The sequence below is a fragment of the Podarcis liolepis genome (genome assembly GCF_965112155.1).
Source record: "Podarcis liolepis genome assembly, contig: HAP1_SCAFFOLD_8, whole genome shotgun sequence".
NCBI lineage: Eukaryota > Metazoa > Chordata > Lepidosauria > Squamata > Lacertidae > Podarcis > Podarcis liolepis.
Genome location: NW_028148741.1, coordinates 3,593,401 through 3,656,531, shown reverse-complemented (window position 1 = coordinate 3,656,531; position 63,131 = coordinate 3,593,401). Strand labels below are relative to the sequence as shown.

The following is a 63,131-nucleotide window of genomic DNA, read 5'->3' as shown; positions in this document are numbered from 1 at the left end:
ATTCTGTTCAACTTCCACGGTATGACTGTACAGAATGCATAGGCCGAAGCCACGAGAAGCCTACTGCTCAATGTCAAGGGTGAAAGCTCCTATGAATCAAGCCTAAATGTACAACCCCATACAAATCTTGAGCCCCGCAAATAGACACAAACTGGGCCAAAAGGGGAAGGTTAGGTGCCCTTGTGGGGAGATACTTCCACTAAGTATATATACCCTAATCTGTGCCTTCCAGATGTTTTGGACTACAACTCAGTTCCAGCTAAGAAGTGAGAGAATAGGGCTAGACCACGTCTTGATTCAACACTCTCCATGAATTATTTTGAAGCCAATATATTAACCTTTGTTGCTCTGCCAACAATTCAGTTGTTATCTTTGGTTGGTTATCTTCTGGCTCGCCACCTTAATTAGTTGGGAACTTACCTATTGGCTAAGAACCTAATACAAATAATTCTCTAAAGGTTATTCCCACAAGACTACCCTGGTAAGATTCCTTTTTGTAAACACTTACAATTCCTCAAAACATCATGGTTTTCCCCGAAGTAAACGGTGGGTATGTACAATGTTCAGAGAGAGGAGAAATGATCCTTGTTGTGCGATTTATTTATTTTTTGGCAAATGGAAAAAAAGAATCCATTTGAAATGTTAGTCATGACTAAGGCTGCGATCCCGAACACATTTACTAGGGTCTACTGTCCCAACAAATACAATGGGACTTACTTCTGAGTAGCCATTCGCAGTATTGCGCTGCATGTAAAGTCCCACCGAGTTCAATAGAACTTAACAACAGCTAACTTGATCTGGATCCAACCCATTGTGCAACAGCCACCCCAGTCTCTGGCTGCAGCCATAAGAAGGTTTCGAGAAATATACAACACTTGTGCCTTCGCATTGCATGCAAAAGATTCCAGGATTAATCCCAAGCTTCTGCCAGTAAGTGCAGAACAGGAGTGGGGAACATATGGTTCTCCGTATATTGTTGAACTTTCAACTATTAGAAACATACAGTATAGACATTTCGCTTGCACCCCTCTCCTTGGCTTGATGTTGGGGGGAAAGAACCATCAATCTTTGCTCTAAATTTATTACTAGCTTGTATCCCTTGCTCCTGATTGGGTTTCTGTATTTCAAAGGACCTGAAATGAAGAGAAAACGATACCATTCCCTTTTAACTGCAAAGTAGGGGGTTGCTCTGCAATTTCAGGCACACCTGGACATTATTGGCTTCCTGGCTTCCTGCCAGTCTGGCTTTCCACTTGGATATGGACTGTGCTTTTGGCTTTGTTTAATGATCTTTGCCTAGAGGTCGATGTGAGAAATTGTACCCTACTGGCTTATTACATCTTCATTCTTTGCTTTATGCTGTTATCCATGAGGTGCTGTTGATTCAAGGGCAGAACACAGACGGCGCTCGTGGGAGCACAAACCTACCTGGAACAGCCTGACCAGTAAACGGACGACCGGCGCATAGTCCTAAATAATTGTACCTATACAATTTTCCTCCAAAGCGTTCCAAGTGTTTCGCATTGTGAACAGTGGGAGATTCAAGACAGGCAAAAGGAAATGCTCCTTAACACACAGTTAAGCGTATAGTTAGAATATGGGATTTGTTACCATAATAAGTGGTGAGAACCACCAATTTAAAGATGGCTTTAACGGGGGATAAGACAATGCGTGGCCAATAAGTCTACAAATGGCTACTAGTCATGATGGCTATATATTACCTCCAAGATCAGAGGCACTTTGCCTCTGAACACCAGGCGCTGGTGATTAACAGCAGTAGAGGCTGCTGTGCTCATAGAATTGGGAGAGACCCCATGGGTCATCTAGTCCAACCCCCTGCAATGTAGGAACATGCACCCATACGGGGATCAAACCTGTCACCTTGGCATTATCAGCACTACATTCTAATCCAGGCACAGGCAAACTCTGGCCTCCAGACGTTTGGGACTACAATTCCCATCATCCCTGACCACTGGTCCTGTTAGCTAGGGATGATGGGAATTGTAGTCCCAAACATCTGGAGGGCCAGAGTTTGCCTATTGAGCTATTGCCGAAGTAGTCATGATCTGCTTCTGGGGTTCACAAAGAAACCCGGTTGGCGCTGCGCTAAATGGATCTTTGATTTAGCCTAGCACAGCAGTCTTATGTTCTCTTTAAGTATTCGGGTGAAATAATATTCATGGACCTTGAGTACTTATTTTATATGCATTTAAATGTGCACTTTCTGTATTGATTTCCCCCCTCTGTTATCCACTGGGCAAATGTCAGTTGATAAAAAAGGTCAGTCTCTTAGCCAAGCTGACTAAATGCAAGCAATATAAGCATTGCATCATATTAAGAACACCACATGCCTCTGTGGTACCTCTGAATACCATTATGCTAGGGATGAACGGCGGGTGGGGTGGGGTGGGGGGGTTAGTTTTCATGCCCCATCCAAGTTTTTCATGCAGGCACCTGGAAGCCCACTGTAAGTGTGTGCTGGAACAGATCAGATCAGAAGAAACTTTATTTGCATCAGCCACTAGCCGTAGCAATGCAATGCAATAAAATAAAATGTACTGAAGATAAGAGGTAAAAACTCAACTATACAAAATACATTTTGGACATTTACAACAATAATCAAATAATAGATCTTATTCTAATTGCCCCTGCTAATTTTTTTGCAGTTTTTGCTGGGAGTGCTGGATTATGAGGACAGTTGAAAAACAGAAGGCAGTTAACATGGGGTGGGGTGTCTTTTTAAAAAGTCAAGCATCAAATAATCGTTTAAATGTAAAACTTTAGATTCTAACCATTAAAAATCTTAGGATATAGCACACACATTATTGGCACGTTTTCGAAATCAGACGTTTCTTTTAATAAATCATATTCCCGCCCCCCCATGCCCATCTGACCATCAGCAATATGGTTCTATGTAGAAAAACATTAAAAACCAAGTAAATAAAGTCCATTTTAATTTCTACTAAGTAGCAGCGAAACGCAGGAAAAGACCTGTAGCCAAGCAGATGCGTGTGAGAAGTGAGATTCTCTGTGCAGTTTTTGCATGCTCAGAATCTGGAGGAAATCACCAGAGGTTTATAAGCTGCTACTGGTCCCATTCATTCCCTTCCTGAACATTTTCCACCAAAGCCTATTTCAAGAAGCTCCTGAATAGCTCTGTGCTCATACAAGAAATGTTTAGACTACCTACAACCCTGCAACCCCACCTCAATCTTCAATAAACCACCTGGCTTGGCTGGCCCAAAGGTAAAAAGAGGTGGCTGCCAAAACAGATTTTAAAAAGAAACAGGCAAACACACACCCGCCCCCACCAAAGCAGGAATTCTATTTTTCCAACACTTTTCAGTTCTTACTGAATTCTCTACCTTGCATCCACTTTAGATGCCATTGAAAACTGTCATGCAATCACTAGGATTAGCACAAATAAATGTGGATTGTTGAGTGTTGTGTTATTATATTTAGGGAGCAATGCTATGAACAAGAACCTTGCGTAAAGGGAGGCAGAGTAGGTTCAGCTAGCGTAAAGTTACACCAGATCCAGTCTAAGTCCCCAGCCCTACCCCCGCTCTGGTCCTGCTCCCAGATCACCCCTTTTGGGGGACTCACACCAGCCTCAGCCCAGCTAGCTGAGCCCCAGCTGAGCAAGTTCCACGGCTGCATCTTTGGCTGAGACGGAGATCTGTTTCATTTTGGCAGATCTTGCCATAGGGCTGCCTCCGTGTTCACCCAAGCTGTCCAAAATTCCCCACAACTGTGCTTTGCTGGAAAAAGAGTAATCGCCTTGCTCATTTATAATAATACACATGATGGAAAGGCCTTCACCTGGTGCCAGGAGTTTCCCAGTCCTCCTGCTCCTTCTCTTTCTCCTCTTTGGTTTCTACGACATGTGGATGTTTCTGCACGATTCTCATTCCACCAGCTTTGACTGCAACAAAAATAAAGGGGCCTGTCAGATACGCTGCATGATGGCAGGCAAACACATTAAAGCCACATGAAACATTAGAAATTAGTACTGCATCATCAGAATTCGCCCATGAGCATTTCTGATGGTCCAAACGGACCGGATATTGTGATGACCACTATACAAACGCTGTTTTTTGTTCTACATAATTGTGAGAATGAAACACAGAAGTGATACAACATTATTTTCATCGTACTGCCTGAGAGGAATAGAAAATAAAAACAGCAGTGATTTTCATTTCCTATAACTCATATTCCAACAGCAGGAGCTTCGAGCTAACTGCTCCTTATATGTAACTTCAATCTCCCTCAACCTTTTAGTTGCACGGCTGAGGCCAGTACCAAGCCTGCTATAAAGACCACCAAAACCAAAGGCTTTCCTTTACAGCCATGCTATTATCTCACTTCATTTCTGCAGTTTCCGAAAACTGAATCTAGACTTTTAAGCCATACTCTGCTTCACTCCTACTGAGTCAAACTGCTACAATGCATTTAACAGATGAGTACGGTGGCGCAAACCAGTTTAGGGAAAAGCAAATTCTTAAAGCTGTTTTCGCAGGGACAGTGCATCCAAAACAAATCAAGACACTTGAAAGTGCTTGTTCGAAACAAAGCCTGTGAACTGTATTTTGGCTGCCGATAATGTTGTCTGGATTTGGGATGAAAAACACCCAATCTTTTTAAACTCCAGTGATTAATTTCCCAGGGATTGTGGGGGGACAATGCAATCACTTGCAGTTGGTGACAGCGTGGGATGTGGGATAAATTAAAGGTAAAGGGACTCCTGGACAGTAATGTCCAGTTGTGGCCGACTCTGGGGTTGCAGCGCTCATCTCGCTTTACTGGCTGAGGGAGCCGGCATACAGCTTCCGTGTCTTGTGGCCAGCATGACCAAGCCGCTTCTGGCGAACCAGAGCAGCGCACAGAAACGCTGTTTACCTTCCTGCTGGAGCGGTACCTATTTATCTACTTGCACTCTGACGTGCTTTCGAACCGCTAGGTTGGCAGGAGCAGGGACCGAGCAATGGGAGCTCACCCAGTCATGGGGATCCGAACCGCCGACCTTCTGATCGGCAAGTCCTTAGGCTGTGTGGTTTAACAGAGTAGTCAACACTAAACCACAATGCATGTACATAGCTGAAAAGCACTTGTGCGAATTACTACATTACACGGGACATTTTCCCATTGGAAATCAGTGAGATATCCCTCAATCCATTGATCATTCTGAATAACAATAGCATTTTCCCCAAAGATCCAGATTCCCTTCAACAACAATTCCCAGAACTACAGTATTTTTTTAAAGGGTGTGTTAAGACTTCGAAATGTTCCATCTTCTTTTTGAAAGTGCTTAGCTGGAGCCCAATATTTTGCTTGCTAGGCCTGTAAAAACATCTCCATCTTTCGGACTGTACTGATGCACATGAACTATCTTTAGGCTGATTGCCTACACCTTACATGTTTTTCTAAAGCAGAGGGACTTGTGCTTGTCCGTCTATAGGGACTTGTGATTGTAATAAGTGCCTATTAATACAACACATTAATGGGCCCCTCTTCCTCTCTAGGGTTGATTGGTAATTTTTGTCCAGGCTACTTCTCTTGTTGTTTTCCTCTCTGCACATGAACGCCGCAATCCATCGCACAATTATGAGCACTCAAATCTCACTGAAACCCATGGAGCTTGTGTCCACAAAACAATGTGCTAGATTGAGCCTAAAAACACTGTGCAGGATTGCCAGAAGCAGGGGAAAGCCAAGAAGCCACTTTGGGGCAGTTTTGGAGAAAGTGAAGAAGTGGGAGCACACACACCGGCCCTTAAAAAAGCATTATGCTCACAGCTGATTAACTAGGGGCCACCCATTTTCAGAGACAATTTCTGAACAATTAACTGTGCAGATCTGCAGGGAGGGGGAAATAGGAGGGGGCAAAGTAGTGCCACACACTGATTTTTCAACATTTCCCTGTAATTTAGCCAGTGTTCCTGAAAAAGGAACATGGCAGGGGCAAGGGGAAGGGAAATTGGCTGGATCTTAAGCTTGTTCAACACAGTCATATGACCTGGCAACCCAGCGTAAGTTAAGATAGCAATAAGGGTGGTGTAACTCAAACACTACTTTAAAGGCTTGTTTTCCCTAGGCTTAGGCCAGCTCAACCACCAGTAGCCTTGCAGCTGAATGGAGTCTGGCTCTAGTATAACTTTGTGCTGGCTTAATTTGCACCGGCTTGCTTTATGCCAGATTCTTGGGCATAGAATTGCTCTCTTAATGTACGGTTCAGCTCCTCAACACCACCAACACTTATCAGCTGTTTACCTAAGCAACAGCTGGTCCTCTCTCAAACTACAGAGCTCAAGTCAAACATGTCCTTTCTACAGCTTGAAATAATTTTTACTTTTCCTTCTTCATTGCCTTCAGTTTACACGGTTCTTTATATATAGTAGAAAGGAGTGTGGGGGGGAATACTTAGTAAACAATTAGAAAAATAAAGTATTCTTCACTTCCAGGAAATTAAAAAGGACTATAAGGAGAAATGTCCTGGATCATTGGTTCCAATTGGGGGTCTGTGGACCCCAGGAGATCTGTGGCACCATTCACATAACAAAAACTACCATAGGGATAGGGGAAAATTCAAAAGTAGGGAGTCCAAGGCTTGGCTTTTGACAAACAGGGGGTCTGCAGTACTTAGTTAACTGGGAACAACTGTTCTAGATCTCTCGCCTACCTCTTATAATAATGAAATTTCTTTAAACTATTTCCCTTACTTTCAGCATAGGACTTTCAAGATTAAGGCATCATGAAACAGTGGGGTCATACAGCTCAGGAACAGACTGGGAAGGTTAAAGGTTGAAGTAAGAGAAGTACTACCTGCAAGTGAGCAATGTAATCCGGGAAGAGGAAAGGGAAGTTAAATGAAGAGACCCTCAAAAATGCAGTTCTTGTTTTTCCTCTGGTGATTTCTAAAATCCACAGGGTTTACAAGCACAGCAGCTTCAAGACAGCTCCATGTTCAGAATACTGTATTGCACAATGTTTGGGAAGTTGCTTAGACTTTGCTCTGAACAACAAATGTTGAAGTTAGACAAATGAATAAATCAGCATGTGGAGGGGAATGTTTTTAATTTTTTTCTACTGAAATTTTTGCTTCAGGAGTTTTTATTTTATTTCTGAAAATCCAACAATAATTTATGAAAAGCACGGCAGGAATTAAATCAGTAGCAAGAATTTTCTGTGCTTTCATGGAAAGATTAACACAAAATAAGAAACTTGCTTACTTTTTAAACATTTTGTTTTAACCTCTACATTTAGGACATGGAAATTCTTTGGACAGTCACTTTGGAGATTTTTTTAATCAGTTATTTAATGAAGTTTTATTCTTTTTTATACTGTTCTATTTAACAGTAGCTTCAAATATTGCTATTGCACAGTGTGTCTAGGGCTGCAGCCAACCTGAGAATAGTAAGGTAAATGGACCCCTGACCATTAGGTCCAGTTGTGACCGACTCTGGGGTTGCGGCGCTCATCTCGCTTTACAGCTTCCGGGCCATGTGGCCAGCATGACTAAGCCGCTTCTGGCAAACCAGAGCAGCGCACGGAAACGCCGTTTACCTTCCCACCGGAGCGGTACCTATTTATCTACTTGCACTTGACGCACTTTCAAACTGCTAGGTTGGCAGGAGCAGGGACCGAGTAACGGGAGCTCACCCCGTCGCAGGGATTCGAACCGCCGACCTTCTGATCGGCAAGTCCTAGGCTCTGTGGTTTAACCCACAGCGCCACCCGCGTCCCTTTAACCTGAGAATAAGTGCTATTAAACTCACTGAAAAAAGCTTATACGATCTGGCTGCAATAGTACACAGTAACTCTGTATTGTATTATGGCATCCACACACACTTTGCAATGTTGCTTTGTGCTACGGTGTCTATAAGCTAGACTCCTATGAGGATCCACTCGGTGACCTCCAAGTGGCTTTTCACAAGACACTTGAGGGATCTGTTTTCTTGCATACGTTGGCATGGCGTCCTCAAGTGGAAAGGGAGTGGACAAAGCCCTACTTTGCCGAAGTTTCAATACGCATAGGCCATACTGTACAAAACTTTTGTTGCTTTAAGAAGAGGCGGAAGGAAGCACGTATTAACAGTGCAGCACCTTCCGTGCACCCCGATCCTCAGCACGTTGACTAGATAGCAACGTTGCAATCCTGCTTACCCGGAAGAAAGCCCCGCAGCTCTTTGGTAAGAACACTTCGGGCTGCAGCCGCCCCCGTCACCTCAATGAAAATGGGCTTGCTTCTTGTGCTCAGAAAAACAACAACAACCCCAACTCTGCTCCACGGGGCTTGCTCCCGAGTAAACGTGCACAGGATTTGCAGCTTTACAAAGAATCGGGCACCCGCCTCCTTCCCTGATGCGCGCAATGACCCGCGCGCACAAAACATGCCCACAACCCGGCCCACTCTCCATTTAGGACGACATGCAAAGACTGTGTATATGTGTGGAGGGGGTATTTTTAATTTTGAAAAACTTACCAGCTTCCCCCTCCTCCCCTAATCACCCCTCCCAACAACAAACTCCCGTTTGGCCAAGCCAAGATCTGGAGAGGTGGAAAGAGAGAAGGAAAGAGAGAGAGAGAGATCGGGGGAAGGTCAGCAGTACCAGCAGGAGGGTGTCCAGCCCGGGTCTCTGTTTTGACTTTAGGCGGCGAAGACATGCTCGCTCGGAAGCTGCTGCTGCTTGCTGCAAATCAAGAGTCAGCCCCCAAAAGCTCAAGCGCAAAGCGGCTCCTCCAGCAGCGTCCTCAGTTGCCAACGTGGCCTCTGGCTGCGCACGGATCTGTCGTCAGAGCGCGCGGCGAAGCGGGAGGAGGAGGAGAGAGAGAGGGACGCGCGGAAAGAGGAGGACGGCTGCTCCTTCCTCTTCCTGCGAGCAAGGAAGGCGAGAGAGGCGCGGGCGGGCGGCTGCCTCCTCCACTCTCTCTCTCTCCACCCCGTTTTTTGGCTAGGGGACCTATTGCTTTGTGTTTGTTTAGTCAGCTCACGCAATTTATACATTGCAAGAAAGAAGAAGTAGAGAGGTTTGCAAAAGGGGGGGAATCTAGGGTGGAATTGCAACATAGAATTGTAGGGTTGTTGGAAAGGGACCCTCGCCCCGAGGACATCTAGCCGAACCCCCTGCAATGCAAAAAGTTAAAATGCTAAACCAGGTTAGAAATTATGCGTCCCATCTGTCTCCAGAGCCTATGGAGGAGTTGCACCTTCAGGGGCTTAAGTTGGAAAGTTGCAGCTCCCCCCCCCCCCCCCGTGGCTGTAGAGAAATCCAATATGGGAGATGTTAAGTTGTGGCGAACATATTAGACGACACAGGGATTCTTCCAAAGCAGCTCTTTATTTGTAAGCTGGAACAGAACTGAACTGAGGAGCTCAGTCAGCCTGCTTATATAGAGCTCCACTAGAATGCAACAGTAACCATTTTCTGTAACTAGCCAATCACTGAACGTCACTTTCGATCCTTCATTTGCATACAAACTATCCAATCACTGAACGTCACTTTCGATCCTTCATTTGCATACAAACTATCCAATCACTGAACGTCACTTTCGATCCTTCATTTGCATAACTATCTACAGTATCCCCCTGCTAGCCCAGGGTGAGAACTTCAGTACATAACAGGAGAGACATGCTTTGTTGCAGCTGGGGCAGATGAAGGTGTTTGGTTATGCCGATGCAGGTGTGCCATTTCATCTGCACTCCTCCTAGTGGACATTCCTCCTCTGGTCTCTGCTGTGGATACACAACCTGACTGATGGTTTCCATGTGCTGTACAGTGGTACAGTGGTGCCTCGCAAGACGAAAATAATCCGTTCCACGAGTCTCTTCGTCTTGCGGTTTTTTCGTCTTGCGAAGCAACCTTATTAGCGGATTAGCGCTATTTGCGGTTTAGCGGCTATTAAAGGCTTAGCGGCTAAAAGGCTGTTAGCGGCTTAGCGGCTTAGAAAAAGGGGAAAAAAGCGAAAAAAATCGCAAGACTCGCAAGATGTTTTCGTCTTGCGAAGCAAGCCCATAGGGAAATTCGTCTTGCGAAGCGCATCGAAAAACGGAAAACCCTTTTGTCTAGCGGGTTTTTCGTCTTGCGAGGCATTCGTCTTGCGGGGCACCACTGTACCTCGGGTTAAGTACTTAATTTGTTCTGGAGGTCCGTTCTTAACCTAAAACTGTTCTTAATGTGAAGCACCACTTTAGCTAATGGGGCCTCCTGCTGCCGCTGCACCGCCACCACACGATTTCTGTTCTCATCCTGAAGCAAAGTTCCCATTGCTTGGTCCCTGCTCCTGCCAACCTAGCAGTTCGAAAGCACGTCAAAGTGCAAGTAGATAAATAGGTACCGCTCCTGCGGGAAGGTAAACGGCGTTTCCATGTGCTGCTCTGGTTCGCCAGAAGCAGCTTCGTCATACTGGCCACATGACCCGGAAGCTGCACGCCGGCTCCCTCGGCCAATAAAGCAAGATGAGCGCCACAACCCCAGAGTCGGCCAGGGGTCCCTTTACCTTTACTGGAGACCTCGACACACAAAGAAACGTTTCACAAGTCAGCCAGGCAAGCAAGAATTTAGGTCTGGCCAAGAGAGGAAGCTTGGGATGGGTGTAATTCCAGAGGCCAAATGCAGCTGTCCACACCTAAGATTTTGCACCTCTGTTACTGACAGATACTTCACTAAGTAGTTTTGGTTGCTTACAGAGTATGGTATTTCTGATCTCTTTTCTTTCTGTGAGCTTTGGATGAAGAGTGTCACACGAGTGCAGTTAAACAAACAAACAAACAAACAAACAAACAAACTGTACTCTGTAGGTCACTGGCCATACAGCTTGTCTACGTAGGGCTCAGGCTGGAGCTATATCCTAAATATCTGTGTAGCTCTGGGGAGGAAAGCATCTTGGGAAGGGCTGAATTAGAGCAGCCAGATTATTGGGCTGAAAAGTGTTAAACAATCCTTTCTCTGAAGGGCCCTGGGTGAGGGGTTCACTCTTCTGCGTGTTAAATAAGGGTAAAGATACAATTGTAGGGTTGCTATACGCTCGGAATGCTATATCCACATTCATCAGCATCATCCAAATGTCTGGGAATATCTGGACGTATAGCAGACAATTTTGCTGATGTTTAAATAGCTCGAAAACGGCATTTTTTGAACTTTGGGCAAAACAAAAGAAAGCTCAACAACTTTTCCATCTTGATTTTCACTGTTTGAAATATTGTATTTACTTTCTCTGTTCCGCTCTTCTTCTTAATTTTCTTCCCTTACCTATTCTTGCTTTTTCCTTTCTAGATTATTTTGGCTTTTATTGTATGTTGAAAACGTTTAATAAAGATTGATTATTTTTTTAAAAACCCCCAACCGCTCATCCTGACCCCCCCAAAAAAACTAATTTTAAACATGAGAAAATGTGGTGAAGATCAGGAATTGCAGAATTAGAAAAATAGAAAAAATATGGCTGATTTATAACTGTATGAGTGTGATACAGCACATTGCCTCAAAAACTGCATCTGAAGGCCCAACAAAAGGAGCTGCTGCTATATTGAGCTTTCCATATTCCCAGTCCCTGTTGGAGGCTTTGGTTCCCTGTTTATCTATCTTAGATGTAGTCTGCTGGGTACTTGCTGTTGCACGAGCTTTACCTTCAGGTCTTTGGTAGATGATTTAAGATTTCTGTTAACTTTGTTCCATACTTTATCAATCACAAGGTTCAGGGCTTTTGCCTCGTGCATTTTTCTCCCAAAGAATATGAACCGGTAGTAGGCTATAAATAATGCATTGTGAAGGCCTTGCATTCTGTCTCCGCTAAGTCTGTGTGTAATATAACCTCATCTTTTTCATGTGGGGAGCTTGGTGAAGTATATAGATGGCTAGGCTGCAGCAGGAAGTATTAAAATGGGCTGCGTTTATTTTAGGAGAGAAATTATTTATTCAGGGAGATAGAAATGTATTTTTCGACTCGTTTTTAAGTACCAGATAATCTCTAATTATGACTGCTGTATTCTTAATCACCAGAAGTCTGTTTTTTTCAGAATTGATAACCACTTCTTTTCCTGGGCACTCCCTACTTAGACAATAAAGACAATTAATTCTCTTGGATTGGCAATTCATCATAGTTAAACACCTTGTGGGAGGCACATTCTTCTTCCAAATTAATACACTCCCCCCCATTACTTTATAATTGGAACACTTTCCAATTTTACTGGGGATGAAAGGGGGGGGGGAATGTAAGGAGTAAATCATGGGTTAAAGGTAAAAAGACCAGAAAAGTTGACACCAACCAATAGAAACAAGCTATCAAATGTTTATGGGATATTATTTAATACTCAGGTAGAAGAATATAAAACCTTTATCAAGAAATGGTAGAGAAACTATAAAGAAAAGTGCTTTTAGATGTACAGTGGTGCTTGTGGGCCTCCAAAATGAATAAAATTGGTGAAAAGGAGATTGAATGTACTAAATTTGTACAAAACCAAAAAGAGGCCCCGTGACAAGAACGTGTCTTCCAAGGAGATGGAATATTTGTAAATATTTGTAAATACAGTGGTGCCTCGCAAGACGAAAAGAATCCGTTCTGTGATTCTCTTCGTCTAGTGGTTTTTTCGTCTTGCGAAGCAAGCCCATTGATGGATTAGCGGATTAGCGCTATTAGCACTATTAGCGGCTTTTAGTGGCTTATCTGCTGATCGGATCAGCTGATAAGTGGCTTAGCGGCTTAGAAAAAGGGGGGGGGAAGGGAAAAAAAACCCAGCAGGAACTCGCAAGACATTGTCCTCTTGCGAAGCAAGCCCATAGGAAATTCGTTTTGCGAAGCACCTCCAAAACGGAAAACTCTTTCGTCTAGCGAGTTTTACGTCTTGCGAGGCATTCGTCTTGCGGGGCACCAGTGTAACGAAGAGATTTCGTAGACATGCACACATGTTGGAAGTATGGGAAGGCAATTAAATATTGGTGGATGGTAGTGAATATTAGTTTTTTTCAGTTTCATATTGTATTAGACTTTGAAATGTTTATTACATTTTGCCAAATATCGTGTTTCTTATTTTTATATCTTGCAGTGGTTAAAAGTGTGTTTTCTAAAACGGAAGAAAAGCAGTTGAAGACCGATAAAGCTAATAAGAAACATTTGGGAATTTGATGGCATTTCTGAGGAATCCACAATAAAGTGGCCCTGAGGAGAAGGAATCTAGTGATTTGGTATGGAGAACAAGGTAAGAAAGGGGCAGAGGGCAAACTTGACATTGCGAATCACGAAAAGGTTGAGATGGAATAATGGCTTTTTAAAAAATCATTTTTATTTGATTTTACAGATAGAAATTTATAACAATACCAAATACATATCCATGTATAGAAAATTCTCTGAATCTCAAGACTTCCCCTCCATGGCTCTTATTGCCAACATTTTCACCTACTATTATTCCATACTCTATATTTTATATCCATCCATGTTATCCATAATCTTTGATACATTGAAATGACATTGAAATCCTGCTGATGTTTTCATCTGCTTACAGCGGTCAAAATAATGGCATTTTGTATCCAACAGTCGGAAAGGTATATGGAAGAAATATAATTCCATGTGTTTAGATATTATTCTGAATAGACCCACTGAAATCAATGGAGTTGTCAGTGCAAACTTCCAACTCCCATTCATTTTAGTGGGTCTGCTCTGAGCATGATTTAGTCAGGTAGAATCTTATATATACACTATACAGCAGATGTATATTGTGTAGTTTTTCATAATATAGATCTCAGCTTGTAAGCAGGTTGATCTCAATTGGCCCTTCCAGGGGTTCCCCCCCGCTCCCCCTTTTTTGTTGTTGTTTTTTAAAAAAAATCATTGATCCACATAAATCTGTAACTGTAAGTGAAATTATCATGAGATGCGATCTACCTGTATAAGATTTTAAAAACGAGACGGAGTTGGAATCCTTTCAAGATGAAGTGAAACTGATAACATAACACTTAGAGTTAAGTTTATAGTCTGCAAAAAAAGAGAAAGAAATATATCACTAACATTTGGGTATTCTGATAATAGCAATCATGAGAAGAAGAAAAACACTTTTTTTTTTTTAGATTTAGATTTAGATTTAGATAAATTTATTGTCATTGTCCGTATATACACAGTATACACAACAACGAAAATCAAACACCCACCCAAAGACCGGGTTCACATATACTTCCCCAGTATTTTTGGTGGCAGTGCATGCAATCACATTGAAATCAATGCGTTCAATGTGCTTATAGCTGGGCTTCAGATTACATTCTGTTTTTAACACAGGAACTCAAGAACCAGAGTTCCTGAGTTAAACAACACAATGTAGATTTTCAGGGTTTTTTTTTTTACATCAAATTTGGTTGTGATTTCTGTATTTAGTAATGTGTCTCTTTATTGCCTTCCTTAAACAATGCTTTTTATATAGGTAAAGGTAAAGGGACCCCTGGCCATTAGGTCCAGTCGTGGCCGACTTTGGGGTTACGGCGCTTATCTCACTTTATTGGCCGAGGGAGTCGGCGTACAGCTTCCGGGTCATGTGGCCAGCATGACTAAGCCGCTTCTGGTGAACCAGAGCAGCGCACAGAAATGCCGTTTACCTTCCTGCCAGAGCGGTACCTATTTATCTACTTGCACTTTGACGTGCTTTCGAACTGCTAGGTTGGCAGGAGCAGGGACCGAGCAACGGGAGCTCACCCCGTCGCAGGGATTCAAACCACCGACCTTCTAATCGGCAAGCCTTAGGCTCTGTGGTTTAACCCACAGCGCCACCTGTGTCCTATATAAAAATCTTTATTGTGGTTGCTAGCAACATGGTCCTATGCATGTTTATTCAGAACTGAATCTAATTGTATTTGTTGGGTCCTGCCATACTACAAATAATCAGAATCCTACCATTTATCAATTTTTGCGGTTTTGGGGGGGCACCCCCTCAAATCTATAACCAGTGCTTTTTCTGGGAGTACTCAAGAGTACCGGCACCTTTTTCTTTCATAGAAGAAAAGCACTGTCTATAACAACATATTTTTTCTGTCTTGCGGCAAAGCTAGGGCTAATCTAAAAGTGGATTAATGCTTTAGTCTGCAATCCCATCTCCAATTCCCTGTGGTAAGGGGAACATCCTTTTGAGTAGACATGTATAAGAATGTGGCACTGCCTGTATTGTTTTTGGCTGAACGTAACAGGATTTTATGTTTCTACGGTTATGTATTGTAAACCTTGAGAAGGGGTGCCCCATACACTTTCAAATAGCCGACTACTTTTCAAGTCAATCATCTCCTCCATATTCCACTTCTCCCAGCGGAGGCTGTTAGGATTCCTTATGTGGGTGGCTAAGGTGTAAGGAAAGTTGTTTTTCTTGGACATATTGCAGCTTCCTGTAGCGAGACATGAAATATTCTGACAGCACTGGGCTGGGCCAAGAGTCTAAAATGGGATAACATATGCTAGCTGACTAAAGAGACCTATAAAAAAATAATAAAAGCTTTTGTTTTGTTGCTGGTTTCGACAAGGAAAGCTGCCAAGCATAGCATGTTGTAGAACCCCTGGGGCGGTTTCCCATGTTAGCAGCTTCTATTGTATGCATATGGTGATAAGCACCAGCCTGCCCTTTTCAAGGTTTTTTCTCCTACGCACTGAGGCCATCTGAGATTAATACTGCTAGATACATTCAATATTGGTTTACTGGAATCCACGAGGATTTGGACTGCTTTCCTACACATGTAGGGTTTACATGGCACAAAGATTAAAGCAATCTCCTGCTGCAAAGATTCCCATCCCCTCAATAATAATAAAAAAGGAAAAGCTGCTGGCAGTCTTATTATACCTGTTGTTGATAATGCATATACAGTGGTACCTTGGGTTACATACGCTTCAGGTTACATACGCTTTAGGTTACAGGTTACCTCGGGTTAAGAACTTTTCTTCAGGATAAGAACAGAAATCGTTCAGCGGCAGCAGGAGGCCCCATTAGCTAAAGTGGTGCTTCAGGTTAAGAACAGTTTCATGTTAAGAACAGACCTCCAGAACGAATTAAGTTCTTAACCCGAGGTACCACTGTATGCAGACAGATATGATAGCTATCTTTCCATATCATGAGACCCAGCATAAGATCTTTGTTTGGACAAGCATACCTGTATTGCTAGGGAGCAAGTGACGCTGTGGTCTAAACCACTGAGCCTCTTGGGCTTGCCAATCAAAAGGTCGCGGTTCGAATCCCTGCAACAGGGCGAGCTCCCGTTGCTCTGTCCCAGCTTCTGCCAACCTAGCAGTTCAAAAGCATACCAATGCAAGTAGATAAATAGGTACCGCTGCAGCGGGAAGGTAAACGGCGTTTCCATGTGCTCTGGTTTCCTTCACAGTGCCCCGTTGCACCAGAAGCGGTTTAGTCATGCTGGCCACATGACCCGGAAAGCTGCGTGTGGACAAACGCCGGCTCCCTCGACCTGAAAAGCGTGATGAGTGCCGCAATCCCATAGTTGCCTTTGACTGGACTTAACTGTCCAGGGGCCATTACCTTTTACATGTATTGCTACTTATTTTATATTAAAGGTAAAGGTACCCCTGCCCGTACGGGCCAGTCTTGCCAGACTCTGGGGTTGTGCGCCCATCTCACTCAAGAGGCCGGGGGCCAGCGCTGTCCGGAGACACTTCCGGGTCACGTGGCCAGCGTGACATCGCTGCTCTGGCGAGCCAGAGCCGCACACGGAAACGCCGTTTACCTTCCCGCTAGAAAGCGGTCCCTATTTATCTACTTGCACCCAGGGGTGCTTTCGAACTGCTAGGTTGGCAGGCGCTGGGACCGAGCAACGGGAGCGCACCCCGCCGCGGGGATTCGAACCGCCGACCTTTCGATCGGCAAGCCCTAGGTGCTGAGGCTTTTACCCACAGCGCCACCCGCGTCCCTTTATTTTATATTGCTGGAGCATAATTATTGCCTCCTCCTTTTAAATATATTACCTACACTTGATCCCCAAGATAAAGTATATCATGGGTAGCTGAATATAGTTTTATATAACTCTCAATTCGCCATGAAATGTTAAGATTTGTATTATATGCCCTGGGGTCTCCAATCCAGTTCAGCCAATGGCAGATTCACACCTTATCATTTCTGTACGCTATTCTACTTACTGTATTGGTGTTGACTGGTAACTGGATTTATAAACTGACTCCATTTTGTTTCAGGTGTTGGGAAATCAAAGAACTGTAGAGTTGGAAGGGATCCTGAGAATCATCTAGTCCAACCCCCCTGCAATGTAGGAATCCTGCCCACAGCCATCCGTGGGTGGGCTCAAACCCCAAACCTTCTTGTTAACAGCCAGACACACCGACCCATTGTGTCACAGAAGGGCAAGCTCTCTGTGTGGTCCTATATCTGTGATAACATTCAGGTTATCTTTCCATATCGCAGTCATGAACATGCATGCGTCCAATGAATCTAAAGTTGCTCTGATAAGCGAAAATTCTTAGAATAAAACCCTATAAAAATCTGCTTGATTTACTTTTGAAACGGGCTGAAGTGCAGGAACTCCTCTTGACCTGTGAATCAGGCTGAGTATTGAAAAGCATAATATTCGGGGGGGGGGGGGAATGTGAGAATCCATGGATACAGAACACCTTAGTGGTACTTGTAGGAGATCATTATGTGGCTGACTGCAAGCTAATTGCATTTGTTCAGTGACTGAGAAAATGGGATACAGATGGGAAGTGAGCGGTAGGAAACACCCTACTGTTGGAGAGCAAAATAAAGCAACTGCTACAGGGTATTGCACGTTGTTGTCAAGGAAAAAAAGGTTGAAATTGCCTACCCCACGCATGCGCTTTTTTCTGCTTAAATAGCTCTTTTAATTAATTTTTAGCAATGTGTTATTGTCACAAAACAAGCATAGTAATGGTTGAGGGCAGCTAATAACATACACTTCTTCAGTGGGAGTATAGCTGAAGTGATTGACAGCATTTCCTGCGAAGCAGTGCGATAAATATCAGTCAGTGAAAGCTGCTTTGAATTCACAAATACAAATAATCATATGAAGATGATGGCAACTCCTTTTTAAATTTTTTATTTCCAGAAAAATACATGGAGCGCATAAACTGTCACAGAGCGAGCCAGCCAGTGGTACAGCCTTTGCTTTGCTGAGAGCCAATCTTGATGGGTCATGGCACTGCTTTTGTTTCTTAATGGCTTATTTCAAGGTGACTCTCTGGTTAGGAGAAACCAGTTTAGCCTGCATTTGTACACTGGTAAATTCAATGTCTGGCACCTTCTCTAAATCAAGGAAATATGAGTGCCTTGCCCCCACGAACTCTGGCACCCAAAACATGTAACAATACTTGGCTGCAGTCTTCACACCAGTTACTGCCATTTAGTCTTAGACATCCTCTAGACCAGTGTTTCCCAAACGTTTTTGGGCAACGGCACACCTGTTTACTGAAAAAAAATCTCGCGGCACACCACCATTAAAGCCCCGCCCCGTGACGTCAGCGCGCAGCGTCACGCCGGGAGGGACGCACAAAAGTGAAAGTTTTTTCCCTCGGCAGCTCCTCGAAAGGCTTCTCTCAGCTGCGCTCAATCCGCCTCGGAGAGGATTTCCCCTCCGGTCCCATGCGTTCGTTTGGGGCATCGCTCCGGCTGCTCCCTCTCCCGCCGCGCAGGAGCGATGCCTCTCTCTGGCTCTCCCTCCGCGCAGGCTGAGGGAGGGAGGGAGGGGCGCGTGTGACCCGTCTCTGCTGGGAGACCAAACCCAGCGAGGCAGAGTCACGCGGAGGCGCCCAGGCAGCGCTGCCGGCTGCGAGGAGGAGCGCCAGGCAGCAGCAGGAGGCGCGGCCTCTCCTCGCCGCTGCCGCCCCGCCTCTCGCCGCCCGACTCGCCCGCCTCCCTCCAGGCATCTCGCGGCACACGAGGCAACGTCTCACGGCACACTCGTGTGCCGCGGAACACCGGTTGGGAAACACTGCTCTAGACATCATGCCAACCTAGCAGTTTGAAAGAACGTCAAAGTGCAAGTAGATAAATAGGTACCACTCCGGCGGGAAGGTAAACGGTGTTTCCATGCACTGCTCTTGTTAGCCAGAAGCGGCTTAGTCATGCTGGCCACATGACCCAGAAGCTGCACGCCGGCTCCCTCGGCCAATAAAGCGAGATGAGGGCCGCAACCCCAGAGTCGGTCACGACTGGACTTAATGGTCAGAGGTCCCTTTACCTTTATCCTCTAGAAAGCTAGAGGATTGCTGAAGGGAAAAGGAAAACGTAAAGGACTCCTGGACAATAAAGTCCAGTCAAAGGCGACTGGGGTTGCGGTGCACATCTCGCTTTCAGGCCAAGGGAGCCGATGTTTCTCCACAGAGCTTTCCGGGTCATTTGGAAACCAGAGCTCACAGAAAGGCTGTTTACCTTCCTGCCACAGTGGTAACTAGTTATCTACTTGTACTGGCGTGCTTTCAAATTCTACCTTTACCTTTAGTGAATCAAGCAGTGTGAAGACTGCTATCTTATGGATGCCATCTTATTGGTAACGTTTATAATGCCACCCAATATCCCATTGAGCTTGATATTTGCTTCAAAAGCAGTGTATTTTATGAACAAATAGCCAGATGGGGCTGGCAAGCATGATTGGGGAAATTTCACAGAGAAAAGGTTTAACCTACTTCTTCCATTGTGTAACTATTATACGGACAGCCACGATCCAATTCAGGGGAGCCCACGGCTGCTTTTTGAAAGAAACATACAGAGATCCCGGATGCAGTCATTGAATTCTAATGTCTTGGCTAGGCTGGCCCCTAATTATTTCTTCTTTGCCAAGCTGACAGCCATTTCCCAGATAGAGATGCATTGTGTAGCTTTGTAAAGGTGTGGGGGAATCATACCTACTAATGTATTGTAGCGAATAAAACCATAGGGGTTTCTGTTAGGAAAGGAGCTGAAAACCATTGTTGCAAACTTCTTGATATTTCTGAAGGCTACAGCTATCTCATTCAGAAGACAGTTATTCTTAACCTCCTCCTTGGTACTTTGCTGCAATTTCTGTGACTGCCAACCTCACTCTTACTGCTATGACATACCTTAAAGTGCTCTGGCCTGATGCAGTTTCACATTCTAGCAAAGTCCCTGATCTCTACCCCCCCCTTTCCCCATCTGCTCTGTTGTTTAGTGTACAGTAGATGGTATGCTTCTTATAGCTCTGTTAATTCTCCAATGACATTCTCCAAATCGCTGCCTTCCCATAATTTCCCTTCCCTCAGTCTCGACTTTCTCATATTAAGAATACTCCAAAAAAGGGAAGGCTAAGTGAAAATCTGGATTGAAGGGAGAAAGTGACCGAATCACAAGGGTGGGCAGAGATAGGCCAAATGTCTGCTGAAACAGAGTCGTTATACAGCAGCAAAATGCCATTAGTGAGTGAGCTGGGCAGATCTCTTGGCGCAGACGTCTTCACCCTAGGCACTGCCATGGGGAATGCAAAATGCACTCTTGACAGCAGAATGCTGAGAAGGCCCCACTCTCCCCAACCTGAGCAGATGGACAGGTTCATGTTGGAGGAGATGGTCCTTCAGGTATCATCAGAACAAGCTACTTAGGGCTTTAAAGGTGATCACCTTTGAACTGACCTTGGAAGTAATGAAAGCGGATCCAGCAACGGAGTCAACATGCTCCATCAAACTGCTCTGGCCACAGCAAGCCTGCCTGCAGCGTTTTACAGCCATTATAGTTTCAAAACGCTTTTCATTTTTTTAAAAAAATATTTTTATTAAATTTTCAACAAATTTTAACATAATCACTACTGGTAAAAATAATAATCAAAAAATGAATTCTCAATTACCCTTCCCCCAACTTCCCTTCCCTTGTAGCATACATAAATAAATTCTTCTTGTCTTTTGGCAAATCTAAAATGCCTAATAAGAAAGCTTCTGGTCTTTTAACAAAGGTTATCTTAAACATTCTTTTCATTTCATTATAAGTCATATCCCAGTAATTTTTAATTATTTTACAGTTCCACCACATGTGAAAAAATGTGCCTTCCTTTTCTTTACATTTCCAACACTTACTGGAGCTTGTTTCTGAACACTTTTCAAAAGTAGTGTTACACAGAGCACGTTGCATTAGAATCCACTCAGAATGTAGCTAAAGGCAAAGATGGGGAGCGTGCAGCCTTAATAATAATAATAAAAATAAATTTTATTTACATCCCGCCCTCCCCAGCCGAAGCCGGGCTCAAGGCGGCTAACAACAATAAAATAATACAGCCTTCCAGATAATGCTGAACTGCAGTTTCCATAATCAACTCTAACCACTCTGGTGTTTAGGGCTGGTGGGAGTCCATCAATATTTAGATGGCTACTTGTACCTCTCTCCTGGTCTAAGGGGACCAGCTTGCACTCACTTTTTATTTAACCACTCCCCTGTTTTGCTTAGTTACATGTTTTCTTGAAAGAAAAGGGGATGAACCAAGGGGGAACGCAGGACCTTGTATGTCTGGTCCCTGGCCTTAAAGAAGATTTCCCCCACAGCTTGTGTTAAAATTTAAGTAGCATCTAAGTGACCCGGGCTGGTAATAGTGGCACATATTCACACAGCACATATTCACTCAGGAATCTAAAGCCAGTCCATCAATAGATGCACCACATAATATGTCTGCTGAACATGTACCTTGCAAAATGTCATGGCTGGGAAATTATGTATTTAGGAAGAACTTCTAAATGTGACCCTTCAGGTCTTCCACAAACTGGCAAGACTGTAAGAGACATGCCACACAAATGTGTCAAGAAACGTGTGATGGAGTGAACTGCAACCTTATCTCCAGTGCTCCCCCCCCACTTATTTTTGAAAGTGTTTTCCTCCACAATCTATGTGTTAATGTTGCTATTTTAATTTTCCTGTTCACAATGATTTTGGGATATCGTTGCCAATATCTTGTCACAGGTCACTTCCCATCTAGTCAACACCATTAAAGATGGCAGGATTTGCCAGCCTACGACAAGTTCGTGGGCTTCGTTCCAAGCCTGTTTAGTCCTCTGCGGAGGCTGCCAGACAAGAAGCCAGTGAATATATTAGTAACTCTGATGAGAAATTGGCAGTGAGAAATCCTGCAGCCTCTTCCTCTCTCAATCCCCTATCTGTATGTTTTGTCTAATACACCATTAAAATGGCATCTGGTCGCCATTCGTTTTAACAACAGGTGCGATCTTTTAACTGGTTGAGGTAAAGTTTCCAAAACTGCTTCAGTGGCAAGAAATGGCCCAGATTTTGTTGCAAGCAATTAGATGCCCTCTTTGACACTTTCAAATCTGGGCTATAATGTCTGCACACAACTTGGAAAGTGGGGGTAGGGGGCGGAAAAGAGGTTCATTGTTCTTGGTTGTGCTTATTTCTCACCTGGAGTCCTAATCCTCTGTTCGGAAAATTCGCATTTACTTGGTTGCTGAGGCAATGAATAGTGTCACAAACAAAGGATTAGGATGTCAAAAGAGGACTATGCAGCAGGTGCAAAACTGAAATAAAGATTCCCTTTTCATCAGAATGCTTTTATAATTGAAAATGGATAGAACGTTTTAATGTACAGGTGCAAGGCTGTTGCTTAAGATAAATGCTTTCCTCAAGGTTGGCTCGCAGGTTTGCACAACAGGCTATGCCCATGATAACTGCAAACATATGAGAGTACATGAGACTTTATAGATGTTGCCCAGCTATTGCAAGAGTTCCCGTGTTAAGGTGTCAAGTGATGGGGGTATTACTTTAGGTGCTCACCACAAACCTTTTACTAGTGCCATGTGTAAGTATTATACAGACTGTATACACCTGGAAGGCCGTATTCACAGATATCAAGGGCTACAATAATTAATCCTGAAAGGCATCAGACAGATAGCCTTTGCCTTTGCAGTCAACCCGCTACAAATCCACCTAGCAGTTACCTTGTTCAACCCACATTTTACAGCTTCTCTGCAAGAATATCATGTGGGGCTTTGTCAAAAGCCTTACTGAAATCAAGATATACTATGTCAACAGCATTCCTCTGATCCACCAAGCTTGTGACTCTATCAAAAAAGAAAAGAAAAAAGAAACGAGATTCGTTTGGTATGACTTGTTTTTGAGAAACCCAGTTCGCCTGTCTCCCCAAGTGATGTGTAAAAATTTTTGGAGACACCGTTGATGGAATCTTTTGAGGAGTTGGAGATGGCATCTATAAGTGGTCCATGTTTCACAAGCATATAGTAAGGTCGGTAGTACAATAGCTTTGTAAACAAGCATTTTGGTTTCCCTGTGAATGTCCCGGTCCTCAAACACTCTGCACTTTAATCGGGAGAAAGCCGCAATCGCTCAAGCGATGCTGGATTTTGGCATCAATGATGGCAACCCTCAGAGGCTTTCTGTCATGATCCACTAGAATCGTTTGGAGCACAATGGAATGAAGATTGTAAGAAAATGTTTCATGAGATCATTCGGTGCTTAACATAGGCTCCAGTGTTAGCCTGTGCAGTTGCAAGTAAGCCATTCATTCTCTACTTGGCACACAGATACCACCACTAGTGGACTGGGGGCAATGTTGTACCAAGAGACTGATGGGAAAAGGAGGTCTCACCATGAGCAAAGCCAGACACTACATACATAAATAAGAATTTCCAGCACTGAAATGGGCCTTTATTGAGAAATTCCCAGACAATTTGGAGAGACAACCAATTTAGAGAAACAATAAGCTCCTTACCTACGTCCGTACATGGGCAAAGCTGGCCACAGTATTCATTATCCACACTTCAGTATTCATCGCCAGACTGGAAAGACTAGCATAGATGCAAAGGCATTATCTTGCCAACAGCATAATAAATAGCCCAGCATCCCTGCTGAAGGAGTGAACACACTATGTGGTGAGGATGGAGTGAAGCCAGGACCATCAATGGGATTTGCTGCTGAGAAACCAAGGGTTCCATATGTTTTTATAATACTCCGTTTTTCTTGTTGTTAGACGACAATATGTCATGGAGAAGGTTGATCTAGCACTCTTTTCTCTTGACATCTCGCTTGCTTTGTACAGTGACCATTTATGCACAGCTACCCTGACACAGTTCAGTGGGATTCTGTCTTTATATTTTAAACAATCTTTTATTTCTCTGTTTTCAAGTCTCGTTCCAAATTCATAAATACATTTTCCTATACATCAAACAAAAGCGAAACAAATATTCAATAAGAACAGAAAATCATTAATTTTTTTTTAAAAAAATCACAGTGTTCCTGACATTCACAAACAATATTTCTTGAAAACCAAGTTAGACTGCAGTCCTATACACACTTACATCAGCATATGTCCAACTGAACCCAATGGGATTACTTCTGAGTAGGCATCTATAGGCTTGCCCATCAGACTAGTAAAATACAGTAATTGGAAGGACTGGTGAAAAAGAAGAAGAGAGAATTTCTAGAGTATAGGTAAAGGTAAATAACCCCTGGACGGTTAAGTGCAGTCAAAAACGACTATGGGGTGTGGTGCTCATCGCTTTCAGGCCAAGGGAGCCGGCATTTGTCCACAGACAGCTTTCCGGGTCATGTGACTAAACCGCTTCTGGCACAATGGGACATCATGACGGAAACCAGAGCACAAGGAAACGCTGTTTACCTTCCCGCCACAACAGTACCTATTTATCTACTATTGCACTGGCGTGATTTCAAACTGCTAGGTTGGCAGGAGCTGGGACAGAGCAACGGGAGCTCACCCCATCACAGGGATTTGAACCACCGACCTTCTGATCGGCATGCCCAAGAGGCTCAGTGGCTTAGACCATAGCGCCCCTAATCTACCAATCCATCAGCGTATTGTACATTTTTACTTAGATGGGAGCCACAATGAATATCCTAGTCCTCATTCAATAGATACAATTAAAAATTTTAAAACTAACATCACCCCAGTACTTCTGCTTTGTTCCAGAAAAACTGGCTCTTATTAGTTACCCCACCACCCTGTGAAACATATCAGATTTGGAGGAAAACAGGTATCATTTGGCAGCTTTAATTTCTCCCATAGCCTTGCTCTATCAATCTACCAGCTATTACAATTATTAAATAAATGTATTAACTTACAACATTTTAAAGGAGGAGGTGTGGGTCTTTAGAGAGATCTGCATGCACAATGCAGACAACCATCATCTCTCAGGTGGACAGCTTTAATGAGTACCTCTATCACAGACAGCGGAAGGCACATATTTGTATTCTCCAGAGAACCAGAAACTAGCTTCAGACACACAGCAGGACCTTTGATATTCCTTCCACCACTGCCAGGCAAAGCTCCTTTATACTGCATAGCAAAGCACTTCTGAGAAGCATCTAAAATAGTTAGGGAAAATAGACAACATCAATTCCCAGAGGGCACATCCAAGCTCATGGGTATACTGAAAAGAGCTTTCCGGGTTGCAGCCATGATTGGAGGCCTTAGCTGTTAGAGCAGTTAAGGCTCCGGGTTAATTTTGCAAGAGCGCAGAGAATACTGACTCCGAGAGCCATGCAAATAACTCCCAGACAGATAATTATGATTCCACAATATATGATTAGCTTGTCCTGGTGCGCTGCCAAGATGGTTTTGATAACTTGCCCAAGAGCATACTGCGCATAGGAAGAAATCCACGGGAAATATAAGCAGATGAACGCCTTTATCTCAGTCTTCTGTTGTTGCTTGATGACAATGTCTGGGGCAAAACAAACTGTTTGCGCTGAAATGATCTCAAATCATATTTGGCAACATCAGCTTTGCATTTGCTTGGCACTTGAAAAAGCCGGTGTTAAATATATATGTAATACATGCATTTAAGCTTGTTCAGTTTGTCTGGGGAGAGAACAAGGTACAATATTGCTTTGCCAAATCGAGGCATCGGTAGGACAGACTAATTTGGAACCTCTGGTTCTTAGAGTAGTGATGCCACAAAGAGTCCTATTCCATGGAAGAAGAGCTAATCTAACAAAGTGACATGAATCTGAAAAGAGGCCAAGAAACATACTTATTGAAGCACTCCAGAAAATATGCTACATCCTGAAGTGTTTCAAGTTTGATGGAACAGAGCAGTGCTAGTGTGGAGACCCTACAATTTTAAAAGCTCAAGAGGACAACCACCTATGTGATGGGTGGATAATCTAAAACTAACAGCAGGGCTTATCTCTCCAGAAAATGCTGGAGGGAACTTGAAGAGGCATATATCCAAAAATGGGTGTGAGACACTGTAGAACAGGCTTCCGCAACCTCGGTCCTCCAGATGTTTCTGGCCTACAACTCCCATGATCCCTAGCTAGCAGGACCAGTGGTCAGGGATGATGGGAATTGAAGTCTCAAAACATCTGGAGGGCTGAGGTTGAGGAAGCCTGCTGAAGAAGAAAGAAAGCTCCCTCACAGAATTACTTTTTGGATGACAATATGAGGTCCCAAGAGTAATTTAGTACTGAGGGTGTACTATCGGTCCCCTCTTACCAAAGTGCTCAGGGATTCATCCAAAGGCATTGTAACAATAGGATTAGTTTGATTAGCTGCACATACACTGAACACATGCTCTGGTCACAAGAAGCAGGCAACATTTATAGATACCCCAAATTGACTGTGTCCTAGAACCAACCAATCGGGAGGTGACCATGGACTTAACTCTAAGCAGCACCCAGGACCTAGTAATCATTGTTTAACTGCTTGGAAACAATGAACACAGTAATAATAAAAATTAAGTTCTATCTGGACGGCCTATTAACAAGCAAGTCCCATGCACATTGACTTTATTGCAGTTGTCATGTATTAATGCACTGGGCTTTCTAGAAAAGTAATACATCAGCTTGCTAAGTTCAAAGGAGGAATTTTTGTGTGTGCTTTTGAGCTCCAAGTTGGTTGGTTGTATGTATGTTGTTTGTTGTTGTTGTTGTTGTTACAAAAGTACACACAGCACCTCTCTTTTCCATTCATGGAATCCTTTCTATAGAACTGGCCCTATTGGATATTTTCCAAGAGAATAATGCACACTCACACTGCAAAGGACTCATAAGCCACCTGCTCTCAGCAGCCAGGAACATCATAACTAGACACTGTCTATAGCATTAGTGTCTCACATCAAATACAGTGGTGCCCCGCAAGACGAATGCCTCACAAGACGGAAAACTCGCTAGACGAAAGAGTTTTCCGTTTTGGAGGTGCTTCGCAAATGAATCTCCTATGGGCTTGCTTCGCAAGACGGAAATGTCTTGCGAGTTCCTGCTGGTTTTTTTCCCCTCCCCCCCTTTTCTAAGCCGATAAGCCGCTTATCAGCTGATCCGATAAGCCGATAAGCCGCTAAAAGCCGCTAATAGCACTAATCCGCTAATCCGTCAATGGGCTTGCTTCGCAAGACGAAAAAACCGCTAGACGAAGAGAATCACAGAACGGATTCTTTTCGTCTTGCGAGGCACCACTGTATAACTGATCAGTTTACGTGTTGTTAATATAGACATTTATTCCATCTGTAGGTGGTAGAGAGATCTGAATCAACAGAAGCGACTTGCAGGAGGGAAAACTGATGCTTGTTTGAAAAGGAGCAGGTACCAGTATCTCTTACTCTGAATGGTGTGAGGAAAATCCTGCTGGCTGTAGAAATAAAACCCATTAGTTGATATCACACAGCACAGCAGAACTTATTGTTCTTTTCGTCTACGCCTCCAGTGCTTAGGCAGAGTCTGCTCATCTCCAATCACGCTTCTTTGCCCCTTTGTGCTTTCATATGACTGGAGGCCAAAGACCCACAATGGCCTCTCTTTCTTTTCAGCAATCTTTTTATGGATGCATCACAACAGACCTGTTGCTCTAAAAAGCAAGTTCTATATCAAATGCAAATGCCGCTAACCTAGCCTCCCTGCTTTCTTCTTCCTCGTCCCATGAGCCCCAAACACAGAGCAAAGCTACCGTATACAAAATTGATGGTTTGAGTACTTCGATGAGGTTGAGCCAATATGGCCTTTGCTTCCTTGCATCAAAGAGGCATGCATTCCCCACCTCCCTGCCTCTCTCTTTTCTTTATTTCTGTAAGAAACATGTGCCTTCTGTAGGTGAGGAATCATAACAGTGGTACAGATGTAAGCATTAGTACACATAGGGAAGAAATGTCCACTACAAAGCAAAGGAAAGTGGTTAGTTATTTACAAGCACCGTGTGGACATGAAGGCCCCCATCTTCTTTGCTTCTTCCTGGTCCTTTTTACTGCTATGCCGCACTGAGTGTGCCACTCAAGCTCATGGTAAATATCTCCTCTCTAAGCGCAAGCCAGTGAAGAGAGCCAGTGTGGTGTAGTGGTTAAGAGTGGTGGTCTCGTAATCTGGTGAACCGGGTTCGATTCCCTGCTCCTCCACATGCAGCTGCTGGGTGACCTTGGGCTAGTCACACTTCTTTGAAGTCTCTCAGCCCCACTCACCTCACAGAGTGTTTGTTGTGGGGGAGGAAGGGAAAGGAGAATGTTAGCCGCTTTGAGACTCCTTCAGGTAGTGATAAAGCGGGATATCAAATCCAAACTACTACTCTACAAGCTGTAGCCATGAACTTACCTTGGCTCATCTGCTACCATCTGACTGCGGTATAAAAATTCCACAGTCTAAAGTATGCCAAATTACTAGAGAGACCTAAAAATACATCAGTTTTACTTCTTCAAAACGGGGGCCTCTCCCAGTAAAAGTCCTATGCATGCCTATTCAGAAGTCTGCCCCAGTGAGTTTGCTTGCATGTAAATGTATGGGATGTGGGTGGAGCTGTGGTCTAAACCACTGAGCCTAGGGCTTGCCGATCGGAAGGTTGGCGGTTCGAATCCCTGCAAAGGGGTGAGCTCCCATTGCTCGGGCCAATCTGCCAACCTAGCAGTTCGATAACACCCCCAAAAGTGCAAGTAGATAAATAGATACCACTCCGGCGGGAAGGTAAACGGCATTTCTGTGCGCTGCTCTGGTTTCGCCATGCTGGCCACATGACCTGGAAAAAACTGTCTGTGGACAAACGTCGGCTCCCTCGGCCAGTAAAGCGAGATGCGGGCCGCAACCCCAGAGTCGTCTGTGACTGGACTTAACTGTCAGGGGTCATTTACCTTTACGTGTACATAGTATTGCATCTTTGGTGTAGGGCTGTGCAAATCTGTCAGCTGTGCAATCTGGTTTCTCCAGCTTCTCCTTTTTCCAATCTTAAACTCAGTTTTCCACATTTCCGCATCAGTTTGTAATTCAAACAAAGAAGCAAACAAAAACAAACAAACAAACAGACAAACATCATCATGCATATTAATCTGCATTTTGGTGCAAATTTCTCTTAATATATGCAGCTTTGCCCAATAATACATTTTTTTTCAAGTATAATGGACTTTTCTACACTGTTTTCAAATGTACTTTTTAATGCACAATTTACCCTAGCATACAATTTTTTGTACACATTAATTGGCTGGAGAACTGCATTGCAGAATTCACAGACATATGAATTTTGAAGTACTACTGAGTGTTGATTCATACATTGTTTCAAAAAGTGCTTTTAAATACAAACTGAACAAAATTTCTCCCCCATCCTTACCTTGATGTTCTGCAAAAGGGTGTCAAGATTTCTTGTCATTAGACAAAAAAGAGGATTGTTTAACAAACAACTGACAACCCAGAACAAGTGTCAAATCACAAAAGCATGAAAATGTTTAATATGTAATAAAATATCATTTCTCTCAGGCCATTTGGAGCAAAAAATTATCTTTTGGGGAGGTTGTGCTGAAATGGAAGGTTTAAAAAGCATATAAATGATAAAAGCAATATAAATGTGATTAATTGAAGTCAAATCCTATGTAATGTTAAAATCTAATCTGGGTAAATGACTCTCTCTGTCTCTCTATATGTGTGTCTCTGTGTGCGCGCACGGCCAGCTGTAGAAGAAATAACATGTTATAATTTGCAAAATGTCATACCGTAATAATTGCCACCAGCAGTTACAACTATCCATTGTAGACATCTTGTATAAGAATAAATAGTATTATGCCATGGGGACCAAATGCCCTGATTTCATAAAATGAGATCTGCTCCAATACACTAAAATTTCCCTTTAATAGAACACTGCTACTTGGATCGATAAAACTTTCTTTGACACTCCAGAGGTTCAGACAAATCTAGGATAAAGTGATTTAAACTGGGTTTGAAGCCTGACTCACATTTGATGTTCTTTCTTCATAGGTTACGGGAGAAACTTACTCATGCCTCAGAGATCATTCCTATAATAACTCTCACTGCCTAGGTACTCTCTTGATGAATTCCTAGTTTCAAATCCAACCAATCCGAATAAAGAAGTCAGTTCCAGGTCATTCTCATATATACATCCTCTGGGAACTAGTGACTGAAATTTGAGAATCCTTACGTCTCTTTAAGGCATATTGAGAGATTGCTTACCTCTTATACATCCAGTAGATTGCTGCAGTCTGTGAGAAAGTTTCTTCTGCTGGGCCCAAAAATTCCACAAGCCACAGTAACTCAGAGCAGAGCTTTTAGTGTGGCTGCCCCTGTTCTGTAGAATAGCATTCCTGTGGAGATGACAGGCATCCATTATCCGTACTTCCTAGAAACAGCTGAGGACATTTTTGTTCCAACAGTCTAGCTGAATAGTTAGGTCTTTGCCCTGAGCATATGTTATGGTTTTAGTTTTGTTTTGAAGGCATCTGCTAGGTTTTGTGCATTTTTAAAGCTGCTTTTATTGGTATTGTGCCTTTAGACAATTGTATAGAAAGCAATTAATAAATTAATGGCGCTGACGACGATAATGAAGAGCTTATGATTTGGTGAATGGTTCTATCCACAACCTGAATGATAAATTCTTAGGCAACAAGGATTTTCCAAACGGTTCTTAAGTTCTTCTACTTTTAATTACTGATTTTACTCTGGCTGCAGATCACTTTCTTCAAGCTTCTCGCCCATTGGTCTTGCCCATTGCTGAAACAAAGCTTATTGCTGCTGCACCTGACAGCATTATCAGAAAATCCTCAAGATCATAAGCCTTACTGTCTGCAGGGTTGCTGCAGAAATGCCTTCACAGGCATGACGTACCTGATAATGCAGTGGTACCTCGGGTTACAGATGCTTCAGTTTACAGACGCTTCAGGTTACGGACTCTGCTAACCCAGAAATATTACCTCAGAAATATTACAAACTTTGCTTCAGGATGAGAACAGAAATTGTGCTCTGGCGGCAGTGGGAGGTCCCGTTAGCTAAAGTGGTGCTTCATGTTAAGAACAGTTTCAGGTTAAGAACAGACCTCTGGAACGAATTAAGTTCTTAACCCGAGGTACCACTGTATTCCAGAAGCCAAAGAAAAATGCTGTTATCTGTTTTAATGACTGGCTGATGCGATGAGTGGTAATACTTGCCTCCTCAAAAATAGCTCTCAGGGCAAAATCCAGATGTTTCATCCCATTTAATGTGTCCTGTTTTCTTCCCCTTTTCTACTTCACAGCCATGGTGGGTGGAGGCACAGATCACAGTGGCATTAAAAGAGCTCTACTGGATCAAGGCTGATCTAGTTGTGTATCTTGTTGTCACAGCGGCCAAGGAGATGCCTGTGGAACTGAGTACCACAACACACTCCCCACTTGTGTTCCCTAGCAACTTGCATTCAGAGGAAGGAAGTTTTTATTGGTGGCGGGGCAGCTTCCTTCCTGCGGTTAAGAGGAACTGAAGGGATGGTTTTATATGGGACTGTGGTGGGAGGAAAGGGTTAACCCTATTCCCATGCACCATACCTGTTACTGAGAAGAAGAAGAAACTTGACATGTTAAATGCCGACATTCAACCATCACTTCTGGTTTGGATCTCATCCTTCAATCGTAAACACATTCCCCAAGTGCCACTGAACTTGATGGGACTATAAAGTAAAGATACCTAGGATTACATAATTAGAGAGGACTTTCAACAGCAGCACCTCTTCAGGGGCACTTCTCTTGTGAGTGCTGTGGGAAGTATTAAATGCAACACACACACACACACACTCTGAGATGTGGCATGGAGCTGTGTTGCTCTCAGAGGCCCTTCCTGCTTTTGAAAAGACAAATATTACTATGCATCAGCCAAGCTCTAAATTGGCAATAGCTTTTTCTCCAGGTTCTGAAATGTTACTAGATACATGTCAGGGGTCTGCTTCTGAACCAAATTCCCAGGTGGGAGATAAATCCCTTCGCAAATTTTGAGTAGCATATAAAAACAACATCTGAGGGTTGGCATTGAAAGTTGGTGCACGTATAGACCAGACAACAACCTGATGACTAGGAAATGGGAAAATTCCTACATCTCTCTCCCACTCTGGCTGCATACACACTATACATTGAAAGCACATTGAAAGCATGTTGTTTTCCCCAAAGAATTCTGGGAACTGTAGCTTAACCCTCACAGAGCTACAGTGCACAGCACATTATAAATTACGGTTCCCAGGATTGGGGGTGGTGGTGGAGGGAGATAAAGTGCTTTCAGGGAGATTTAAATACATGGTGTGTACACAGCCCCTCCCAATATCTCTATGAAACAATGGTTTGGAAGAACTCCCCCCCCCCTTGGTTAAAGTACTTTGAAGATGCCTGGAAAGTTAAAACCTAGCGTAGTCATAGACTTATATCCCGGCCTCATCTCTGAGATCATCTGGAAGGGCGCTGTTAGTTGTCTCCTGTGTTACAGAGGCCCAAATGAGTCCGGCACTCTTCCAGCAGAGATTTAGTGTGGGTATGCAACTCCCCATTGGTGGTGGTGGGGTTTGCATTCTGAGGCACCATGTGTGTCAGCAGGATGCTTGTAAGCCCACCCCGTTCTGCACCCTTCTTGAGCCAAAACTAGCACATGTGTCGGTGGTCATGCAGGCCTTGAATGTGCACAACTGGGGAGTTGCATGACAATACACATGAAAAGAAAAATGGACATTAACATACACACTCTCTCTACACACACACACACACAGTGGTACCTTGGGTTACAAACACTTCAGGTTACAGACGCCGCTAACCTGGAAGTAGTACCTTGGGTTAAGAACTTTACCTCAAGATGAGAACAGAAATCGCGCGGCGGCAATGGGAGGCCCCATTAGCTAAAGTGGTACCTCAGGTTAAGAACGGTTTCAGGTTAAGAACGGACCTCCGGGCTGAATTAAGTTTGTAACCTCGTACCTCTGCTGACGTATCCCTCTGGATATGTAAACTTCGGGTTGCGAACGCGGCAAACCTGGAAGTGTATAAATTGTGATAAAACCACAATTTATATTATACAGTACAAAGAAGGAAACAGAAGCAAAAAGAAAGAAAGATGCTGGTAAATAGAATCATATTTCGAAGGGATTTGCCACCTATGTGACTGCGTGTTGTCATATATTTAATGGAGGTAAGATCAGGAGGCATGCAAGATTGATTGACAGATTAGACAAGAGGTACAGAACACACAATAAAATAATTTCAGAAATTTCATTTTAGTGCTGAATCAGTCTGAAGTGTCCATTATCAAGGAACGGGAAGCCAATTTTCAACTTCTTGTTGTTCAGTCTTTTTGTGAGCAATCCAATCACAGATGGTTCTTGGAATATTTTAAGCCAAATGTCTTCATGACTCACCGGGATAGATGCTTTTCCAAGGTACTTTACAAACAGATTTTATCTAGATTACAGCAGGGATTGGCAAAGCACTATAATGGTTGGAGTTGGCTGGTAGATTATTTCAGCTCCCTCTGTTTGGAATCTCAGCGAAACGTCTTGATGAATAGCAGAGCTGGAGGCAATAGCAATAAAGAGCATAGTACATGAAAGAATAATGCCAAGGCAGTTTGATTAGATCTGCGATTTGCAGGATAGTTTTGGCAAAAGCACTGAAATCATAAAAATAAGAGGACCGCCGGCCTTTGGAATTTATACAATACATGGCTGTGTTTCTTTTCATATTCGCCAGACAAATAACGATGCCTCTGATTTCATCTTGGGCAGATGTGCCCTTCCTTGCAAATTTGTCCTGCAGCTGTTCAGTAAAAGTAGATTTCAGATGGGCATCTCTCTCTCTGACTTGAAACCTTGAGTCATATTAAGAGGTTCTTATAGGACTGCCAAAATCAGTTGGTGATGGACTCCTCTGTGAATTTGGTACAGTAAGGATCAGACTATAATGATGAATGTGTGAACCAATGTTCGCTGTGAACATAGGGAACATAAGAAGTTGTCAGAAGACTGGCCCATCTAGCTCTTAAAATGTCTCTCAATACGCAGTGCCAGGAAAACTGTCCACGTGATACATTGTGCTTACAGCCAGGGTGGACAGTACTTGCTAGTAGAAAGGGTAATAGTCTGATTAAGTACAGGTATAAGGCATCTTTTTACCCAGTGTTTGGAGAGTACCTAGTGAACAGGGGCAACCTCTGCTTTCATGGGATTTGTGTACATAATGGTGTCTTGATGGCTGCAGCTGGACTAGAGAAGAATATTCTAATTTTTCTCCGTTGCCTTTATTTAAGCTGGAATTAGCAGCATTTAGCAGAACCCTCAAAATACATGAAACTCTATACACACCTATGTACAAAATACATAAAACATCACACACGTTTGTTGAGCTCATTGGGGCTTACTGCTGATTAAACTATAGAAAACAAGTATACTGCCTGTGCTGTTTCTTTACTAGCAATTATTTAACATTGAACCCATGGTCTGGGTTCTTTTCTTTTTTCCTTTTTACATTCATGGTCTAGCCCAACTCACCTTGCTACTGTAACTTTGCAGATGCATCAGATTCCATAGGTGGGAGGAGGTGGATTATATCACAAATGCTTAAATAAAAAAGAACAAACATGCATTTTCTCTTAGTCTATTCAAATTAATCCAATTGCATCTAACCGGGACTTTTTTCCGCAGCTGGAACTCGCTGGAACTCAGTTCTGGCATATCTCAGGTGGGCACCATTGCCATTATATATATATATATATATTAGCTTTCGTAGATTTTCACGGGTACAGGAATGCAGGTTTTGGTGTCTTCGGGTGTCTTCCCGTGTAAGAGTTGGGGTGTCTAGGCGACGTTTCGACGAGGTCTCACTCGTCATCTTCATTGGAAGGTTTCCTCCCCGTAGAGGTGAGATATTTGCTTTCGTAGATTTTCACGGGTACAGGAATGCAGGTTTTGGTGTCTTCGGGTGTCTTCCCGTGTAAGAGTTGGGGTGTCTAGGCGACGTTTCGACGAGGTCTCACTCGTCATCTTCAGGAAGGTTTCCTCCCCGTAGAGGTGAGATATTTGCTTTCGTAGATTTTCACGGGTACAGGAATGCAGGTTTTGGTGTCTTCGGGTGTCTTCCCGTGTAAGAGTTGGGGTGTCTAGGCGACGTTTCGACGAGGTCTCACTCGTCATCTTGACGAGTGAGACCTCGTCGAAACGTCGCCTAGACACCCCAACTCTTACACGGGAAGACACCCGAAGACACCAAAACCTGCATATATATATTACTTTCCCAACAATTTAAACACACACAAACAAAAAAAGAAAAAGAAAAAAACACAATACAATACATTACAAAAACACTACATAACACCTTAAACTAACAAGACAAAACAAAAACAATTTAAAAGACATCAAACAATTTCAGTATCTTAACTTTCATTCACTTATTTCAGTGACCTCCTCACACCTCCCTTTTTGTATTCCACTTCTGTTGATTGTTTCAGCAATTCCTTTCCATCTTCCTCTCCTTTCTATCCTTTAATTATCTTAACAGATTCTAACCTTATTTTTCCTTTTAATACTCTATTGATCTACTTATACTTAATTCCTTATAACATTTCTACTAAAGCCATATAACTTCATTCCAACATTTTTCTAACATTCATTAATTTTACAGTATTTCTGTAAATAGTCTTTAAACTTTTTCCAGTCTTCTTCCACCGAGAACAAGGGAGGTTTTCATGGTGAGTTCCAGCGCCTCTTTTTCTAGAAAAATAGCACTGTATGCAACCATATTTTAACAACAACTTAGGTTGCCTTTTAGCTAGTTAGCTAAATATTTTCAAGCCTCATTGATGTTGATGGGAAGGAGTTAAAGATTTGCTTAACAGTGAAACCATAAGCAACATATATATTTCTACCCAAAAATAAGCCCAAGTTCAGTAGGACTTTTCCCAGCCTAGCGTGTAGCCTTAAGCCTTTCATTGAAATCAAAGTTTTACTAAGAATAGACCTACGGAAATTAATAAGCTCTGAGTAGGACTAATGATGAATACAATCCCAAGTGTGTAATACTGCCCTTTGGCTATTTTCTTATAGACAGGTATCTGCCAATCAACACAACAATTAAAAAATTTGACTGGTTATTTTGTGAGAGAAACCACGGCTTCCTTTCATTTAAGTTTTGTCTCCATTGGTATGGAATTAGCTATATTGTCCTGGTGTCAAAAGTGTGTAAGTTTACCATATATTTGGGAATAAGTGTACTATTGTATCTCTATAAGAAAATGAGGGGATGGCCATCAATTATTTTCTCTGACATGCAACTCTTAACTATTCTCCATGGCTTTTTATTTTGAAAATGCTCTCCTGAAAGCTTTGGCGATGGAAACAGAAGGCTTTTTATCACAGGACAAGAAATCAGCCCTCAAAAACTTAACGGGCAGAAAATATTTTTTTGAAAAAATCCCTAAGCCCCGGGGTCACAATTTCAGCAAAAATCTGACTTTTGGCAATTCACTCAAAAATGGTGCCAACCGGTTGCAAATGCTCCCCTGAAAGCTTTGGTGATGGAAACAGAAGGCTTTTTATCACAGGACAAGAAATCAGCCCTCAAAACTTAACCGGCAGAAATTTTTTTTTGAAAAAATCCTCAAAAATGGTGCCAAAAGCTTGAAAATGCTCTCCTGAAAGGTTTGGCACTCGAAACAAAAGGCTTTTTATCACAGGACAAGAAATCAGCCCTCAAAAACTTAACCGGCAGAAAATATTTTTTTGAAAAAATCCCTAAATGGTGCCAACCGGTTGCAAATGATCCCCTGAAAGCTTTGGCGATGGAAAGAGAAGGCCTTTTATCACAGGACAAGAAATCAGCCCTCAAAAACTTAATCGGCAGAAAATATTTTTTTGAAAAAATCCCTAAGCCCCGGGGTCACAATTTCAGCAAAAATCTGACTTTTGGCAATTCACTCAAAAATGGTGCCAACCGGTTGTAAATGCTCTCCTGAAAGCTTTGGCACTCGAAACAGAAGGCTTTTTATCACAGGACAAGAAATCAGCCCTCAAAAACTTAACCGGCAGAAAATATTTTTTTGAAAAAATCCCTAAGCCCCGGGGTCACAATTTCAGCAAAAATCTGACTTTTGGCAATTCACTGAAAAAAGTTGCCAAAAGCTTGAAAATCCACTCCTGAAAGCTTTGGCGATGGAAACAGAAGGCTTTTTATCACAGGACAAGAAATCAGCCCTCAAAAACTTAACCGGCAGACAATATTTTTTTGAAAAAATCCCTAAGCCCCGGGGTCACAATTTCAGCAAAAATCTGCCTTTTGGCAGTTCACTCAAAAATGGTGCCAACCGGTTGTAAATGCTCCCCTGAAAGCTTTGGCGATGGAAACAGAAGGCTTTTTATCACAGGACAAGAAATCAGCCCTCAAAAACTTAACCGGCAGAAAATATTTTTTTGAAAAAATCCCTAAGCCCCGGGGTCACAATTTTAGCAAAAATCTGACTTTTGGCAATTCACTCAAAAATGGTGCCAACCGGTTGTAAATGCTCACCTGAAAGCTTTGGCACTCGAAACAGAAGGCTTTTTATCACAGGACAAGAAATCAGCCCTCAAAAACTTAACCGGCAGAAAATATTTTTTTGAAAAAATCCCTAAGCCCCGGGGTCACAATTTTAGCAAAAATCTGACTTTTGGCAATTCACTCAAAAATGGTGCCAACCGGTTGCAAGTGCTCCCCTGAAAGCTTTGGTGATTGAAACAGAAGGCTTTTTATCACAGGAGAAGAAATCAGCCCTCAAAAACTTAACCGGCAGAAAATATTTTTTTGAAAAAATCCCTAAGCCCTGGGGTCACAATTTCAGTAAAAATCTGACTTTTGGCAATTCACTCAAAAATGGTGCCAACCGCTTGAAAATGCTCTCCTGAAAGGTTTGGCACTCGAAACAGAAGGCTTTTTATCACAGGACAAGAAATCAGCCCTCAAAAACTTAACCGGCAGAAAATATTTTTTTGAAAAAATCCCTAAGCCCCGGGGTCACAATTTCAGCAAAAATCTGACTTTTGGCAATTCACTCAAAAATGGTGCCAACCGGTTGTAAATGCTCCCCTGAAAGCTTTGGCGATGGAAACAGAAGGCTTTTTATCACAGGACAAGAAATCAGCCCTCAAAAACTTAACCGGCAGAAAATATTTTTTTGAAAAAATCCCTAAGCCCTGGGGTCACAATTTTAGCAAAAATCTGACTTTTGGCAATTCACTCAAAAATGGTGCCAACCGGTTGTAAATGCTCACCTGAAAGCTTTGGCACTCGAAACAGAAGGCTTTTTATCACAGGACAAGAAATCAGCCCTCAAAAACTTAACCGGCAGAAAATATTTTTTTGAAAAAATCCCTAAGCCCCGGGGTCACAATTTTAGCAAAAATCTGACTTTTGGCAATTCACTCAAAAATGGTGCCAACCGGTTGTAAATGCTCACCTGAAAGCTTTGGCACTCGAAACAGAAGGCTTTTTATCACAGGACAAGAAATCAGCCCTCAAAAACTTAACCGGCAGAAAATATTTTTTTGAAAAAATCCCTAAGCCCTGGGGTCACAATTTCAGTAAAAATCTGACTTTTGGCAATTCACTTAAAAATGGTGCCAACCGCTTGAAAATGCTCTCCTGAAAGGTTTGGCACTCGAAACAGAAGGCTTTTTATCACAGGACAAGAAATCAGCCCTCAAAAACTTAACCGGCAGAAAATATTTTTTTGAAAAAATCCCTAAGCCCCGGGGTCACAATTTCAGCAAAAATCTGCCTTTTGGCAGTTCACTTAAAAATGGTGCCAACCGGTTGTAAATGCTCCCCTGAAAGCTTTGGCGATGGAAACAGAAGGCTTTTTATCACAGGACAAGAAATCAGCCCTCAAAAACTTAACCGGCAGAAAATATTTTTTTGAAAAAATCCCTAAGCCCCGGGGTCACAATTTTAGCAAAAATCTGACTTTTGGCAATTCACTCAAAAATGGTGCCAAAAGCTTGAAAATGCTCTCCTGAAAGGTTTGGCGATGGAAACAGAAGACTTTTTATCACAGGACAAGAAATCAGCCCTCAAAAACTTAATTGGCAGAAAATATTTTTTTGAAAAAATCCCTAAGCCCCGGGGTCACAATTTCAGCAAAAATCTGACTTTTGGCAATTCACTCAAAAATGGTGCCAACTGGTTGCAAATGCTCCCCTGAAAGCTTTGGTGATGGAAACAGAAGGCTTTTTATCACAGGAGAAGAAATCAGCCCTCAAAAACTTAACCGGCAGAAAATATTTTTTTGAAAAAATCCTCAAAAATGGTGCCAAAAGCTTGAAAATGCTCTCCTGAAAGGTTTGGCGATGGAAACAGAAGGCTTTTTATCACAGGACAAGAAATCAGCCCTCAAAAACTTAACCGGCAGAAAATATTTTTTTGAAAAAATCCCTAAGCCCCGGGGTCACAATTTCAGCAAAAATCTGACTTTTGGCAATTCACTGAAAAATGTTGCCAAAAGCTTGAAAATCCACTCCTGAAAGCTTTGGCGATGGAAACAGCAGGCTTTTTATCACAGGACAAGAAATCAGCCCTCAAAAACTTAACCGGCAGACAATATTTTTTTGAAAAAATCCCTAAGCCCCGGGGTCACAATTTCAGCAAAAATCTGACTTTTGGCAATTCACTCAAAAATGGTGCCAACCGGTTGCAAATGCTCCCCTGAAAGCTTTGGTGATGGAAACAGAAGGCTTTTTATCACAGGACAAGAAATCAGCCCTCAAAAACTTAACCGGCAGAAAATATTTTTTTGAAAAAATCCCTAAGCCCCGGGGTCACAATTTCAGGAAAAATCTGACTTGGCAATTCACTCAAAAATGGTGCCCAAAGCTTGAAAATGCTCTCCTGAAAGCCTTGGCGATGGAAACAGAAGGCTTTTTATCACAGGACAAGAAATCAGCCCTCAAAAACTTAACCGGCAGAAAATATTTTTTTGAAAAAATCCCTAAGCCCCAGGGTCACAATTTCAGCAAAAATCTGACTTTTGGCAATTCACTCAAAAATGGTGCCAACCGGTTGCAAATGCTCCCCTGAAAGCTTTGGTGATGGAAACAGAAGGCTTTTTATCACAGGACAAGAAATCAGCCCTCAAAAACTTAACCGGCAGAAAATATTTTTTTGAAAAAATCCCTAAGCCCTGGGGTCACAATTTCAGCAAAAATCTGACTTTTGGCAATTCACTCAAAAATGGTGCCAAAAGCTTGAAAATGCTCTCCTGAAAGGTTTGGCACTCGAAACAGAAGGCTTTTTATCACAGGACAAAAAATCAGCCCTCAAAAACTTAACCGGCAGAAAATATTTTTTTGAAAAAATCCCTAAGCCCTGGGGTCACAATTTCAGCAAAAATCTGACTTTTGGCAATTCACTCATAAATGGTGCCAACCGGTTGCAAGTGCTCCCCTGAAAGCTTTGGTGATTGAAACAGAAGGCTTTTTATCACAGGACAAGAAATCAGCCCTCAAAAACTTAACCGGCAGAAAATATTTTTTTGAAAAAATCCCTAAGCCCCAGGGTCACAATTTCAGCAAAAATCTGACTTTTGGCAATTCACTTAAAAATGGTGCCAAAAGTTTGAAAATGCTCCCCTGAAAGCTTTGGTGATGGAAACAGAAGGCTTTTTATCACAGGACAAGAAATCAGCCCTCAAAAACTTAACCGGCAGAAAATATTTTTTTGAAAAAATCCCTAAGCCCCGGGGTCACAATTTCAGCAAAAATCTGACTTTTGGCAATTCACTCAAAAATGGTGCCAACCGGTTGTAAATGCTCACCTGAAAGCTTTGGCGATTGAAACAGAAGGCTTTTTATCACAGGACATGAAATCAGCCCTCAAAAACTTAACCGGCAGAAAATATTTTTTTGAAAAAATCCCTAAGCCCTGGGGTCACAATTTCAGCAAAAATCTGACTTTTGGCAATTCACTCAAAAATGGTGCCAAAAGCTTGAAAATGCTCTCCTGAAAGGTTTGGCACTCGAAACAGAAGGCTTTTTATCACAGGACAAAAAATCAGCCCTCAAAAACTTAACCGGCAGAAAATATTTTTTTGAAAAAATCCCTAAGCCCTGGGGTCACAATTTCAGCAAAAATCTGACTTTTGGCAATTCACTCATAAATGGTGCCAACCGGTTGCAAGTGCTCCCCTGAAAGCTTTGGTGATGGAAACAGAAGGCTTTTTATCACAGGAGAAGAAATCAGCCCTCAAAAACTTAACCGGCAGAAAATATTTTTTTTGAAAAAATCCTCAAAAATGGTGCCAAAAGCTTGAAAATGCTCTCCCGAAAGGTTTGGCACTCGAAACAGAAGGCTTTTTATCACAGGACAAGAAATCAGCCCTCAAAAACTTAACCGGCAGAAAATATTTTTTTGAAAAAATCCCTAAGCCCCGGGGTCACAATTTCAGCAAAAATCTGACTTTTGGCAATTCACTGAGAAATGTTGCCAAAAGCTTGAAAATCCACTCCTGAAAGCTTTGGCGATGGAAACAGAAGGCTTTTTATCACAGGACAAGAAATCAGCCCTCAAAAACTTAACCGGCAGACAATATTTTTTTGAAAAAATCCCTAAGCCCCGGGGTCACAATTTCAGCAAAAATCTGACTTTTGGCAATTCACTCAAAAATGGTGCCAACCGGTTGCAAATGCTCCCCTGAAAGCTTTGGTGATGGAAACAGAAGGCTTTTTATCACAGGACAAGAAATCAGCCCTCAAAAACTTAACCGGCAGAAAATATTTTTTTGAAAAAATCCCTAAGCCCCGGGGTCACAATTTCAGGAAAAATCTGACTTGGCAATTCACTCAAAAATGGTGCCCAAAGCTTGAAAATGCTCTCCTGAAAGCCTTGGCGATGGAAACAGAAGGCTTTTTATCACAGGACAAGAAATCAGCCCTCAAAAACTTAACCGGCAGAAAATATTTTTTTGAAAAAATCCCTAAGCCCCAGGGTCACAATTTCAGCAAAAATCTGACTTTTGGCAGTTCACTCAAAAATGGTGCCAACCGGTTGCAAATGCTCCCCTGAAAGCTTTGGTGATGGAAACAGAAGGCTTTTTATCACAGGACAAGAAATCAGCCCTCAAAAACTTAACCGGCAGAAAATATTTTTTTGAAAAAATCCCTAAGCCCTGGGGTCACAATTTCAGCAAAAATCTGACTTTTGGCAATTCACTCAAAAATGGTGCCAAAAGCTTGAAAATGCTCTCCTGAAAGGTTTGGCACTCGAAACAGAAGGCTTTTTATCACAGGACAAAAAATCAGCCCTCAAAAACTTAACCGGCAGAAAATATTTTTTTGAAAAAATCCCTAAGCCCTGGGGTCACAATTTCAGCAAAAATCTGACTTTTGGCAATTCACTCATAAATGGTGCCAACCGGTTGCAAGTGCTCCCCTGAAAGCTTTGGTGATTGAAACAGAAGGCTTTTTATCACAGGACAAGAAATCAGCCCTCAAAAACTTAACCGGCAGAAAATATTTTTTTGAAAAAATCCCTAAGCCCCAGGGTCACAATTTCAGCAAAAATCTGACTTTTGGCAATTCACTCAAAAATGGTGCCAACCGGTTGCAAATGCTCCCCTGAAAGCTTTGGTGATGGAAACAGAAGGCTTTTTATCACAGGACAAGAAATCAGCCCTCAAAAACTTAACCGGCAGAAAATATTTTTTTGAAAAAATCCCTAAGCCCCGGGGTCACAATTTCAGCAAAAATCTGACTTTTGGCAATTCACTCAAAAATGGTGCCAACCGGTTGTAAATGCTCACCTGAAAGCTTTGGCGATTGAAACAGAAGGCTTTTTATCACAGGACAAGAAATCAGCCCTCAAAAACTTAACCGGCAGAAAATATTTTTTTGAAAAAATCCCTAAGCCCTGGGGTCACAATTTCAGCAAAAATCTGACTTTTGGCAATTCACTCAAAAATGGTGCCAAAAGCTTGAAAATGCTCTCCTGAAAGGTTTGGCACTCGAAACAGAAGGCTTTTTATCACAGGACAAAAAATCAGCCCTCAAAAACTTAACCGGCAGAAAATATTTTTTTGAAAAAATCCCTAAGCCCTGGGGTCACAATTTCAGCAAAAATCTGACTTTTGGCAATTCACTCATAAATGGTGCCAACCGGTTGCAAGTGCTCCCCTGAAAGCTTTGGTGATTGAAACAGAAGGCTTTTTATCACAGGAGAAGAAATCAGCACTCAAAAACTTAACCGGCAGAAAATATTTTTTTGAAAAAATCCTCAAAAATGGTGCCAAAAGCTTGTAAATGTTCTCCTGAAAGGTTTGGCGATGGAAACAGAAGGCTTTTTATCACAGGACAAGAAATCAGCCCTCAAAAACTTAATCGGCAGAAAATATTTTTTTGAAAAAATCCCTAAGCCCCGGGGTCACAATTTCAGGAAAAATCTGACTTTTGGCAATTCACTCAAAAATGGTGCCCAAAGCTTGAAAATGCTCTCCTGAAAGCCTTGGCGATGGAAACAGAAGGCTTTTTATCACAGGACAAGAAATCAGCCCTCAAAAACTTAACGGGCAGAAAATATTTTTTTGAAAAAATCCCTAAGCCCTGGGGTCACAATTTCAGCAAAAATCTGACTTTTGGCAATTCACTCAAAAATGGTGCCAAAAGCTTGAAAATGCTCCCCTGAAAGGTTTGGCACTCGAAACAGAAGGCTTTTTATCACAGGACAAGAAATCAGCCCTCAAAAACTTAACCGGCAGAAAATATTTTTTTGAAAAAATCCCTAAGCCCCGGGGTCACAATTTCAGCAAAAATCTGCCTTTTGGCAGTTCACTCAAAAATGGTGCCAACCGGTTGTAAATGCTCCCCTGAAAGCTTTGGCGATTCAAACAGAAGGCTTTTTATCACAGGACAAGAAATCAGCCCTCAAAAACTTAACCGGCAGTAAATATTTTTTTGAAAAAATCCCTAAGTCCCGGGGTCACAATTTTAGCAAAAATCTGACTTTTGGCAATTCACTCAAAAATGGTGCCAACCGGTTGTAAATGCTCACCTGAAAGCTTTGGCACTCGAAACAGAAGGCTTTTTATCACAGGACAAGAAATCAGCCCTCAAAAACTTAACCGGCAGAAAATATTTTTTTGAAAAAATCCCTAAGCCCCGGGGTCACAATTTCAGCAAAAATCTGCCTTTTGGCAGTTCACTCAAAAATGGTGCCAACCGGTTGTAAATGCTCCCCTGAAAGCTTTGGCGATGGAAACAGAAGGCTTTTTATCACAGGACAAGAAATCAGCCCTCAAAAACTTAACCGGCAAAAAATATTTTTTTGAAAAAATCCCTAAGTCCCGGGGTCACAATTTTAGCAAAAATCTGACTTTTGGCAATTCACTCAAAAATGGTGCCAACCGGTTGTAAATGCTCACCTGAAAGCTTTGGCACTCGAAACAGAAGGCTTTTTATCACAGGACAAGAAATCAGCCCTCAAAAACTTAACCGGCAGAAAATATTTTTTTGAAAAAACCCCTAAGCCCCGGGGTCACAATTTCAGCAAAAATCTGACTTTTGGCAATTCACTCAAAAATGGTGCCAACCGGTTGTAAATGATCCCCTGAAAGCTTTGGCGATTGAAACAGAAGGCTTTTTATCACAGGAGAAGAAATCAGCCCTCAAAAACTTAACCGGCAGAAAATATTTTTTTGAAAAAATCCTCAAAAATGGTGCCAAAAGCTTGAAAATGCTCTCCTGAAAGGTTTGGCGATGGAAACAGAAGACTTTTTATCACAGGACAAGAAATCAGCCCTCAAAAACTTAATTGGCAGAAAATATTTTTTTGAAAAAATCCCTAAGCCCCGGGGTCACAATTTCAGCGAAAATCTGACTTTTGGCAATTCACTCAAAAATGGTGCCAACTGGTAGCAAATGCTCCCCTGAAAGCTTTGGTGATGGAAACAGAAGGCTTTTTATCACAGGAGAAGAAATCAGCCCTCAAAAACTTAACCGGCAGAAAATATTTTTTTTGAAAAAATCCTCAAAAATGGTGCCAAAAGCTTGAAAATGCTCTCCCGAAAGGTTTGGCACTCGAAACAGAAGGCTTTTTATCACAGGACAAGAAATCAGCCCTCAAAAACTTAACCGGCAGAAAATATTTTTTTGAAAAAATCCCTAAACCCCGGGGTCACAATTTCAGCAAAAATCTGACTTTTGGCAATTCACTCAAAAATGGTGCCAACCGGTTGTAAATGCTCCCCTGAAAGCTTTGGCGATGGAAACAGAAGGCTTTTTATCACAGGACAAGAAATCAGCCCTCAAAAACTTAACCGGCAGAAAATATTTTTTTGAAAAAATCCCTAAGCCCCGGGGTCACAGTTTCAGCAAAAATCTGACTTTTGGCAATTCACTCAAAAATGGTGTCAAAAGCTTGAAAATGCTCCCCTGAAAGCTTTGGTGATGGAAACAGAAGGCTTTTTATCACAGGACAAGAAATCAGCCCTCAAAAACTTAACCGGCAGAAAATATTTTTTTGAAAAAATCCCTAAGCCCCGGGGTCACAATTTCAGGAAAAATCTGACTTGGCAATTCACTCAAAAATGGTGCCCAAAGCTTGAAAATGCTCTCCTGAAAGCCTTGGCGATGGAAACAGAAGGCTTTTTATCACAGGACAAGAAATCAGCCCTCAAAAACTTAACCGGCAGAAAATATTTTTTTGAAAAAATCCCTAAGCCCCAGGGTCACAATTTCAGCAAAAATCTGACTTTTGGCAATTCACTCAAAAATGGTGCCAACCGGTTGCAAATGCTCCCCTGAAAGCTTTGGTGATGGAAACAGAAGGCTTTTTATCACAGGACAAGAAATCAGCCCTCAAAAACTTAACCGGCAGAAAATATTTTTTTGAAAAAATCCCTAAGCCCCGGGGTCACAATTTCAGCAAAAATCTGACTTTTGGCAATTCACTCAAAAATGGTGCCAACCGGTTGTAAATGCTCACCTGAAAGCTTTGGCGATTGAAACAGAAGGCTTTTTATCACAGGACAAGAAATCAGCCCTCAAAAACTTAACCGGCAGAAAATATTTTTTTGAAAAAATCCCTAAGCCCTGGGGTCACAATTTCAGCAAAAATCTGACTTTTGGCAATTCACTCAAAAATGGTGCCAAAAGCTTGAAAATGCTCTCCTGAAAGGTTTGGCACTCGAAACAGAAGGCTTTTTATCACAGGACAAAAAATCAGCCCTCAAAAACTTAACCGGCAGAAAATATTTTTTTGAAAAAATCCCTAAGCCCTGGGGTCACAATTTCAGCAAAAATCTGACTTTTGGCAATTCACTCATAAATGGTGCCAACCGGTTGCAAGTGCTCCCCTGAAAGCTTTGGTGATTGAAACAGAAGGCTTTTTATCACAGGAGAAGAAATCAGCACTCAAAAACTTAACCGGCAGAAAATATTTTTTTGAAAAAATCCTCAAAAATGGTGCCAAAAGCTTGTAAATGTTCTCCTGAAAGGTTTGGCGATGGAAACAGAAGGCTTTTTATCACAGGACAAGAAATCAGCCCTCAAAAACTTAATTGGCAGAAAATATTTTTTTGAAAAAATCCCTAAGCCCCGGGGTCACAATTTCAGGAAAAATCTGACTTTTGGCAATTCACTCAAAAATGGTGCCCAAAGCTTGAAAATGCTCTCCTGAAAGCCTTGGCGATGGAAACAGAAGGCTTTTTATCACAGGACAAGAAATCAGCCCTCAAAAACTTAACGGGCAGAAAATATTTTTTTGAAAAAATCCCTAAGCCCTGGGGTCACAATTTCAGCAAAAATCTGACTTTTGGCAATTCACTCAAAAATGGTGCCAAAAGCTTGAAAATGCTCTCCTGAAAGGTTTGGCACTCGAAACAGAAGGCTTTTTATCACAGGACAAAAAATCAGCCCTCAAAAACTTAACCGGCAGAAAATATTTTTTTGAAAAAATCCCTAAGCCCTGGGGTCACAATTTCAGCAAAAATCTGACTTTTGGCAATTCACTCATAAATGGTGCCAACCGGTTGCAAGTGCTCCCCTGAAAGCTTTGGTGATTGAAACAGAAGGCTTTTTATCACAGGACAAGAAATCAGCCCTCAAAAACTTAACCGGCAGAAAATATTTTTTTGAAAAAATCCCTAAGCCCCAGGGTCACAATTTCAGCAAAAATCTGACTTTTGGCAATTCACTCAAAAATGGTGCCAACCGGTTGCAAATGCTCCCCTGAAAGCTTTGGTGATGGAAACAGAAGGCTTTTTATCACAGGACAAGAAATCAGCCCTCAAAAACTTAACCGGCAGAAAATATTTTTTTGAAAAAATCCCTAAGCCCCGGGGTCACAATTTCAGCAAAAATCTGACTTTTGGCAATTCACTCAAAAATGGTGCCAACCGGTTGTAAATGCTCACCTGAAAGCTTTGGCGATTGAAACAGAAGGCTTTTTATCACAGGACAAGAAATCAGCCCTCAAAAACTTAACCGGCAGAAAATATTTTTTTGAAAAAATCCCTAAGCCCTGGGGTCACAATTTCAGCAAAAATCTGACTTTTGGCAATTCACTCAAAAATGGTGCCAAAAGCTTGAAAATGCTCTCCTGAAAGGTTTGGCACTCGAAACAGAAGGCTTTTTATCACAGGACAAAAAATCAGCCCTCAAAAACTTAACCGGCAGAAAATATTTTTTTGAAAAAATCCCTAAGCCCTGGGGTCACAATTTCAGCAAAAATCTGACTTTTGGCAATTCACTCATAAATGGTGCCAACCGGTTGCAAGTGCTCCCCTGAAAGCTTTGGTGATTGAAACAGAAGGCTTTTTATCACAGGAGAAGAAATCAGCACTCAAAAACTTAACCGGCAGAAAATATTTTTTTGAAAAAATCCTCAAAAATGGTGCCAAAAGCTTGTAAATGTTCTCCTGAAAGGTTTGGCGATGGAAACAGAAGGCTTTTTATCACAGGACAAGAAATCAGCCCTCAAAAACTTAATCGGCAGAAAATATTTTTTTGAAAAAATCCCTAAGCCCCGGGGTCACAATTTCAGGAAAAATCTGACTTTTGGCAATTCACTCAAAAATGGTGCCCAAAGCTTGAAAATGCTCTCCTGAAAGCCTTGGCGATGGAAACAGAAGGCTTTTTATCACAGGACAAGAAATCAGCCCTCAAAAACTTAACGGGCAGAAAATATTTTTTTGAAAAAATCCCTAAGCCCTGGGGTCACAATTTCAGCAAAAATCTGACTTTTGGCAATTCACTCAAAAATGGTGCCAAAAGCTTGAAAATGCTCCCCTGAAAGGTTTGGCACTCGAAACAGAAGGCTTTTTATCACAGGACAAGAAATCAGCCCTCAAAAACTTAACCGGCAGAAAATATTTTTTTGAAAAAATCCCTAAGCCCCGGGGTCACAATTTCAGCAAAAATCTGCCTTTTGGCAGTTCACTCAAAAATGGTGCCAACCGGTTGTAAATGCTCCCCTGAAAGCTTTGGCGATTCAAACAGAAGGCTTTTTATCACAGGACAAGAAATCAGCCCTCAAAAACTTAACCGGCAGTAAATATTTTTTTGAAAAAATCCCTAAGTCCCGGGGTCACAATTTTAGCAAAAATCTGACTTTTGGCAATTCACTCAAAAATGGTGCCAACCGGTTGTAAATGCTCACCTGAAAGCTTTGGCACTCGAAACAGAAGGCTTTTTATCACAGGACAAGAAATCAGCCCTCAAAAACTTAACCGGCAGAAAATATTTTTTTGAAAAAATCCCTAAGCCCCGGGGTCACAATTTCAGCAAAAATCTGCCTTTTGGCAGTTCACTCAAAAATGGTGCCAACCGGTTGTAAATGCTCCCCTGAAAGCTTTGGCGATGGAAACAGAAGGCTTTTTATCACAGGACAAGAAATCAGCCCTCAAAAACTTAACCGGCAAAAAATATTTTTTTGAAAAAATCCCTAAGTCCCGGGGTCACAATTTTAGCAAAAATCTGACTTTTGGCAATTCACTCAAAAATGGTGCCAACCGGTTGTAAATGCTCACCTGAAAGCTTTGGCACTCGAAACAGAAGGCTTTTTATCACAGGACAAGAAATCAGCCCTCAAAAACTTAACCGGCAGAAAATATTTTTTTGAAAAAACCCCTAAGCCCCGGGGTCACAATTTCAGCAAAAATCTGACTTTTGGCAATTCACTCAAAAATGGTGCCAACCGGTTGTAAATGATCCCCTGAAAGCTTTGGCGATTGAAACAGAAGGCTTTTTATCACAGGAGAAGAAATCAGCCCTCAAAAACTTAACCGGCAGAAAATATTTTTTTGAAAAAATCCTCAAAAATGGTGCCAAAAGCTTGAAAATGCTCTCCTGAAAGGTTTGGCGATGGAAACAGAAGACTTTTTATCACAGGACAAGAAATCAGCCCTCAAAAACTTAATTGGCAGAAAATATTTTTTTGAAAAAATCCCTAAGCCCCGGGGTCACAATTTCAGCGAAAATCTGACTTTTGGCAATTCACTCAAAAATGGTGCCAACTGGTAGCAAATGCTCCCCTGAAAGCTTTGGTGATGGAAACAGAAGGCTTTTTATCACAGGAGAAGAAATCAGCCCTCAAAAACTTAACCGGCAGAAAATATTTTTTTTGAAAAAATCCTCAAAAATGGTGCCAAAAGCTTGAAAATGCTCTCCCGAAAGGTTTGGCACTCGAAACAGAAGGCTTTTTATCACAGGACAAGAAATCAGCCCTCAAAAACTTAACCGGCAGAAAATATTTTTTTGAAAAAATCCCTAAACCCCGGGGTCACAATTTCAGCAAAAATCTGACTTTTGGCAATTCACTCAAAAATGGTGCCAACCGGTTGTAAATGCTCCCCTGAAAGCTTTGGCGATGGAAACAGAAGGCTTTTTATCACAGGACAAGAAATCAGCCCTCAAAAACTTAACCGGCAGAAAATATTTTTTTGAAAAAATCCCTAAGCCCCGGGGTCACAGTTTCAGCAAAAATCTGACTTTTGGCAATTCACTCAAAAATGGTGTCAAAAGCTTGAAAATGCTCCCCTGAAAGCTTTGGTGATGGAAACAGAAGGCTTTTTATCACAGGACAAGAAATCAGCCCTCAAAAACTTAACCGGCAGAAAATATTTTTTTGAAAAAATCCCTAAGCCCCGGGGTCACAATTTCAGGAAAAATCTGACTTGGCAATTCACTCAAAAATGGTGCCCAAAGCTTGAAAATGCTCTCCTGAAAGCCTTGGCGATGGAAACAGAAGGCTTTTTATCACAGGACAAGAAATCAGCCCTCAAAAACTTAACCGGCAGAAAATATTTTTTTGAAAAAATCCCTAAGCCCCAGGGTCACAATTTCAGCAAAAATCTGACTTTTGGCAATTCACTCAAAAATGGTGCCAACCGGTTGCAAATGCTCCCCTGAAAGCTTTGGTGATGGAAACAGAAGGCTTTTTATCACAGGACAAGAAATCAGCCCTCAAAAACTTAACCGGCAGAAAATATTTTTTTGAAAAAATCCCTAAGCCCCGGGGTCACAATTTCAGCAAAAATCTGACTTTTGGCAATTCACTCAAAAATGGTGCCAACCGGTTGTAAATGCTCACCTGAAAGCTTTGGCGATTGAAACAGAAGGCTTTTTATCACAGGACAAGAAATCAGCCCTCAAAAACTTAACCGGCAGAAAATATTTTTTTGAAAAAATCCCTAAGCCCTGGGGTCACAATTTCAGCAAAAATCTGACTTTTGGCAATTCACTCAAAAATGGTGCCAAAAGCTTGAAAATGCTCTCCTGAAAGGTTTGGCACTCGAAACAGAAGGCTTTTTATCACAGGACAAAAAATCAGCCCTCAAAAACTTAACCGGCAGAAAATATTTTTTTGAAAAAATCCCTAAGCCCTGGGGTCACAATTTCAGCAAAAATCTGACTTTTGGCAATTCACTCATAAATGGTGCCAACCGGTTGCAAGTGCTCCCCTGAAAGCTTTGGTGATTGAAACAGAAGGCTTTTTATCACAGGAGAAGAAATCAGCACTCAAAAACTTAACCGGCAGAAAATATTTTTTTGAAAAAATCCTCAAAAATGGTGCCAAAAGCTTGTAAATGTTCTCCTGAAAGGTTTGGCGATGGAAACAGAAGGCTTTTTATCACAGGACAAGAAATCAGCCCTCAAAAACTTAATTGGCAGAAAATATTTTTTTGAAAAAATCCCTAAGCCCCGGGGTCACAATTTCAGGAAAAATCTGACTTTTGGCAATTCACTCAAAAATGGTGCCCAAAGCTTGAAAATGCTCTCCTGAAAGCCTTGGCGATGGAAACAGAAGGCTTTTTATCACAGGACAAGAAATCAGCCCTCAAAAACTTAACGGGCAGAAAATATTTTTTTGAAAAAATCCCTAAGCCCTGGGGTCACAATTTCAGCAAAAATCTGACTTTTGGCAATTCACTCAAAAATGGTGCCAACCGGTTGTAAATGCTCACCCGAAAGCTTTGGCACTCGAAACAGAAGGCTTTTTATCACAGGACAAGAAATCAGCCCTCAAAAACTTAACCGGCAGAAAATATTTTTTTGAAAAAATCCCTAAGCCCCGGGGTCACAATTTCAGCAAAAATCTGCCTTTTGGCAGTTCACTCAAAAATGGTGCCAACCGGTTGTAAATGCTCCCCTGAAAGCTTTGGCGATGGAAACAGAAGGCTTTTTATCACAGGACAAGAAATCAGCCCTCAAAAACTTAACCGGCAGAAAATATTTTTTTGAAAAAATCCCTAAGTCCCGGGGTCACAATTTTAGCAAAAATCTGACTTTTGGCAATTCACTCAAAAATGGTGCCAACCGGTTGTAAATGCTCACCTGAAAGCTTTGGCACTCGAAACAGAAGGCTTTTTATCACAGGACAAGAAATCAGCCCTCAAAAACTTAACCGGCAGAAAATATTTTTTTGAAAAAACCCCTAAGCCCCGGGGTCACAATTTCAGCAAAAATCTGACTTTTGGCAATTCACTCAAAAATGGTGCCAACCGGTTGTAAATGATCCCCTGAAAGCTTTGGCGATTGAAACAGAAGGCTTTTTATCACAGGAGAAGAAATCAGCCCTCAAAAACTTAACCGGCAGAAAATATTTTTTTGAAAAAATCCCTAAGTCCCGGGGTCACAATTTTAGCAAAAATCTGACTTTTGGCAATTCACTCAAAAATGGTGCCAACCGGTTGTAAATGCTCACCTGAAAGCTTTGGCACTCGAAACAGAAGGCTTTTTATCACAGGACAAGAAATCAGCCCTCAAAAACTTAACCGGCAGAAAATATTTTTTTGAAAAAACCCCTAAGCCCCGGGGTCACAATTTCAGCAAAAATCTGACTTTTGGCAATTCACTCAAAAATGGTGCCAACCGGTTGTAAATGATCCCCTGAAAGCTTTGGCGATTGAAACAGAAGGCTTTTTATCACAGGAGAAGAAATCAGCCCTCAAAAACTTAACCGGCAGAAAATATTTTTTTGAAAAAATCCTCAAAAATGGTGCCAAAAGCTTGAAAATGCTCTCCTGAAAGGTTTGGCGATGGAAACAGAAGACTTTTTATCACAGGACAAGAAATCAGCCCTCAAAAACTTAATTGGCAGAAAATATTTTTTTGAAAAAATCCCTAAGCCCCGGGGTCACAATTTCAGCGAAAATCTGACTTTTGGCAATTCACTCAAAAATGGTGCCAACTGGTAGCAAATGCTCCCCTGAAAGCTTTGGTGATGGAAACAGAAGGCTTTTTATCACAGGAGAAGAAATCAGCCCTCAAAAACTTAACCGGCAGAAAATATTTTTTTTGAAAAAATCCTCAAAAATGGTGCCAAAAGCTTGAAAATGCTCTCCCGAAAGGTTTGGCACTCGAAACAGAAGGCTTTTTATCACAGGACAAGAAATCAGCCCTCAAAAACTTAACCGGCAGAAAATATTTTTTTGAAAAAATCCCTAAACCCCGGGGTCACAATTTCAGCAAAAATCTGACTTTTGGCAATTCACTCAAAAATGGTGCCAACCGGTTGTAAATGCTCCCCTGAAAGCTTTGGCGATGGAAACAGAAGGCTTTTTATCACAGGACAAGAAATCAGCCCTCAAAAACTTAACCGGCAGAAAATATTTTTTTGAAAAAATCCCTAAGCCCCGGGGTCACAGTTTCAGCAAAAATCTGACTTTTGGCAATTCACTCAAAAATGGTGTCAAAAGCTTGAAAATGCTCTCCTGAAAGCCTTGGCGATGGAAACAGAAGGCTTTTTATCACAGGACAAGAAATCAGCCCTCAAAAACTTAACCGGCAGAAAATATTTTTTTGAAAAAATCCCTAAGCCCCGGGGTCACAATTTCAGGAAAAATCTGACTTTTGGCAATTCACTCAAAAATGGTGCCAACCGGTTGCAAATGCTCCCCTGAAAGCTTTGGTGATGGAAACAGAAGGATTTTTATCACAGGACAAGAAATCAGCCCTCAAAAACTTAACCGGCAGAAAATATTTTTTTGAAAAAATCCCTAAGCCCTGGGGACACAATTTCAGCAAAAATCTGACTTTTGGCAATTCACTCAAAAATGGTGCCAAAAGCTTGAAAATGCTCTCCTGAAAGGTTTGGCACTCGAAACAGAAGGCTTTTTATCACAGGACAAAAAATCAGCCCTCAAAAACTTAACCGGCAGAAAATATTTTTTTGAAAAAATCCCTAAGCCCTGGGGTCACAATTTCAGCAAAAATCTGACTTTTGGCAATTCACTCATAAATGGTGCCAACCGGTTGCAAGTGCTCCCCTGAAAGCTTTGGTGATTGAAACAGAAGGCTTTTTATCACAGGACAAGAAATCAGCCCTCAAAAACTTAACCGGCAGAAATTTTTTTTTTGAAAAAATCCTCAAAAATGGTGCCAAAAGCTTGAAAATGCTCTCCTGAAAGGTTTGGCGATGGAAACAGAAGACTTTTTATCACAGGACAAGAAATCAGCCCTCAAAAACTTAATTGGCAGAAAATATTTTTTTGAAAAAATCCCTAAGCCCCGGGGTCACAATTTCAGCGAAAATCTGACTTTTGGCAATTCACTCAAAAATGGTGCCAACTGGTAGCAAATGCTCCCCTGAAAGCTTTGGTGATGGAAACAGAAGGCTTTTTATCACAGGAGAAGAAATCAGCCCTCAAAAACTTAACCGGCAGAAAATATTTTTTTTGAAAAAATCCTCAAAAATGGTGCCAAAAGCTTGAAAATGCTCTCCCGAAAGGTTTGGCACTCGAAACAGAAGGCTTTTTATCACAGGACAAGAAATCAGCCCTCAAAAACTTAACCGGCAGAAAATATTTTTTTGAAAAAATCCCTAAACCCCGGGGTCACAATTTCAGCAAAAATCTGACTTTTGGCAATTCACTCAAAAATGGTGCCAACCGGTTGTAAATGCTCCCCTGAAAGCTTTGGCGATGGAAACAGAAGGCTTTTTATCACAGGACAAGAAATCAGCCCTCAAAAACTTAACCGGCAGAAAATATTTTTTTGAAAAAATCCCTAAGCCCCGGGGTCACAGTTTCAGCAAAAATCTGACTTTTGGCAATTCACTCAAAAATGGTGTCAAAAGCTTGAAAATGCTCTCCTGAAAGCCTTGGCGATGGAAACAGAAGGCTTTTTATCACAGGACAAGAAATCAGCCCTCAAAAACTTAACCGGCAGAAAATATTTTTTTGAAAAAATCCCTAAGCCCCGGGGTCACAATTTCAGGAAAAATCTGACTTTTGGCAATTCACTCAAAAATGGTGCCAACCGGTTGCAAATGCTCCCCTGAAAGCTTTGGTGATGGAAACAGAAGGATTTTTATCACAGGACAAGAAATCAGCCCTCAAAAACTTAACCGGCAGAAAATATTTTTTTGAAAAAATCCCTAAGCCCTGGGGACACAATTTCAGCAAAAATCTGACTTTTGGCAATTCACTCAAAAATGGTGCCAAAAGCTTGAAAATGCTCTCCTGAAAGGTTTGGCACTCGAAACAGAAGGCTTTTTATCACAGGACAAAAAATCAGCCCTCAAAAACTTAACCGGCAGAAAATATTTTTTTGAAAAAATCCCTAAGCCCTGGGGTCACAATTTCAGCAAAAATCTGACTTTTGGCAATTCACTCATAAATGGTGCCAACCGGTTGCAAGTGCTCCCCTGAAAGCTTTGGTGATTGAAACAGAAGGCTTTTTATCACAGGACAAGAAATCAGCCCTCAAAAACTTAACCGGCAGAAATTTTTTTTTTGAAAAAATCCCTAAGCCCCAGGGTCACAATTTCAGCAAAAATCTGACTTTTGGCAATTCACTCAAAAATGGTGCCAACCGGTTGCAAATGCTCCCCTGAAAGCTTTGGTGATGGAAACAGAAGGCTTTTTATCACAGGACAAGAAATCAGCCCTCAAAAACTTAACCGGCAGAAAATATTTTTTTGAAAAAATCCCTAAGCCCCGGGGTCACAATTTCAGCAAAAATCTGACTTTTGGCAATTCACTCAAAAATGGTGCCAACCGGTTGTAAATGCTCACCTGAAAGCTTTGGCGATTGAAACAGAAGGCTTTTTATCACAGGACAAGAAATCAGCCCTCAAAAACTTAACCGGCAGAAAATATTTTTTTGAAAAAATCCCTAAGCCCTGGGGTCACAATTTCAGCAAAAATCTGACTTTTGGCAATTCACTCAAAAATGGTGCCAAAAGCTTGAAAATGCTCTCCTGAAAGGTTTGGCACTCGAAACAGAAGGCTTTTTATCACAGGACAAAAAATCAGCCCTCAAAAACTTAACCGGCAGAAAATATTTTTTTGAAAAAATCCCTAAGCCCTGGGGTCACAATTTCAGCAAAAATCTGACTTTTGGCAATTCACTCATAAATGGTGCCAACCGGTTGCAAGTGCTCCCCTGAAAGCTTTGGTGATTGAAACAGAAGGCTTTTTATCACAGGAGAAGAAATCAGCACTCAAAAACTTAACCGGCAGAAAATATTTTTTTGAAAAAATCCTCAAAAATGGTGCCAAAAGCTTGTAAATGTTCTCCTGAAAGCTTTGGCGATGGAAACAGAAGGCTTTTTATCACAGGACAAGAAATCAGCCCTCAAAAACTTAATCGGCAGAAAATATTTTTTTGAAAAAATCCCTAAGCCCCGGGGTCACAATTTCAGGAAAAATCTGACTTTTGGCAATTCACTCAAAAATGGTGCCCAAAGCTTGAAAATGCTCTCCTGAAAGCCTTGGCGATGGAAACAGAAGGCTTTTTATCACAGGACAAGAAATCAGCCCTCAAAAACTTAACGGGCAGAAAATATTTTTTTGAAAAAATCCCTAAGCCCTGGGGTCACAATTTCAGCAAAAATCTGACTTTTGGCAATTCACTCAAAAATGGTGCCAAAAGCTTGAAAATGCTCCCCTGAAAGGTTTGGCACTCGAAACAGAAGGCTTTTTATCACAGGACAAGAAATCAGCCCTCAAAAACTTAACCGGCAGAAAATATTTTTTTGAAAAAATCCCTAAGCCCCGGGGTCACAATTTCAGCAAAAATCTGCCTTTTGGCAGTTCACTCAAAAATGGTGCCAACCGGTTGTAAATGCTCCCCTGAAAGCTTTGGCGATGGAAACAGAAGGCTTTTTATCACAGGACAAGAAATCAGCCCTCAAAAACTTAACCGGCAGTAAATATTTTTTTGAAAAAATCCCTAAGTCCCGGGGTCACAATTTTAGCAAAAATCTGACTTTTGGCAATTCACTCAAAAATGGTGCCAACCGGTTGTAAATGCTCACCTGAAAGCTTTGGCACTCGAAACAGAAGGCTTTTTATCACAGGACAAGAAATCAGCCCTCAAAAACTTAACCGGCAGAAAATATTTTTTTGAAAAAATCCCTAAGCCCCGGGGTCACAATTTCAGCAAAAATCTGCCTTTTGGCAGTTCACTCAAAAATGGTGCCAACCGGTTGTAAATGCTCCCCTGAAAGCTTTGGCGATGGAAACAGAAGGCTTTTTATCACAGGACAAGAAATCAGCCCTCAAAAACTTAACCGGCAGAAAATATTTTTTTGAAAAAATCCCTAAGTCCCGGGGTCACAATTTTAGCAAAAATCTGACTTTTGGCAATTCACTCAAAAATGGTGCCAACCGGTTGTAAATGCTCACCTGAAAGCTTTGGCACTCGAAACAGAAGGCTTTTTATCACAGGACAAGAAATCAGCCCTCAAAAACTTAACCGGCAGAAAATATTTTTTTGAAAAAACCCGTAAGCCCCGGGGTCACAATTTCAGCAAAAATCTGACTTTTGGCAATTCACTCAAAAATGGTGCCAACCGGTTGTAAATGATCCCCTGAAAGCTTTGGCGATTGAAACAGAAGGCTTTTTATCACAGGAGAAGAAATCAGCCCTCAAAAACTTAACCGGCAGAAAATATTTTTTTGAAAAAATCCTCAAAAATGGTGCCAAAAGCTTGAAAATGCTCTCCTGAAAGGTTTGGCGATGGAAACAGAAGACTTTTTATCACAGGACAAGAAATCAGCCCTCAAAAACTTAATTGGCAGAAAATATTTTTTTGAAAAAATCCCTAAGCCCCGGGGTCACAATTTCAGCGAAAATCTGACTTTTGGCAATTCACTCAAAAATGGTGCCAACTGGTAGCAAATGCTCCCCTGAAAGCTTTGGTGATGGAAACAGAAGGCTTTTTATCACAGGAGAAGAAATCAGCCCTCAAAAACTTAACCGGCAGAAAATATTTTTTTTGAAAAAATCCTCAAAAATGGTGCCAAAAGCTTGAAAATGCTCTCCCGAAAGGTTTGGCACTCGAAACAGAAGGCTTTTTATCACAGGACAAGAAATCAGCCCTCAAAAACTTAACCGGCAGAAAATATTTTTTTGAAAAAATCCCTAAACCCCGGGGTCACAATTTCAGCAAAAATCTGACTTTTGGCAATTCACTCAAAAATGGTGCCAACCGGTTGTAAATGCTCCCCTGAAAGCTTTGGCGATGGAAACAGAAGGCTTTTTATCACAGGACAAGAAATCAGCCCTCAAAAACTTAACCGGCAGAAAATATTTTTTTGAAAAAATCCCTAAGCCCCGGGGTCACAGTTTCAGCAAAAATCTGACTTTTGGCAATTCACTCAAAAATGGTGTCAAAAGCTTGAAAATGCTCTCCTGAAAGGTTTGGCACTCGAAACAGAAGGCTTTTTATCACAGGACAAGAAATCAGCCCTCAAAAACTTAACCGGCAGAAAATATTTTTTTGAAAAAATCCCTAAGCATCGGGGTCACAATTTCAGCAAAAATCTGACTTTTGGCAGTTCACTCAAAAATAGTGCCAACCGGTTGCAAATGCTCCCCTGAAAGCTTTGGTGATGGAAACAGAAGGCTTTTTATCAAAGGACAAGAAATCAGCCCTCAAAAACTTAACCAGCAGAAAATATTTTTTTGAAAAAATCCCTAAGCCCCGGGGTCACAGTTTCAGCAAAAATCTGACTTTTGGCAATTCACTCAAAAATGGTGTCAAAAGCTTGAAAATGCTCTCCTGAAAGGTTTGGCACTCGAAACAGAAGGCTTTTTATCACAGGACAAGAAATCAGCCCTCAAAAACTTAACCGGCAGAAAATATTTTTTTGAAAAAATCCCTAAGCCCCGGGGTCACAATTTCAGCAAAAATCTGACTTTTGGCAATTCACTCAAAAATGGTGCCAAAAGCTTGAAAATGCTCCCCTGAAACGTTTGGCACTCGAAACAGAAGGCTTTTTATCACAGGACAAGAAATCAGCCCTCAAAAACTTAACCGGCAGAAAATATTTTTTTGAAAAAATCCCTAAGCCCCGGGGTCACAATTTCAGCAAAAATCTGCCTTTTGGCAGTTCACTCAAAAATGGTGCCAACCGGTTGTAAATGCTCCCCTGAAAGCTTTGGCGATGGAAACAGAAGGCTTTTTATCACAGGACAAGAAATCAGCCCTCAAAAACTTAACCGGCAGAAAATATTTTTTTGAAAAAATCCCTAAGCCCCGGGGTCACAATTTTAGCAAAAATCTGACTTTTGGCAATTCACTCAAAAATGGTGCCAAGCGGTTGTAAATGCTCACCTGAAAGCTTTGGCACTCGAAACAGAAGGCTTTTTATCACAGGACAAGAAATCAGCCCTCAAAAACTTAACCGGCAGAAAATATTTTTTTGAAAAAATCCCTAAGCCCTGGGGTCACAATTTCAGCAAAAATCTGACTTTTGGCAATTCACTCAAAAATGGTGCCAACCGGTTGTAAATGCTCACCTGAAAGCTTTGGCACTCGAAACAGAAGGCTTTTTATCACAGGACAAGAAATCAGCCCTCAAAAACTTAACCGGCAGAAAATATTTTTTTGAAAAAATCCCTAAGCCCTGGGGTCACAATTTCAGTAAAAATCTGACTTTTGGCAATTCACTCAAAAATGGTGCCAACCGCTTGAAAATGCTCTCCTGAAAGGTTTGGCACTCGAAACAGAAGGCTTTTTATCACAGGACAAGAAATCAGCCCTCAAAAACTTAACCGGCAGAAAATATTTTTTTGAAAAAATCCCTAAGCCCCGGGGTCACAATTTCAGCAAAAATCTGACTTTTGGCAATTCACTCAAAAATGGTGCCAAAAGCTTGAAAATGCTCCCCTGAAAGGTTTGGCACTCGAAACAGAAGGCTTTTTATCACAGGACAAGAAATCAGCCCTCAAAAACTTAACCGGCAGAAAATATTTTTTTGAAAAAATCCCTAAGCCCCGGGGTCACAATTTCAGCAAAAATCTGCCTTTTGGCAGTTCACTCAAAAATGGTGCCAACCGGTTGTAAATGCTCCCCTGAAAGCTTTGGCGATGGAAACAGAAGGCTTTTAATCACAGGACAAGAAATCAGCCCTCAAAAACTTAACCGGCAGAAAATATTTTTTTGAAAAAATCCCTAAGCCCCGGGGTCACAATTTTAGCAAAAATCTGACTTTTGGCAATTCACTCAAAAATGGTGCCAACCGGTTGTAAATGCTCACCTGAAAGCTTTGGCACTCGAAACAGAAGGCTTTTTATCACAGGACAAGAAATCAGCCCTCAAAAACTTAACCGGCAGAAAATATTTTTTTGAAAAAATCCCTAAGCCCCGGGGTCACAATTTTAGCAAAAATCTGACTTTTGGCAATTCACTCAAAAATGGTGCCAACCGGTTGTAAATGCTCACCTGAAAGCTTTGGCACTCGAAACAGAAGGCTTTTTATCACAGGACAAGAAATCAGCCCTCAAAAACTTAACCGGCAGAAAATATTTTTTTGAAAAAATCCCTAAGCCCCGGGGTCACAATTTCAGCAAAAATCTGCCTTTTGGCAGTTCACTCAAAAATGGTGCCAACCGGTTGTAAATGCTCCCCTGAAAGCTTTGGCGATGGAAACAGAAGGCTTTTTATCACAGGACAAGAAATCAGCCCTCAAAAACTTAACCGGCAGAAAATATTTTTTTGAAAAAATCCCTAAGTCCCGGGGTCACAATTTTAGCAAAAATCTGACTTTTGGCAATTCACTCAAAAATGGTGCCAACCGGTTGTAAATGCTCACCTGAAAGCTTTGGCACTCGAAACAGAAGGCTTTTTATCACAGGACAAGAAATCAGCCCTCAAAAACTTAACCGGCAGAAAATATTTTTTTGAAAAAACCCCTAAGCCCCGGGGTCACAATTTCAGCAAAAATCTGACTTTTGGCAATTCACTCAAAAATGGTGCCAACCGGTTGTAAATGATCCCCTGAAAGCTTTGGCGATTGAAACAGAAGGCTTTTTATCACAGGAGAAGAAATCAGCCCTCAAAAACTTAACCGGCAGAAAATATTTTTTTGAAAAAATCCTCAAAAATGGTGCCAAAAGCTTGAAAATGCTCTCCTGAAAGGTTTGGCGATGGAAACAGAAGACTTTTTATCACAGGACAAGAAATCAGCCCTCAAAAACTTAATTGGCAGAAAATATTTTTTTGAAAAAATCCCTAAGCCCCGGGGTCACAATTTCAGCGAAAATCTGACTTTTGGCAATTCACTCAAAAATGGTGCCAACTGGTAGCAAATGCTCCCCTGAAAGCTTTGGTGATGGAAACAGAAGGCTTTTTATCACAGGAGAAGAAATCAGCCCTCAAAAACTTAACCGGCAGAAAATATTTTTTTTGAAAAAATCCTCAAAAATGGTGCCAAAAGCTTGAAAATGCTCTCCCGAAAGGTTTGGCACTCGAAACAGAAGGCTTTTTATCACAGGACAAGAAATCAGCCCTCAAAAACTTAACCGGCAGAAAATATTTTTTTGAAAAAATCCCTAAACCCCGGGGTCACAATTTCAGCAAAAATCTGACTTTTGGCAATTCACTCAAAAATGGTGCCAACCGGTTGTAAATGCTCCCCTGAAAGCTTTGGCGATGGAAACAGAAGGCTTTTTATCACAGGACAAGAAATCAGCCCTCAAAAACTTAACCGGCAGAAAATATTTTTTTGAAAAAATCCCTAAGCCCCGGGGTCACAGTTTCAGCAAAAATCTGACTTTTGGCAATTCACTCAAAAATGGTGTCAAAAGCTTGAAAATGCTCTCCTGAAAGGTTTGGCACTCGAAACAGAAGGCTTTTTATCACAGGACAAGAAATCAGCCCTCAAAAACTTAACCGGCAGAAAATATATTTTTGAAAAAATCCCTAAGCATCGGGGTCACAATTTCAGCAAAAATCTGACTTTTGGCAGTTCACTCAAAAATAGTGCCAACCGGTTGCAAATGCTCCCCTGAAAGCTTTGGTGATGGAAACAGAAGGCTTTTTATCAAAGGACAAGAAATCAGCCCTCAAAAACTTAACCAGCAGAAAATATTTTTTTGAAAAAATCCCTAAGCCCCGGGGTCACAGTTTCAGCAAAAATCTGACTTTTGGCAATTCACTCAAAAATGGTGTCAAAAGCTTGAAAATGCTCTCCTGAAAGGTTTGGCACTCGAAACAGAAGGCTTTTTATCACAGGACAAGAAATCAGCCCTCAAAAACTTAACCGGCAGAAAATATTTTTTTGAAAAAATCCCTAAGCCCCGGGGTCACAATTTCAGCAAAAATCTGACTTTTGGCAATTCACTCAAAAATGGTGCCAAAAGCTTGAAAATGCTCCCCTGAAACGTTTGGCACTCGAAACAGAAGGCTTTTTATCACAGGACAAGAAATCAGCCCTCAAAAACTTAACCGGCAGAAAATATTTTTTTGAAAAAATCCCTAAGCCCCGGGGTCACAATTTCAGCAAAAATCTGCCTTTTGGCAGTTCACTCAAAAATGGTGCCAACCGGTTGTAAATGCTCCCCTGAAAGCTTTGGCGATGGAAACAGAAGGCTTTTTATCACAGGACAAGAAATCAGCCCTCAAAAACTTAACCGGCAGAAAATATTTTTTTGAAAAAATCCCTAAGCCCCGGGGTCACAATTTTAGCAAAAATCTGACTTTTGGCAATTCACTCAAAAATGGTGCCAAGCGGTTGTAAATGCTCATCTGAAAGCTTTGGCACTCGAAACAGAAGGCTTTTTATCACAGGACAAGAAATCAGCCCTCAAAAACTTAACCGGCAGAAAATATTTTTTTGAAAAAATCCCTAAGCCCTGGGGTCACAATTTCAGCAAAAATCTGACTTTTGGCAATTCACTCAAAAATGGTGCCAACCGGTTGTAAATGCTCACCTGAAAGCTTTGGCACTCGAAACAGAAGGCTTTTTATCACAGGACAAGAAATCAGCCCTCAAAAACTTAACCGGCAGAAAATATTTTTTTGAAAAAATCCCTAAGCCCTGGGGTCACAATTTCAGTAAAAATCTGACTTTTGGCAATTCACTCAAAAATGGTGCCAACCGCTTGAAAATGCTCTCCTGAAAGGTTTGGCACTCGAAACAGAAGGCTTTTTATCACAGGACAAGAAATCAGCCCTCAAAAACTTAACCGGCAGAAAATATTTTTTTGAAAAAATCCCTAAGCCCCGGGGTCACAATTTCAGCAAAAATCTGACTTTTGGCAATTCACTCAA

At 41.7% G+C, this 63,131-nt stretch overlaps 2 long non-coding RNA genes across 3 annotated transcripts; one reads left to right on the top strand and one right to left on the bottom strand.

Moving 5' to 3' along the window:
• Window positions 1-3,770: 3,770 nt before the first annotated feature.
• LOC310699079 lies at window positions 3,771-9,621 on the bottom strand. Its single transcript, XR_014521917.1, has 3 exons — window positions 9,607-9,621; window positions 8,609-9,235; window positions 3,771-3,925 (listed from the first exon to the last, which is right to left on the bottom strand). It is a non-coding gene; the product is annotated as an uncharacterized lncRNA (long non-coding RNA).
• LOC310699080 lies at window positions 9,048-17,466 on the top strand. Of its 2 annotated transcripts, none has more exons than XR_014521918.1 (3): window positions 9,048-9,155; window positions 13,039-13,177; window positions 17,160-17,466. It is a non-coding gene; the product is annotated as an uncharacterized lncRNA (long non-coding RNA). The 2 variants fall into 2 exon arrangements; XR_014521919.1 differs by having other exon boundaries at window positions 13,039-13,191.
• Window positions 17,467-63,131: the final 45,665 nt, after the last annotated feature.